The sequence below is a fragment of the Benincasa hispida genome, chromosome 3 (genome assembly GCF_009727055.1).
Source record: "Benincasa hispida cultivar B227 chromosome 3, ASM972705v1, whole genome shotgun sequence".
NCBI lineage: Eukaryota > Viridiplantae > Streptophyta > Magnoliopsida > Cucurbitales > Cucurbitaceae > Benincasa > Benincasa hispida.
This window is the reverse complement of record NC_052351.1, coordinates 17,108,859-17,172,256: the sequence shown is the minus strand read 5'-3', so window position 1 is coordinate 17,172,256 and position 63,398 is coordinate 17,108,859. Positions and strand designations below refer to the sequence as shown.

The following is a 63,398-nucleotide window of genomic DNA, read 5'->3' as shown; positions in this document are numbered from 1 at the left end:
GAATTTAGTTTCCTTGGGCTACTGTAATCTGAAGCCTCGATATTCCTGACGCAACCGCCTCCTTGACATAAGGGATGTCACGGGGATAGCATGCACTGGACAGGACTTTTGGCACGGGATTCCATCGGCAAGTACTTCGGAGGTACCAACGCCTTCAACGGCTAAGTCAACGGCAAAAGGGCCCACCAAAGATTCTTCGCTTTGTGAGGCTTCAAATCCTTGAAGAGAGAGGTTCAGGGGTGACTGCAGAAGTGGAGACTAAATGTAAACCATGCAATTTTTAAATAAAAAAAAAAAAAAAAGAGACGAGCAGACTTTATATATAGGGACAACATACCAGTAGATTGTCAGAAGCCACTAGATATTTTGAACCTCTCAAAAAAATCAGCATCTGAGGCCCTGTGTTTTTTAGAGGGTCGCTTCCAACAACGATCACCGGTACTACTATGACTGTCCTCCTCAACCGGTTTGGAAGCATCTTTTGTACGATCGCCGCACACCTCCTCAAATCAGGCAAAGTTGCTTCCCCCCATGGTTGATCCCTCTACTTTGGGTAAATCTCGGGGGTGCTGGGGGAGGAATAGCACTAGTCACTAACAAATGAGTTTACCTTCGAAGTAGTTCACGTGCTTTGCTAACCACAAATCCTTGAACCGTGGGGTAACATGAGTGTGTGGATCCATGTACGGGCCAGCAAGAATACCTGAGACGAGGTCTTGCGTCTCATGCATAATCTCCAGTAATGTAAACGTTCTTCGGCATAGGAGCTGGAGGTATTCCCCCTAATTCATTCGGAATGTCCTAATGGAAGCCGAACTGTCGGCCAGAATGAAAGGGACTATACGACTCTATAGTTCAGTTCCCACACTGGAGGATTTAGTGAGCGCTGATGCGGATCTGGAAAATAACTGGACTTCAGAAAAGACAGTCTCTATCATCAGTTAGGCGTTTATGCCTGCTCCTGTTCAGAATGCTTGCGTGCCACTGAATACTGGCGCCCTATGGATCAATTCCCGTGCCTCGTACTCGTCGAAGTAAATTCGAGCCACCTTCGCCAAAAAAGTAAGAACCTCTTTGGGACCTCGAACAGCAACAGGAACGGGGTAATCCATGTTGAAGTAATGGGCCAGCCAACCATGGATATAATACATGGAAATGTGAAAGTCCCTGCGCCGATCGGGTTCGAAGCCTCTGCTATCAGCCCTAGGCCATGATAGATGGTTGCCAAGATCGGAAAGACAAAACTATAAATAGTCCTGTGAGCCATCAAACTAGCTATTCTGAAGACCCCGGAGCGAAGGTAAACCGCCTTTTCTGGGGAAATAAAAAAGGCATAAACCAGCAGGACTAGAAAAGGCGGACCGATTAATTTTGTCTGATGCAACTCAGTCTTCAACCTCTAACTCTGCAAAATAGCATGTTCTCCCTGCTGACCACAAAATCTCGAATGGCAATCTGTTGAACCATCAGGATTTGCCATCGGACCGAGACCGAGAGGCTTTCTTTTGCTTCCGTGTAAACAGGCCTTGTTCAATATTTGTGAGCCCTAGGAACCAAAAAGAGATCCAGGAGCTGATAGACACTAAGGAGTCATGTTTCGAGGAGTCGTGCGATTTTCTTTCTGCGAGCACACTATCGAAAAATACGCCTGAAAAGGTGTTCACACGTTTCAGCAAGTACCCTTCTTTGTCACGATGATCGGTTAGCTTTTTGAGGGAAGGAACCACCTTCTTATAAAAGCTTCCTCTGACTGGAAGGCCCCGACAACCAGAGGTCCATAAGAAATCGATGTTCGGCGCGCCGCGGTAATGGAGAGTGTTGGTTGAAGGGCACCAGGCTTCACAGAAAGCTTGAACTATGTCACTATTGCGATCATACATACAAGAGCATCAACTAGGAATGGTGCTACGAGGCAAACCTTTCGAGGATCCTCCCTAGGGTGATCGAATGGGAGAGTTGTAAGCCTTTGCAGGGCCCCTCCCATGACGACTAGGATACAGGAATGGTGCTACGAGGCAAACCTTTTGAGGATCCTCCCTAGGGTGATCGAATGGGAGAGTTGTAAGCCTTTGCGGGGCCTCTCTCATGACGATCAGGATGTATGAATATGAGGAAGAACATGTACACCAAGAAGTCGATCACATGGACGTGAGAGAAAAAAAAACCCACCCTGATTACTAACGATCGGCGAGATTAAAAAAAAATGGTTGTGCTCTCTTAAGTTATGCTTCAATTCCTACAAAGAGCAAGAAGGGGCAAGTTAGTAAAAAAAAAAGAGCATATTAAAGAAAATGCACAGAAAAGAAAAGAAATTCGTGATAAAAAAATAAATTAAAAAAACAAAAAAAAAAAAAGAGAAGGAAAAACAAAAGAAAAAAAATTAAGAAAAAAAAAGAGAAATATATATATATATATATATGAAAACAAAAAAAGGGGGAAGCCCTAATTTCCCATCTTTTTTTTCTTCTCTTTTCTTCTCCTCACTTACAGCCTCCTACCGCAATCCAAGTCTGATTTGCAAAGGACATAAGAACGAAAGAAAATCAAAATTCAAACTGCAAAGGATGTAAGAACAAAAGAAATCACACTTCAAGATGAAGAAAATCATGTGTCCTGCCAGTATATATATAGTTAAGTTCGAACGAGATCTTCTACTAATCAGTTGAAATCTGATAAAATCACGGGTTATTTGAACTGAATACTGTTTGTTTGGTTGTGGAATCCCGATTTTTGCCGAAATTGGTTAAGATTAAAAAAAATCACACTCGATTCGATGCTGCTTGAATTGGGGGCAACGATGGAGTTTTGAATCTCCATATTAAACGGCGAGGAATTTTGAGCTTAAGTTTTGAGAGAATCTGTGCATGAGCAAATGACTGCTTGAAAAAAAAAAAACAAGCAAACAGTATGGAGAAGGAAATCTCGCTAGAAATTGAGCTGGTATCGCTGGTGGATAAGTATCGCTGGTATCGCTGATATCACTGGTATCTCTGGTGGATGAGTATCGCTGGTATCGTTGGTATCGCTGGCATCGTTAGTAAGTTGGTATCGCTGGTATCACTAGTAAGGTGGTATCGCTGGCATCGCTAGTGAGTCGCTGGTATCGCTAGCATCGCTAGTAGGGCTGTCTTACGATGCTTTGGCTCTCCAAAATTTCTTCCATTTAAGTTCAAATTTATATTCCACTCAAATTGGAATTAAATTCAAATGTTATCCCAAATTTCAGTCTAAAGTTGGAGGAGATTCCAATCCAAATTTTATTCTAAGTTCAAGTTAGCCAAATCAGGTGGTGAAATAGATGTCAAACTCATCCCAAATTAAAATTTGGCCATATCCTAAATTTTATCAAAATCCAAATGTTTAACTTTGATATTGAATTATGAATAAAATGTCAAGTTAAAATTTGGCTATATTCCAAAGTTTATCCCAAATTCGAGTTAAACTTATGTACTGAATTCATAGTTTGACTAACACATCAGTTGAGGTCGAATTCAAGAACAAATATATTTGAATTTTGATCACAATTTCACATTTTTTTTCGAGATTCACCCACCCGTAAGTGTGCATAAATCTCAAAAGGGGGCATTTGTTGAAGGATAAAATTTTGAACCAATCACAAGTCACCACGTTGTTTGCTAAATTAATGACGAATTTCTAAATCATTAACTTTGTGTCCAACTAGAAGTTGACACATGTTCCAAATTGAATTGAACACCAGTTTCGATGACGTCACGCAGTTGAATTAAGATTAAATTGGCCAAATTTGATATTATTATTTGGGTTCAAAGTCCAAAAAAAAAAAAGTTGAATTGGACCCAAATCTCAGATCAGACCCAAAACTAGGGTCTAAGGGCCAGGTCCATGGACCAACCAAAACCACGAAGCCTTCTACTTCAAGCTTCCAAGACTTCTGCTTCAAGCTTCCAAGACCTCTACTTCAAGAATGTTTGGTGTTTTTCTTCTCCAAGTCAAGCACATTCACCCAACTGAGAGAGAATCAGAGGATCAAATATTAGAGATCGAATCACATCGCATCAAATCAACTTCAACATCAACACGGACTCGAGTTCAACTCTACGAAATACGTTTCTCCGAAAATCTCGTGTGAACAATCTCTATCTCACATACCATAAAAATAAATAAATAAAAGAAAAAAAACTACTTTGTTACTTTGTTAGTAAGATAAATATGACAAAATTTTAATTTTATAATTATTGTCAAGTTCGGGACCATGTAGACACATACTAAAAACTATTGTATTACTTTGTTTAAGTTTCACATTCCCTTTAAATGATTCACGTTATTTATATTATAAAGCCACATGTTCGCATTCTATCGATCACATACTTTGGCTCATATTTTTATTAGTTATTTTAAAAGAATTATAATTATTAAGGTACCATTTAGTAACCATTTGACTTTTAGTTTTAAATTTTTAAAAATTAAGTTTATAAATACTTATTCCACCTCTAAATTTCTTTCTTGTTTATTAACTTTATACTATTTTTTATTTAAAAAACAAGCAAAAGTTTGAAAACTAAAAAGTCGTTTTTAAAAACTTGTTTTTGTTTTTTGAATTTGGCTAATAATTCAATTATTGAACTTAAAAAGAGATGTAAATCATGATAAGAAACAGTGAAAGAATAGGTTTAACATTTTTTTTTTAAAAAAAAAAAATACATGAAATGGTTACTAAATGAATCCTACGTTTTCCTATTTTTCATTAATGTTAAATTTATTTTTTTTTTATAATTATTTTCAAATTAATAAGTAGACATAAATATTAAGATTGGAAGTGAGTATTTAGTAAAAAATAGAGATTAAATGTGTAAATATTAAAACTTTAGGGATCAAAATGAAACAAAACTCAAATCTCAATGGTGAAATTATAGCCTTTTAAAATCTCCCGATTAAATGGAAATCAAATTCTTAAAAACTAAGGCTTCGTTTGGTAATTATTTGATTTTTTGTTTTAATTTTTTTTAAAAAAAATAAGCCTATTTCATTCACATTTCTTACAATAATTTGTATCTAACTTAAGTACAATGGTTGAATTCCAAGCCAAATTAAAAAAATAATAACAACTTTTTGAAAGTTACTTTTTTTAGTTCTCAAAATTTGACTTGATTTTTTAAACTATTGGTAAAATGTAGATAACAAAGAAGAAATTTGGAGGTAGAAGAAGTATCTATATGCTTAATTTTTTTAAAAAAAAAAACAAAAAATAAAACCGTTATCAAAAGAGACCTAAAAATGTAATATTTTCAAATTTAGGAATAAAATAGAAAGTAGATTTAAACGTAGGACCAAAATGTATTTTTCCTCGAAAAGAAATCTAATTTACTTTTGCGAAATAAGATGGACCGTTCCTTCCAATATCTATGGACCTTGATTTTGAAGCCCAACTAAAAAGCCCCCTGAGAATTTCACTCTGAACGGTAGGGTTTATGCCTCTTCCCGGAATCTGAACGACGGCTAAACTCCTCAACCATGAACGCACACAGCTCTCATTCTCTTAATCTACTTGCTGACTGAACGTTCACCGTTTTCCATACATTTCAAAGATGAGATATCTGCGAACTTTTTCCACTCATTTCTCCAGGATTCGCAGAACTTTCGCTCAAAACCCTTGCTCCGATTCTCCGTCCACTCTTAACTTCGATCTTCTTGGATTGGAGAGTTATGCGTCGTCATCATCGCTGAACCATCGGAATTTCACCACTGCTTCACCCGAATCAAGACCAGCTCCTTCTGAGAAAGTTTCGGCCATTGTGGATGAGATCTCTGGTCTCACGCTACTCGAGGTTGCGGACCTCACGGAGGTTCTACGGCAAAAATTGGATGTGAAGGAGATGCCGGTAATGGCAGTGATGATGCCTGGGATGGGGTTCGGCGGCTTGCAAGGTGCCGGTAAGGGTGGTCCTGGAGCGAAAGGCGGTGAAGAGAAAAAGGCGGAGAAGACGGCGTTCGATGTGAAGCTTGAAGCTTTTGATGCTGCCTCCAAGATCAAGATCATTAAGGAAGTGCGAACGTTTACGAATTTGGGGTTGAAGGAGGCTAAGGATTTGGTGGAGAAAGCACCTACGCTTCTGAAGAAGGGAGTGACTAAGGAGGAAGCTGATACCATTATTGCCAAGATGAAGGAGGTTGGCGCCAAAGTTTCAATGGAGTGAGGTACTATAATACTACTCTTTTTAGTGTATTTTAGAATGAGTTACATGTTTCTATGTCATATATATAGACTATCTTAGTTCTTGCGCATTCTCCTAGCAATTGAGTATGTTTTGGGGTTATAGTTAGCATATGGACTCGTGGATACAAATCTCGATGATCTTTAATCTAAGTTGATTCCTATCTGTGTCGCTTAGCAGAAGAGTTTAATCCCTACTCCTGAGAATCTAAACTCTTGAGTGTTTCAAGGATAATGAGTTCTATAGAATGTAATATCCTATGCCTCTGGCTCTTCTAACTCGAGGGAGGGGTCCTTGATTGAATTGGATTTTGAGACGCAGAAGTGTGTAGCTGAGGCCTGTTTTTCTCTCTGGAAAAGAACGGAAGCATGCAGATTCGCCTAAATTTTAGGTAGGAAATGACAAGTATGATATAATTTGGAAAAATGGTTTTATAGTTTTACCGACGTAGCTGATGTACTTGTAAGTCTCCCTATGTTGGAGAAATTCTAGGTCTTTGAGGTTAGAAAGTGTGTGCAGTTTGGAAGGGAGATAAGATTTATCCAGTTATGCAAGTGTAACATAGACTTGAGCTAGACAATGACTTGATATTGCGCACTTTTAGAAGCAAAATGAAACATAAACTTAGAGTTGATAATAAATAGCAGATGACAGACCTTAAAATGCTATTCTTTGTTGAAATCTTGATTTGCTGTTGGTTTGGTTGTCAATTTCATCTTCTTATGAAGCTTTATGACTCAAGCATATATGTTGCAATAGGTTTTTCAAATTTTCTGAAACAGAACAAATGGCAATTGGAATAATTAAGATCATACAAATTATCATGTATCCATCTTCTAGTTACCTCATATTTGGACTATCATAATTGACTGGGAGATCATAGAGTTATTCTTATTCCCTTTTTTTAAAAAAAAAAAAATTTAAGAAAGTGTTATTTTTATTCCTATAACGTATTTTCCAAATTGGTAGTAAAGTTAATAAAAACGGTATTTAACATCGTTGCAACATGACACAATGTTTTCCCTTCATAGTTTCATAAATGTCACGAGGGATTCTAGGCCAGGAAAGTGTGTTGGCGGAAAGTTGACTTATAAATAGGACTTCGAGACCACAGAGTACTTATTAGTCATATTAATCAATAGCACTGAAGCATGTGGCATAACACACTTTTAAGCTGCAGTGATCTATTCTGTCTGTTATTCTGCATGCTTTGTATCTACTATAACGTGTGCAAGTCAGTTGATTTTAAAGAAGTGACATTAGCTAGAGACCATTTTTATAGTTATCAATACCACTGCAAACATGCACAATACAATTATATGAGATTGTGTAAAATCATTATATTAGTACCCGTCATTACTTTTTGTAATTCCGTATGTTTCTTCTACCAACAGGATGCTGCAGAAAATACCAAGCTTTTTATGGCCATTTTCAAGTCAGAGCAGCAGTTGAAGATATATTGTTGTGTCTTGAAATTCATTTGGGATGGATGAGGGCATGGAATTGTTTGGTTTCCTTCAAAATTTATGGAGCATTCTTTATCAGAACTTTCCATATTTTTGCCTCGACCTGGAATTGTATTGGTGGATAGATATTTCTTGGTACTTGCCTTTTTGTATTCATAGGTTAAATAACTTAAAACACCACCCATTGAAGAAGAGAGTTCTCGACAATGAGTCTTTTGTATTAAAAAACAGCGGAAGAACAAATCACCAGCTTCATTTTCCCCTATTACTGCAAACTTTGTAAACTCAAACAGTGGTGATTGAATCCCATGTACCATCATGGCTAAAATTCTAGTTCGATCGACCATTTGAAAAGTTGAGGAGATTCATTTTAACTTATTTTAGATCCAAGCATGGCCCTTCTAAATGGTAATATGTAGCTATTCTTTTATCCAGCTACGGACTGACAATTAAATAGTAACTGAAATGGTTGTGAAATAGAATGTGAATAGTAATATGGTTGGAGAAATTTTCTCATGTGAGCCTTTTCCCTTTTTTTAAAAAAAAAATATAAAACCTTTAGTACTATAATTATGAAACCAGCAAATTATTATTGTTGTTTTTTTTTAATGCAAACCGGGTGTGTTTGTTAAAAAATAAATCATTTGGAAAGAAATTGGAGTGTTTGGTAGTCACTCAAAATAGAATTTCAAGTGTATTTTAATAAGTTCTTATTAAAAGTGTTTAAATAAACATGATTTTTTTTTTGAAAAAATACTTTTTTCCCAAGTTAATTTAATCTTGAGAATTTTTACAGAATAAATAAAGTATTAAAGAACTGGAAATTTTTTGATTTAAGAATTAATTACTAATTAAGAATAAGACATGGAGAACCATTTGGGAAAATTAAAAGGATATTGCCCTTTTAGAAACTATTTAGGAAAATATTGTTGTTTTCAAACTATTTGTAAAAATATTGTTTTTTTTTTTAAATAAGTCAAGGGTTGAAAATTCGACCTACATAGGTCGAATTTTGAACCATCGACCTTCCTTTCACTTGTATGTCGAACTTTGAACCCTCGACCTATTATCATTCCGGAGACCTTCCTTTCACTTGTACGTCGAACTTTGAACCCTCGACCTATTATCATTCCGGAGACCTTGCTCTATCAAAAGATCGTATTTCTAAATTTTCATAAGGTCCCCTGGAATTCCTTTCAAAACTTGTTAAATAATTTTTACGGATTCTGTCATCTCAAGTTTGACTAAATAACGAGCTAATGAACCTCCTTCTTTTTGCCACTGAACTTCCCAATCAAATTAGAGAGCGAGATTATGAGAGAGAGCGAGAGAGCGAGAGTTTGAGAGAGCGAGAGCAAGAACAAGAGCGAGATAGCGAGATTTTGATAGAAAGCGAGAATACCGTACAAATTTTCCTCTTTTTTTTTTCCTTTTTAATTATTACACATTCCACTTCTTCTTTCTAATCCTTTTTTTTTTTTAATTTTCCATTTTATAAAAATAATTTCTAAATTTTTTTTATTTAAACTCTAAAAAGAATAAATTAAAAATAATAATAACTCATAAAAATAAAAATAAAAAATGTAAATTAAATATCTCATTTATATAAAAATAAATACAAAAATCAATGTGTCCCACAAGGCGGACGTCGTCGATTTCGAGCTGGTTGTCGTCGTCGACTTTAAACTTGAGGTTGCTCGAGTTCTTCTTGATGTTGCTCTAGTACCTCTGCAGGCGCTTCATAATATAAATATTCATTATGCTCTCCACGACCCCAACCATGTCTATGCACGTATGAAGACGAATGACCAGCCTCTGAGTCATAATGTCCTGAACCAAATGTTGGCATCGTCATCATCAGACTAACATAATTAGTTCGACTCTGCGTCTGCGTCATAGGGGGAAACTCTTCCATATTATGTGCAACCTCATCAAACTCATGCTCTTCTCTAACAGGTCCTCTACGTAAATGAGCTGGTGGAGGAACAATAGGTATATCGTACATATAATGAATTTCCTCCATATAGCTTTGTTTGTCACTACATATAGCAAGAACCTAGTGCGGATCATTTGCAACCTCACGGAATCTACTGTTGTTCGATCTTTGTGAATTATAAAATAATTAGACAATATTTAAAATAAATTTAAATTAAAAAAATAGATAATATTCATTCATTTACCAGATGATCCACAGCTGCTCCCGAACGAGTGACGTAGCGCCTTGTGATATTATTATACCAATGAATATATTATGGAGTGACATCTGTGTCAAACTGTTCAAGAGAAACCCCCACTGCAATAAACCTTGCACGATAGTGCCATCGCACTACCAAATGTGCAACTTTTTCGGACCAATCTCCAGTCCTTAGGTCAATATCATGCAGTACGGGTTCAGTATTACAAGGCGATGGGACATCCTGTTGAAAACCGAATTGGTCTCATACACCTGTCAGGAAGATGCCACTCACCAATGTGAAAACATATGAGAGGACTCATGTGTCGTCATATGTTTGACCATTATCGTACAAAAATTAGCAAAGTGTACACAATAATTTTGTACGGCTTCAAATGACCTGAAACACAAAATATTATATTAGAGAATATATAGAACAAATACAATAAAAATGTGAATAAAATAATCAATTAGGTTTTGTGTAATGTAACTGTTCAGGTTGAAGCAGATCAAACATGTATTCAATATACTGGTTGACTACATGTGTGGTTGTCCTAGTCACACAAAATTTGTCTCTCCACCTAAATTTTTAAATTGATAATTTAGAATTTAAATTAACTAGATCAGTGATATAAAAATTAAATTGAATTAAAACAACATACCGAGAACCATAGGCTCGTCCAACTAACTGAGTATCATTAACATGATAAGCTGTGGAGCCATTGTTGGAAATCGCTCCCAAGCCCATAATTGCAAAAGTATGAGAGGCCCAACTATCTCTCGAACCTCAGGTCTTGTTGCTTTACATAGTTGTCTATACAACCATGCCAAGCATACTCCACCCCACGAATACCGCCCTGCATCATGGAGGTTAACTAACAGTGGCAAGAACATCAAGTGAACAAAATGACTTGATTTATCTGAAAACAGATTTCCACCCATCATTTGTAGTATATATGCTCACGCATATCTTATGACGGTTTCCTTGTCTGCATCATCTGTGAGCTCACGAAATTGTGTTCCTAACCATATTAAACTTAACCTCGAGCCTTTAATCTTGTCGGCAGGTGGGGTCGTACTGAGGTACAGTTGATAAACTTCTAACCAGTCATCGTACATCACTTCGGTGCCCGGCTCACCGTCAACAGGTAACGCCAACAACACTTCTATGTCTTATAGAGTGAGCAAGAGCAATGTTGTCAGAAAAATTTATAGGCAACATTCGAGCTTCTTTGAGGACTCCATTTATGCACTCTGATAGATTTGTCGTCATCCACCCATATCTGAATCCTCCATCATGTGCTTGAGTCCATTGCTCTAAACTAATGTTGTCAAAAAAACTTAGACAACTCCGATTTATTCCTTTGATATCTTCAATTGCTTTGTTGAACTTTTGAATTTGAAACTGACACCCGGCACGATAAACATAATTTTTCAATAAATTAAATTTATACTTTTTATGAAGTTGCTGACGATATGTCGTAAGCAGAAATGATGGTGACATTTCGGTCTTGTCTAACCATTTGCTGGGTTGTTCACTGCTGCAATTATACCAGCATGTCGATTTGAAATTAAACACACCTCTTCGTGTGTTACAATTTCTCTCAGGTGTTTCATACTTAGTGATCTCGAACAAGCCATCATACCGAGCGGTACTGTTCATGTAACAAGTAGCAAGCATTCGGCATTCCATGCTCGCATTTATGGCCGTTTGCTCACATTTTAACATGAAGACTACTACAAATTGTCAACGTATGAATGTTACTCTCTTCAATTTCAACCTGCACCGCATGAAGATTACTGGATCACGCACCCTAATATGCTCGTCTTACATCCTGATCCATTGTTGTTGAGAAGACCTGGTAGACCGAAAAGTTCACGTTATCACAACGAGATGGATTGGACAGAACCAGCCACTCGACAACGATGTGGATTTTGTAACCAGTTAGGACATAATCGAAGGAAGTGTCATCGTTCTAAGACGGGCTCCGGATAGTTAGGGATTGAATAATAAATATATATAATATATATTTATTATATATTCATTTTATTGTAATATTCATTTTTTATAATAATTTATTGTATATTCAATTTTTTTATAAAATAATCTACTGTATATTCAATTTTTTTTTTTTTTTTTTTTGTAATCAATAAAGTTTTACATTATAATAATATAATATATTCAATTTATAGTATAATATCTAATATATTTAATTTATTGTCTAATGATTATTCAATTAAGTATAATAATCTAATATAATTCAATTTGTTGTCTAATGATTATTCAATTATAGTATAACAATCTAATACATTCAATTTGTTGTCTAATGATTATTCAATTATAGTATATATAATCTAATATATTCAATTATTGTACATGATTATTTTTATTATTTTATTATAGTATAATAATCTAATATATTCAATGATTATTCAATTATAATATGATTATTATTATTATTATTTTTTTCGAAAGTTCAAATAAAGTGAAGACTCTCGTTCTCTCCTAAGATCTCGCTCTCTTAGTCTCGCTATCTCCTAAGATCTTGCTCTCTCACTCGCGCTCTCTCGCTCTCTCTCAATATCTTGCTCTCTCTGTTATTGTTGTTGTTTTTGCATTAGTGATTACTAGCTTTCATTTCTTCTGGAGCAATCACAAACACTTTTTTGATTATGGATCTACTACCAGAAACTCAATGCGTAATCTTAGCATTCAATGTATTCCTGAATAATCTTATTTTTCAATTATTTAACCATTTCATTTTACCAAGTTCAATGTTAGTCAGATCAGTCAATATAAACTAAATCTCGCTCTCTCCAACATTCTCACTTTGAATCTCGCTTTCTCCTAAAATCTCGCTTTGAATCTCGCTCTCTTAAAATCTCGTTCAACATCTCGCTTTAAGTCTCGCTCTCTCCTTAATCTACTTCAGCCCACTTATCTCCTTAATCGCTTTGAAGTTTCGACATGTGTGTAACCTTCGACAACCTAATATACAAAATTTTGTTCGTAGACAAAGCTAATTCAGAATTGTCTTTCATTCCAAGGCATAACTTGTATCCATGCGCTTCATATTCGCCCGGAGTTCGCTCCAAAAAATATAGCCATCCCTACCCCCTCACGTCAATCCCACAAGCCTCCGTCTAATTCGAAATGATAACAAAATGTATAGGTTGTTAGAAGCAGCTCGAGTACACAGATACATGTAGTATACCATCTCATTACTTTATTTCCTCTATGAGGGAAAAAGAAAAGTAATAAACCTGCAATCTCGAGGGTGGATGTGTGTCGAAACTTCAACCTTCGACAACTTAAGCGAGATTCGCGAGATTTCTTCAGTCGAGGGTTGAAGTTTCGACCTATGTATTGTTTCCAAGTTTTTCTTTGTTCGTCGAGTTCTCAACGTTCGAACTCTAGTCTCGAACTCCCAAAACAACAATATTTCTCTAATAAGTTCCAAAACAACAATATTTCTCTAATAGGTTTTGAAAACAACACTATTAATATTAAAGGTACGAATCATTTCATCTTTAATTTTTCGATCCACATTTTCCTCGACTTTTTTTCGTTTTCCAAATTTTCATTTTTAATATTTTAGGTAAGGTCTCTGAAGGGAACTATCGGGTATCGGCAAGCGCCGAGTAAACTTTCCCGCCGAGACACCGCCGAAATTTTATGCTTCAACTCATCTACGTCAGGCTAAAAAGAAACGAAGACAGAGTGTTGAGTCAATAATCGAAGTCGCAGCCGGATATGTGGCAGTGGGAGAATGCCACCGCCGGTGCCCTCGCCGGGTTTGCCACCGTCGCCGCCATGCATCCTCTAGATGTCGTCCGAACCCGGTTTCAAGGTAGCTTACTAATGTGGCCGCTCAAAGTTAGTTTGCGTGTGTCAACGAACAATCTGGCGTTGCAAGTTTTATTTCCTTTAGCGTTCATTTTTGCTCCAATTGTCTTCAAAATGGCAGTTTATGATGGTAGAGGATCGAATCTCCCGACTTACAAGAACACGGTTAATGCAATCTTCACTATTACTCGGATGGAGGTTTGTAGATTCTATGTTTGCAACTCTTAATTCCGATAATTTCCTGGCTTTTAATTCCATTTTCCCTCCAACTTTTGATCTGGGGTATATTAATTTTGGGTTTTCAGTTAAATAAATGGTAAGGTTAGTGCAAGAGCCATGAAATTTGTTTGCTTTATCTTTTAGACGAAAATTTGTTATAATGATGCTCGCCGTTGGCCACTTACTCTTTCTGGTCAAAATCTTCCTCGCGTAGACCCGATTATTCTGCCACAAGTCTTAGTCTTACAACCTAAATTCAAATCCTAAACTGCAGATCGATTTCCATGCATTACTTTGGAAATGTATAAATGACAATTGCATTCACCTGCCTCTTTTTAAGTTTCTAGGATGTGCTTTTAAGAATGCGAAGATTTATTTATTCATTTATTTTTTGGTGGGCGGGGTATGATGCATTATCATTGACGGGCCAAAGAACGTGAAGATTACAAATCAATGCTATAGAGGGTTGGAGATGCATTTTTCTTTTGTTGGTCTGAATTACTGCGTTAAAATGGAGTAGTATTTTCTCTTTTCAAAGAAATAAGAAATTTTACTTCCTGCAATCATACATCTGATAACAGAAAATTTTTGCATCTAATTTTATAATTACTATAATTATCTCCCCCTTTACGAGAAATCACATGTATCTTGTTCTAATGACTTTGCTAACGGGTGAAACTAACTGCTCGTCATAAAGTAATTTACTATCATAAGTTGATTTCTTTAGCTCCTTTGCATAATATTCTTATGATGTGTTGCTTGCCACTGGAAAATTGAGCAGTGCTTAACATCAGTTTCTGGTCCTGTGCGTTTTTGTATGATTCTCAACACTTATTACATTCGACCTTCCAAACTTTCTTGTTACTTATAATGCTTGTTAAGGACTTGTTTTGCCCGAAATTTCTATATCACATTACACTTGGTTGTTTGACCTTTGTTCCCATATAGATTGTGATGCTTCCTTTATTTCAGGGCTTGAGAGGGCTATATGCAGGCTTCTATCCTGCAGTTCTCGGGTCAACTGTTTCTTGGGGTTTATATTTCTTTTTGTAAGTAAATGGGTAATGATTGCACAACTTTTTTCCTTTTCGGTATGAGGCATAAAGACATATATATACTCAGATGACACATATTGAACGCCCTGACACTAATCACTTGAATACTGACTCAGCCTTATATGATATGAGTTCTTTTGTTATTCTCTTTTATGTGTCACCACTAAAGTGTTTGGTCATGTAAGGGCCACAAAAAAATTAGGGAAAATTATTGAAATTTGTAAGGGAGGCATTGTGCTTATTATACACAATTTTTTAACTTTTTTGATTAATTTTCACTTTGAATTCTCTTTTCTAAAACAAGATCAATGCCAAAATTTGAGAACTAAAAGAAATAAAAAAGTAGTTCGTAAATCTTGTTTCTTGAATTCTCTTTTCAAAACAAGATCTATCCTTAAACTTGTTCATTCATAAATAATAAGAAAGAAAAGGGTCAAGGATACAAAATAGAATGGGAGCGAAGAAAACAAGCTACCAAACCAAAAGATACGATAGCTAGAATAAAACATTAAGGAGCAAAGTGCTCAAGGGAGCAACTAGCAAAACTAAATTATTGCAGAAGCAAGATAGGTAGACCAAAGCCACTGAAACTAAAGCCGTATACAATGAAATACAAAACCAGCTCCTAAACCACTATCCAAAGTATGGGCAGAAACCCATGAAAACTCTAGAAAGAGAGGCTACCTGCTCCAACTCCCATCATTGCCACAAGGAACCTTTTTTTTTTTTTTTTTTTATTGATATCTTGGAGAGTCTGCGCCAGCTTACGCACACCTCAACTGATCTCACGGGACAACCCATCTGACCCTACAACATTTGGGTGGTAAGGAAACTCGTAGGAAATTAATTCTTAGGTAGGTGGCCACCATGGATTGAACATTTGACCTCTTAGCCATTTATTGAGACTATGTCTCCTTTTTACCACTAGACCAACTCATGATGGTTCATAGCCACGAGGAACTTTGAAAAAAACTCCTAGTCATACAAGGTACACAGTGCAAACTTGAAAAATTGAGAAAGACCCTCAATAAGATTTTTAAAAAATCCTCTAGAGTTTCCACTGTGTGAGCTCAGCATTAATGATAGAAAAATATTCCCTTGAAGAAGGATGAAAAAACCTATAGTGCTTGAAATGTAGCCATTTGGATTCCTTTCGAAATTTGACTCGAGAATCAGATAATCACATAGGGGCGTTTGGGGCAAGGAGTTGGTTATTATAGTCGCAGGTTATTATATCTAGGTTATAATAGTTTGTGTTTGGGGTGTAGATTATTTTAGTTTGAGTTATAATAGTATGTGTTTGAGGTGTAAACTATTTTAGTTTGAGAAAGAAATAGTAAACTATGTAGCAAAGAATAAAAAAATGATGAATATAAAATAGTAAAAACTGTAGCAAATAGGGGTTTTGAAATAGTTTTGACTGTAGCTAATTGTGAAATATAAAATAGTATTTACTGTAGCAAGAGGTGGTTATTATAGTCTTAGGATAGTTCTCGCCTCAAAATCTACTACTCTAAAGCACCTTTAATGGCATCTCCATTAGTTGAGATCCATGAGAATAGGGATGGTTTGTCTTTGAAACTTATTCAATAACCCAACAGATGAAGTCTGTCCAAGTGATTGGCTGATCTAATAATTTTTGTTCTGTTGGCTGAACATTTCATTTTCTTTGGAACTCTACTAAATGTTTTCCCTCATTGCATTGTAGCTATGGAAGAGCCAAACAAAGATATTCTGACAATGGAAAGAAGGACTTGAGTCCTAGTCTTCATCTCGCTTCTGCAGCGGAAGCAGGAGCTTTGGTGAGTTTAGGAGTCTTTTTTTCCTCTTTTATTGGTTGGCTCATTTGCATTTTTTATCAATCCTATGAAGTCCTGCAGCACGTCCTTGGATTTTTTATTTTTGTGAATATCAAACAAATTTTGACTAACTAGAATTATATTTCTATGTGCTCATTATTTTAAATTTTCTATTTTTATTATTCACAACTGTGGTTTTACTGCTTCGTCAGGTTTGTTTTTGCACAAATCCAGTATGGCTTGTGAAAACAAGAATGCAGCTTCAGAGTCCTCTTCATCAAGCTCAACCTTATTCTGGGCTATATGGTCTGCCTTCTATCTTGCATTCAATTTATCATAATGTGCTCTCTTTGGGAAATACCTTATCCTAGTAAGTTATAAGATCTTATGATTGGTAATTAAGTTAAATCTAATTATTTCATATTTCTCTCTCTCGTTTACCTTGATTTTTAGACTTGTCAAGGAATAAAATATTTAAATATGAAAAGGAAAATCGTCAAAAAGAGAAAAGAATATGTAAAAAAAAAAAAAAAAAAAAAGTATCTCTGATACTACTGGTGAAAAATCAAAGTAGCTCAGATACTACTGTTGAGAAAATGGAATTGATGGAAAAAATAAATGTTGCGGAAGCAAATCAATATCTCAATGTTTGTTAAACAAAAAGAAGAAAAAATGAAAATGAGAGTGAAATTCATTTTTTTTTATTGAAGTAGGAAAAATTGGTGATACACAAAATGTTGTATACGAAATATGATACAATGAATATGATACTACAATTGTGATACACAAAATGTGATACTCAAAATGTGGTACACAAAATTGTGATACATATTTTACATGAGACATCACCCTTTGTAAACTTAATAACTTACCAATTAAAGGCATATTAAAAACATAACTTAATAACTTAAAATTAAAAACTTAAAAACCAAAAACTGAAATATAAATTAAACAATAAAGTAAATAACTTCAAATATTAAATTTTGAAACTAAAGGTAAAAAAGAAAAAAACTCATAATTCAACAAAAAAAAAAAAAAAAAGGAGAAACAACAAGAAGTCCGAACCCACTCATTGACTGGATTTTACTACAAAATTCTCTAATTGGTTTTGATCAGAAAGGAAGAAACGTCACAAAAATCCTGAAGTAGCTCCATCTAGGGACCTTGAAGAATACATTTGTTTATTTCTATGTCTTTCAAACATCTATGAAAATCCTATCCTTTTTTCAACAGCAAATTTTCCTGATTCTGGTAACGGACAAGTAAGATTCAAAATTCTAGCCTTTTCTCTTGTAGCTTTATTCAAGGTCCATTGATTCTTGAAGAAGCATAACATTGGAAAGTTAAACGTAATATAGATAAGCCTTTCTAATAGTTGCAAAAAAAGTAACCTGATTGAAATGATCTGATCCTTCAGCACTATGATTTCGGAGAATGCACTAAGACAAAGGTTGTAGATTGCGGGTAGGTATCTTTTTTCAGGGGTTGCACTGTTGGTTCATTTTTAATCGAGAATAGTCTAGGCTTGAAACCTAACGCTAGTTCACTCCTGTTCTTGGAATAACATTAAAATAAATATTAGGAAGGTGATATTTATATTACCTCTCTTCGTTCTTGCATCAGCAACAACAGTAGATTCCACGCTCCTTTAGATGTTTCGTTGCTTTGTTCTATTATTTCGTATTCATGTGATTCTATGCACATCTATCATGTTTAATTGCAGATGCCTTCAGAACCATTTTGAGGGAGGAAGGTTTTGCTGCCCTTTATAAAGGGATTGTTCCTGGTCTTATGCTTGTAAGCTGTTAGATTTTAGCTTAATTTTCTTTTAACAGTTTGATTTTTTTACTTCTGCACAGTATGAATCTTATTGCATTAATTGGGTTTTGTAACCCATTGGTCTTGTGGGATGTCTCATCTCCCCCCTTTTCGTAATTTGGCTCAGTGATAGGATCGCGTATTAGGGGGTTATTAGGGGATTAGAGGAGTAAGGGTATATTAGTAACTAGATAAGTAGTTTGTTAGGGAAGTTTGGTTATAAATACAGTGGATAGGGAAGGGGAAAAGTAAGCAATATTTTGGTGAATGGTTAGGGGCTTGAGAGTATCTCAAGATTGGGAGGGTCCAAGTTCCTCAAATTACTCGGTTTATCTTGTATTTTGGTTATCAATTATATCTTAATATATTTGGGTTCTATCAATTGGTATTAGAGCCATTCGATTCTGGACATGGATTCACACAAGAGCTTTTGTGAAGAAATAATGAAGAGCATCCGTGAAGGGTTTGATGAGCTGAGGAATCGATGGAAGGAGGAAAGGAAGAAGGAGATGAAGACGATATTCCAGTCTTTTCAGAATAAAACTCCCCATGAAGTTGCTGAGATTAAAGAAGAAAATGTAGATGTTGTGCACAATGTTGAGGCAGAAGCCAACGCTGGAAAAGGAGAAACAATGAAGAATAAGGCTGGAAAACAAATAAAGAAATCAAGGATGCTGAGAAGGTTGAAGATCAAGAGAGTGAGGCAACCACGTAAAAGGAAGAATCATCAAAATCTTCCACAGAGGAATGCAAATGGAGAGAACAAGAAATCGTTGAAGAAAAATATTAGGAAAAAGAGAAAGAAGGAGGTCATACGGAAGCAAAGAGATGTACGGCAAACAAGAAAACATGCTTCTGGAAAAGTAATGGAAAAAAGAAGAAAAGGTTGGGAAAGCGGTCGAAGAACACGAAGACAAAGGGTTGGAAGAGCCATTCGAAAACTCACCAAGGGGCACGAAATGCCATCAAGTTGGAGGAGGAGAAGCGTTTGAAGATGATCCGTGAGCAAGGAGAGATCATTGACAAAAGAAATTCAAAGGGTGATCGTTGGTGATGATGTTTCAAAGGTTGAAGATGAAAACTTGGAAGAAATGTCAACAGGTCGTGAAAAGGCCGTGGAGAGATCGGTGTGGAATCAAAGAGGTCCGAAGAGAGGTCGTTGTCGATTCCTGAAGGCAAAAATCAAGGGGAGGCACCAATGGAAGTATCATAAAGAAATCATCGATGGAGGTTGCCGGTCTGACGTGTGTATAGTATGGCCGGGGAATGTTGGGAAAAAACCTCCCACTTCTACTGTAGGAAATACGCAGAAAATAGCAAGTTAAAAGAAAGCATTAAATCTAAGAACATCAGAATTTACATAGAAAACTCCTCAATTGGAGAAAAACCACGGACCAGAAAAATTTACTATGTGACAAATTGCTACAATCACACATAAATCTCTCCCCGATCCCATTTACAAAAATGACTCTCCTCAAAGCTATTGTCTACTCACACCCTTTTTCTTTTTCCCACTCTTGAAGTAGAAAATGCAAAAGAGAGAATTTAATTAGCATACAAAAGCTTAAAGTATTTTTGCTAATTGAGATGGATTAAAACAAAGGAGCCTTTCTCCTTTTATAACCAAGAAGCCCACCCCCTTTTTTTTTTCAATTTCAACGATGTGGGATTCCCACATCTTGCCAATCCCAACAAATTCCACCTTGGCAAGATATTTGAAGAATCCACATCTTCTGAAATGTCCATTATCTTCACTGACAATCATAATTCCCAATTCTCCATTATAAATCACTCCACCATAATGAGTAGACCACTTAAAATACCATCTTCCAAGAATTTCCTTTTTTCATCACATGCCGACAAAATGTTGCGAATATTTATGGTGCAACTTCCACCCACTTGGCTCACTTTGAAGTCTTTCAGTCATCGACATAACTTCCACCACACACCTTGCATAGCCACCAAGTCAATGCCTCGTGTGCAAATTTGTGGAGCCGCTAACATCACAATCACATCTTCTATCATGGTAAAGCAGACATACCACGAGGATGAATTTTCGTCTTCTTTAGAGGGGGTCAAGGGGGTCAGTATCTTCCCTAACAAGAAAGGCAATATTAGCATTTGACTCAGAGCCTTTTGACAAACTTGTTCTATTAGGACAATCTTTTTTCATGTGCCCAGATTGTCCACGTTGCCAACAAACCCTTTTCAGCACGAACTCTTTGCTTTTACATTTGCTAGCTACCATTGTTAAATTCTCTTGTGAAGTATGTCCTTCACTCTTCAGTCTTTTTGCCTCTAACAAAAGTTTACTAATAACCTCAACAAAATCTAAAGTTTCTTTTCCGTACATCAAAATTGGTTTCATGTGTCCATAAGGAGGAAGTGACCATCTGAGTTGGAGTGCCTTATCTTCGTCTTCTATCTTCACTCCTATCACCTCCAGCTCAGAAATGATGCCATTGAGAATACTTAGATGATCTAAGATTTTTGTACCTTCCACCAAGTATCTCAATGTATTTGGGTTCTATCACTTTCCTATCAAAAATTTATCTGTGCCAGTTTGACACACGCATATTAGTTAGTTTTAAACTTTCATGCCTTCCAATCATTATACTGCAATTTTCCGTTAATCAAACATGGGCCTTAGTCTAAAGTTTAAACGAGAAATTCACATTATAACAAACTAAACTACTGTTCATTTGTCCTTTTCTTTCTTTGTTGCTTTTCTTCTTCCTCCTATTTCCAATAGGGATGTAAAATGTTGTTGAGGATTCATTATGGAGTGGAAAAGAGCTTGTACGTTTGTCATAAAAAGACATTCTGTTTACACTATTTCATGGGATGAATTCATAGATGTGTTTTGTTGCTACAGCAGGTTTCTCATGGTGCCATTCAATTTACAGTTTATGAAGAACTCCGTAAAGTTATTGCCAACTCAAGGTCTAAAGGGACCAGAATGGATGCTCAAAGTTCTGGGGAATTACTGGTACAAGTTTTTGGTTTGAGTTTGCTTAACATGAGTATACTGTGAGAAGTAGAAATATTTATTTGATCTTGCATATAGTTGATATCCTTTTCCGATGCCTTTCCTCCATATAAGCTAATCATGTTTTCTCCACCCCTTGCAGTAGGCATATTTCATGCAATGACTATAAATTATGAGCAACATTCTATGACATTAGAGAAAACCCTTGCCTTTTTCTTTTCTCTGGCTTAAAACCTGGATTTAAGATCTTACTCCATTAGGTCCTCACCACGTGAAATGGAAACTCTTGGCCTCTTACTGTGAATTGTCTCCCTCTCACAGAATTCGGGTGATTATGCTGTTCTTGGAGGATGTTCTAAAATTGCTGCCATGCTTCTGACATACCCATTTCAAGTAAATTGAGATTTTTCTTGATGGTGTGAACTGTGTTGTGGTTTTTATGGTAATGTATCTTGGCTGATTCTTGAGTGACTTGGTTTTCAGGTTATTCGAGCTCGGTTGCAGGTATGCCTATATTCTCTCTCTCTCTCTCTCTCTCTCTCTCTCTTAAATTCTTGGAATTAAATGATTGTTCTGTCTGCTTGCAGCAAAGACCAGGCAATGATGGGATCCCAAGATACATGGATAGCTTCCACGTTCTTAAGGAAACTGCACGGTAAGAACTAACCTGTCCAATAACGTTACACTACCAGGAGAACAAATGTGCTTCTACTCTTTGAATTTTGCTATCGCTCAATGCCTTGAGAATTAACCAAGGGGACCCTGCGAAGTGAAGTTGGAGCTTTTGTCAGCTCTCATTCCATAACCTACAGCATAGTAATAAATTCTCTGCCGTTTGTTTACAAAACCCTGCAGGTTTGAGGGCATTCGTGGGTTTTACAGGGGTATTACACCAAACCTTCTAAAGAATGTCCCAGCTGCTTCAATCACATTTATTGTGTATGAAAACATCTTAAACTTGCTCAAACTAACAAGACAAAAGGAATAAAACTCGTGGACGGAACTACATTGCTATTTCTTCATTGCTGAAGCTGGTATTCGTTTTCCAAAAATCTCTCCTTTCTGTTGGAATTTTTTATATTCTTACCATTCATAATTCAATCAATCACTTTCCCCTTTGTTCATGGTAATGAAAATCTCTCTGCTTTGAACTTGTAGGAGGTAAGACACAGCATTTGTTAACTAAATCATTTATTGTCGATTAGACCCCAAAAAAGTAATTTATTGTGGAGAAAGTTCACGTGTGAAAGATAGAGACCTTCAAGGCTTGCTGCGTTCTCTCCTGTTGGATGAAATGGTCGCCTTCCAGTATAGCAAGGAACTTGAGGGTCGGATACAAAGCTCTTGAATACAACTCCTTGCACATATTTTTTGGTTCCTGCTGATTTGAATCCAATATTTTTATTACCGACTAAATTTTTTGTTGGGAACTCTTAATTTTGTTATCCCTGCCCTGTTGCCGACAGATCCCACATCCCAGTTACTGTTACCATAATATAATGAGCAAGCTTCATTTTCAAAGCAATTTTAAACAAATACTGTTGTTATCCCCTTTGTACTCTTAGAAAAATGACCAAAAAAAGAAAAAAAAGAAAAGGAAATGTGAATACATTTTCGTTATTGTTTACATGTCCATAGTATGATAGTTAAATGAAATGGACCCATGAAGCTAAATTTCTCAGAGTTATCAGCGTTCACTTGGAGCTCCTCGTCAATTATTCATGGTGGCAGCAGGAGCTGAGATGGATTCTTTATTTGTTATTAGCAGTCATTTGTTCAATGCCATTATGTGATTATACTTTCAAATCCTCTCTGCTAACCCTGGTTCCTTCACAAATAAGTCCAGAGGAGTAGTGCTATGTCCTGTAGAAAAGGAATGTAGAAAACAATATGTTTGTGCGGAACTGAAGCTGAACCACATGAGAACCATCTCCAGTTAATTGTCTGATAAATGTTAAACTGTTTTAGTTTGTGGATATCTTGGAAAGTAAGAAACAGGTAATGCCATAAGGTCCTTACCTTATCAAGTTTGAAAAAGCTCATATTCCATCCGGCAACTGCTTCCCGATATATTCCCATCATGAATGCCTAATTTCAGAACTCTTCAGAATTAGCTGTTCCTTACTTCCCAAGATCTCCAACTATGAGAAAATGGTGTAGGAATTGAGGCTTGGTGGAGATTCGAAATCATCCTAGCCTCTCAAATCATGGGCAATGACGTGATACCAATGATTTGCCGGAGAGGGTATCTTGACAGCCAACAATATTGAATCTTAGGGAAGCCATGAATCAACAGAACAGAGGTCTAGTTTCTTGCTCCGCTACTTGCGATTATATTCTATTGATTTGGAGTCTCTAGTGTATAAATTTGTTGCTATAATTCCGAAAGTTTCCCTTAATTGTCCACTAAACTAGCTATGTACTTATGACCTCATTTGTTGACTTTGATCGTGTATGTATATATATGGGAAACATTGTCAAAGATTACAACCTTCGGCAATTGTTGAATATAATAACTTATCTCTCTCAGATGACTAGGGAAATTCAAATCTCTACCCAAGTAGAAGTTTCAAACTGTTCATCATTTGTTCCACAATGCCAATCCAAGTTGAGAAAAAAGAATATTATTGGAATTAGATTAAACCTTTTCCCATCTCCACTTTCATTATGTTGGTCCCTGCTCTCAATCACTTGATCAAAAGATTAGAGAGAAATTCTTTCCATAAAAAGGAATCCAATGAAATGTCCATTCCACACAAAAAATAAAAATAAAAAATGGGTCCTTTGAGTTTCAAATGCATGTGAACATTGGATTCTACGTTGATATGTTTATGATAATGTGATTTTGCTAATTAAAAAGTGAGTCGAAAAAGAGGGGGTGGTCCAATATCTTTTTTGAGTGACATTTAGAATTTCTTACAGCTGCAGTTGTCCATGTTAGTACTATAATTATGTTGACTTTTTCATATTATATATTCCATTCCAAATCGTTTACCCTTTCTCTTTTTAAAGGTAAACAGAAGTCTGTGTGACAGAGAGAGAAAGGAAGAAAAGAAAAAACTGTGGAAGGGAGCATTCTTGTAGAAGGTTCCTTTGGTTAGGTTTCATGATTATGGCTTCTATTCTATGCTTAAACTTATATCTAAATATCATATTGCAATCAATCTCATCCACCAATTAGCATATTATTTTGTGACTGCAACATCATACGTGAAAATTTACAGCTATTTCCTAACAATTAACAATGAATGTAACACTTTAGGCCAACGTCATCTTTCCTTCCCATAAACATGTTTTCTAAAAAAAATTCCTATGAGATCACCCAATATAGAATTATAAGGATTAAAATATCGATATCCATATTGATATCGAAATCTGAATTTTATGGATATATCGATATCGACAGATATTTCTATAAATCACGAAATTAGATTAATAATTAATTTGTTTTAACTCCCAAACTAAATTATAAATATTGGTGTTAATATTTCTATTCATATTGGACTAAATAAATAACATTTTTATGTTTTCTCAGCATTAATTAAAGATGTTGAGATATCTATTGATACTTTCAATATCGAATTCTTTGATTTACGGATATTTGCATTATTTCAATTACTCCAAAGTTAAGGACGCCTAACTTTAAAGTTTTTATGCAGCCACTGAAAAAAAAGACGTACTTTATTGGTAATTTTCAATTCTTTTAAACTTTTCTTAATTACATTTTTATATGCTAGAATTTTTTTTGTTCGGATGTGATCTCGAATAATTTATGTAACTTTTCTAAACTTGGAGGTTACAATGAAGATAGTATCACATCCTTAGGTTGGCGATGTGGAAAAATTTATAGTAATACATTAGTATTGAAAAAATTGTATACTGCTTACATTCATAGTATATCACAATACAAGTATTCAAGTACAAGATGAATATGTTACTTTAAAAAACTTATGTACTGCTCTGGAATTAGAAATTTTTAGATGAATTAACAATGCAGCAAACACAAAGATGAAGGATGTGAGAAGGAAAGTGAGAAAAGGAGAGTTTAGAGAAATGGCTGGATGCATGGAGAGGAGATGGGTCCACAATGTTAGTAGATCCATCACTCACTTCGAGTTGCAGAGAGAGATATTGAAGACTGTGAAACAGTTGTTTAAAGTACTGAAGCATGATTAGGACAAGACGAATGAATGAATGAATTATGGGAAGTGGTGAAAAAGAAAAAAGGAAAAAAAGAAAAAAAAGGATGGAATAGGGTTTAGATTAGATTAGGCGAGGGCGTTTGGACTTTTCCGGCGCCACCCAAACGGCCCAGTGGGCTTTCTTCACGTGCCCTGCCATTTCTAAGGTGGGCCATCCCCTTCATTCTACAAATACACTCTCTTTCTCGCTGCTGCTTCTTCTTCTTCTTCTTCCTCGTCTTCTTCCTCTTCTTACATTTACTTCCTTTTTCTCTTCTCAATCAAAATTTAGGAGTCGGCTGCGATGAAGAGTTTCCAAGAAACCCCACTTCCATTTTCTTCGAAAGTTGGGGTTTTTATATTCTGATATGATTTTATACCAAATCACATTTCTTCTTGCTAACTCACCCACGTTTTTCTTTCACTTCTACATCTTTCCAGACCCGGATCCCTCGGAACCCATTTGCTTTTCTTTTCTTTTTATATCTCTCGGTTTTACATAAACAAATGAGAAAGCTACGTTAGTTACAACCATTTAAGTCAAAATCCTAACTTTTCATACAATAATCGTGTGATAATCTTCTTTCGAAGTTGACTTTTTTTTTCCCCCCTTTTTTCAAGGATGTGTTTTAAGATGGTGACAACCCATAAATTTAAGCACAAATTAAATGTTGGTTATAGAATAAGAATAAGGTACTAAGAGGGGATTGATCCTGATCATAAGTTAAAAGATTATAGGATCGAATGTCGACGGTGAATTTTTACAAAAGAAGTTAGGAATTGATATTTGTAGGACAAAAATATCAAAGTTTTTATGAAGGGTTGGTGAGGGAGAGTAGTGAGAAAAGGGCATTAATGGGTGGAAATGGGAAAGGTACAATTTTAGAACATTTTTGGAGGAACAAGTTTGGTGGGGTAAAATGGATTAGAATAGAGAAATCCAAGTAACAATATAACATCTACATAATGGAATGAAGACAAAAAAGAAAAAAGAAAAATATGGAGAAGCGTGTCAATATTAGGCCATCCAATATGGTCACACCTCATTCATTTTTATTGTTATAAGGCATAGTCTAGATCTTCCAAATCTCAACACCCCAAAAAGATTTTCATTCCACTTCTCTCCTTCACTTCCCAAATCCTTTCCTCTTCCTAAATTCCTACAAAGGACAAAGCTATATAGCTATTAGCCCATTCCTACTCCTACTCCTCTTTCCCTTCCTCTATTTCTCTCTCTTTTTCTCTTTAAGAGAGACATAAAACTGAGTCTTTGTTTGCATGAAGTGATTGATAGCCAAGTAAAAAAGTCTTGCCTTGGTTGACTCAAAAGAAAAGAAAAAAAAAAAAGGGAAAAAGAAAAAAAGTTGCAGCCTTTTTTGTTTATAGGGTTTTGGGGGTTAATCAAAGAGGGTATAGCTAGGTAGAAAAGGAATTGAAGGGTGTAAAAGAAATGGAATGGGTCTTGGGATTTTGGGTTTGGTTTGTGAGTGTTGTTATTTTAGGTTGGTTTTGGTTGAAGAGGAAGAAGAAGAATCATATTGGAAACAACGATGGGATTCCTAGAGGGAATTTGGGTTGGCCTTTCTTTGGTGAAACTCTTCAATTCATTTCTTCTGGCTATTCTTCTCGTCCTGTCACCTTCATGGACAAACGCAAATCTCTGTAAGTCAATTTCCCTTTTTTCTTGTTCTGTCTTCTTAAAAAAAAAAAAAAAAGAAGCTTTTCTTTTTAACTTATTTTTTTATCTTCTTCCTTCGATAGGAAACACCCAGTTGCCTATCAAACATTCATAACATAAACCAAGCATGTCCAGCTTTTTTTGACTCAGTTCTCTAAGAAAATGTTCTCCCTTTTTTTTTACCATAAATAGTGGATCATATGTATATATTTTTTTTCTTTCTATATTGCTGCATTACAAGATAGTACACAAAACCCAGCATAAAAATGATGAGTACCACCATGATTCATTAGCTGGACGTGTTTACTAAATTATTGATATATACTTTTACCTAACAAATTTCACCATTATTAAAGTTGTGATGGTAATTATGTTTTTTCAAAAAAAAAAAAAGAAAATGAAAATTTTAATTTTTTAATGGATGTTGTTATGATTAAGCCGAGCTAGCAATTAGTTGGATTGATTTTCTTTTTAATTATTTTACAAAGGGTAGGAGAATAAGGATGATGACGAGGATTAATAATTAAGGAGTTTATAAAAAGGAAAAAAAAATAATATCACACATGCAAGAGAAATAATAATTTTAATTTTAACAAAAAGGCAATATTTGCTTGTTCTTATTTTCTCCTGTTTGATGTAATGAGATGAGGCAATTCTCAAAAGGGTCAGAATTGAAAGCCTAAAAACCACCATGTACTTTTGAAGAAATTTCCATGTGGGTAAATCTTTGGTTGCAATTTTGATCCAAAAAAGTACTAAAAACAACAGTCTTTTCTTTGCTCTTTTGTTAAAGTGCAGACTTCTGACTTGGCTGCAGTAAACTACACCTTACACACTGTGAATTGGGTTCCATTTCTTGTAAAGATAGTGTAACCAAAATAGTCTGATGAAATCATCCCAACTTATATAGATTATTAAAAAATTCAAAAGTAAAAAGACAATAATGTATACATGGTTTGATTTGTGGTTGCAGGTATGGGAATGTGTTTAAAACCAACATTTTGGGGACACCCATTATAGTATCAACTGATTCAGAGGTGAACAAGGTTGTCTTACAAAACCATGGCAACATATTTATCCCAGCTTACCCAAAATCAATAACAGAATTACTTGGTACATTTTCAATTCTAAGAATGAATGGAAATGTTCAAAAAAGAGTTCATACATTGATAGGAGCCTTCCTAAGGTCCCCTCAACTCAAAGCCCAGATTACACAAGATATTCAAAACACTGTTCAACTTAGACTTTCCAATTGGAATTCCTCTCAATTGGTTTATCTCCAAACTGAAACCAAACAGGTCTCAATTCTTTTTCTCTTTTAATATATAATATTCCTTTTACTTATATTTTATTTTATATATGGGTCATACTTAATCTTTTTTTTTTTTTTTTTTTCCTTTTTTCAATTACTATTCTTCAGATCACATTTGAGGTATTGGTGAAGGTGTTGATGAGTGTGGGACCTGGTGAAGAGTTGAAGATTTTGAAAAGGGAGTTTGAAGAGTTTATCAAAGCCTTGATCTGTATACCCATCAAATTACCTGGAACTAGGCTATATAAATCTTTGAAGGTTTATTTTCTTTAATTAAATAAGTTCATAATTTCAATTCAAACCCATTTAATTAATTAACTTGATTTTGTGGTTGCGTTGAATGGGCTGGGCTATACAGGCCAGAAAGAAGCTGTTGAAAATTGTGAGTAAGATTGTGGAAGACAGAAAATCGAGGGTGGAGGAGAAGGTTGCACCGAGGGATGCGGTGGACGTGCTCTTACAGGATCACGATGAGATTCAAGGGCTACCATTGGATTTCATCAGCAGTCACATCATAGAGCTGATGATTCCCGGCGAGGAGACGGTGCCGATGGCCATGACACTCGCCGTTAAATTTCTCAGCGATTGCCCCCGCGCTCTTGCCCAATTAATGGTACGTTTCTTTTTCCCGTTTGCGATCCAACGGCTAGGATTGAATCATGAGTTGGAAGGGTGGGTGGGGTCTGGGGGCAAAAACCGTCGGTTTCAAGAGTGTGCGTTCTAATAACCACCATGTTCCCAAAAAATAAATAAAAGAAAAATCAAATCAAATCATGTTAGTCACATAATGGTTTTATTTATTTATTTTTAAAATCATTTTAGTACGTTAGTCACATAATCATTAGATGACCAACATGAGCATATATAATCAATGGGCTGTATAATATATTCTCGGTCAAAAAAATTAGATATTCAAAATATACGTATGCTCACATGTTGAATGGAAATAATAATAATGGGTAAATCTAGCATTTATTGTTGGAATTGTCACGACTAAAAGTTTAGGAAATTGTTATGGTATAGTATTCACAGTGAAAGGAGTTAATAAATCATTGAATTAATATCCTTTGATCATGATTCACGAATTCTTTGGGCCAAACATGTCCTAATGGTTTTATTAGCTTACTTGACATGTTTTTGAAAAACTAGTCTCATTGGTCAATGTTGTGTTTACTAGAACCTAAGAATAGATCTACAAATTTGAAAAGGTATCTAATAAGTATATGACTATATGATATACAATTATTAAAGTTATAGATAGGGTTGAAATTATAAATTCAGAAATCAATTTAGCTATTATTTTATAAGGTAAAAGATTTATTAAAGTCAATCATAAAAATTGATGACACAAACTTGTGATTTAATTTTAAGAATAATAATAATAATAAAAGGATAGAAGGGGGTGTGGGGTTAGAATTAGAAGTAGAATTGACTTTTGTAAAAAGTCGTTATCAGAGTATAGGAGGATATATTAATATCAGTAGGAAGAAAGATATATATATATATAAGTGGAGGGAGACGCACGAGCGGGGAGCGCACGTGTGAGTGAGAGAGACAGAGAAAATGAGGTGAGGATGTGGAGCTTTCGTGGCCGTACGATATTGAGATTGAGATTTTGATGCGTGTTTGTCAGATAAAAGGACCACCAATTAACTCCTTGGCTGCGCGTGTAGAGACCATTACCTGTCTCATTGTCGCCATTTCCCCCTTTTTCATTTCTTAAATTAAAATCTCTTTTTTCACTCTCACTTTTCTTTTTTCCTTCTAATTTCCCTTTTTTTTTCACCCCTTTTCTTCCATTATTATTATTCCATATTCCTCTCTTTTCCCTTTTCCTCTTATTTAAATTTAATTCACAACTAACATCATCATTTATCAATTTAAATTCCCAGCTTCTTGTTATTAATTCGGGGAGGTTACTATAGTGTGACTGAGAGTCTTACGTCGTCAGTTGTATGTGAAAAAAACTACAAAAGTATCGGGAATTTATATCTAGTGATTATTGGAGCATGTAGATTTTCAAATCTACATCCGATGGCGTATAATTATCAACTACAATTGTGGCAGCCATGTGTTTATTTCTGGATTCTAATTATTTAAGATTGGTGGGAATTACTCAAGTTCTCTTTTTGTTTTTGTTAATTAAATTAGGAAGAGAATATGAAACTGAAGAAGCAAAAGAATGGTTCTGGGGAGGAGTATAGGTGGACGGATTACATGTCTCTGCTATTCACTCAAAATGTAAGCTTAATAACACTTCAATTTTGACACCAAAACTACTGAAAAGCTCTTCTTCTTTTATGCTGATTGATTTTGTCTGCTTCCATTTTGAATTAGGTGATTAGTGAAACATTAAGAATGGCTAATATCATCAATGGGGTTTGGAGAAAAGCTCAAAAAGATGTGCGAATCAAAGGTTTGTAAGGGGAAATTATTGCTTTTTTTTTTTTTTTTATAACAACAATTATGAGGGTTGGGTCGAATCGTTGACTTTTGAGGTGCTATTAGTGTCTTATCCACCGAGTTATGCTTGGATAGGTGATTTTCTAGTTTGTTTTACTTATGTGCTGATTTAATTGGGGTTTTATCTTATATTTGATTGCAGACTATTTAATACCACAAGGATGGTGCGTCTTGGCATCTTTTATCTCAGTTCATATGGATGAAAAGAACTATGCAAACCCACATCAGTTTGATCCATGGAGATGGGAGGTACGATAATAGAGAGGAAAATGTAATATATCTACTTTCATTTTAATCTTTATGATTGATCGAAATATGGCTACAATTGTAAAAAAAATCAACAGGAAAATTTGTCTGCAACAAACAACCATAACTTTACACCTTTTGGAGGGGGACAGAGGCTATGTCCTGGCATCGAACTCGCCAGGCTCGAAATCTCAATTTTCCTTCATCATCTCGTCACTACCTACAAGTACTCTCTTTCTCTCTTTGTGTGTGTCTTCATTTAAGAAAAAAATCTATCAAGAGAATCTTCTTGTAATTGAAACTAATCAGAAGTGGGGGAATAAAGCCATTATGGGATAATAGTAACATTACATAACTGCAAATGAAGCAGATGGGGAGCTGAAAAGGATGAAATCATCCATTTTCCGACAGTGAAGATGAGAAGGAAGCTGCCAATCACAATCACAAACTTAAGCTCTTGATTGGATTCAATCGTTTCAACAACTTCAATACCAAGCTGTCGAGGAAATAAGGCAAAAAAGATCTTCATACAGATGTAAATATATTCAATGACCCAAGTTTTTTTTTCTTTTTTGTGAGATAGATATAGCTAGACAGACCCACGAGGGGTCCTCTTTTTTAAGCCATAACTGTACTGATACAGGAATTCTAGTTTTACTTTACATGGAGCTCCTCTACCATTCTGAATTATGATTCTTGTTCGTGCGTCGCCATCTTTTTGACAGTTCAAAAGGGTCCTTCCTTTGTCCATTTCCTCCATTGAATAGCATTCATTGTACCCAACTCCATGTATAAAGTTTTTTTGCCTTGAATTCCCCCCCTCAACATTTTGTGGTGAGGAGCTTGCGGGAGACTCAAATTGCTAGTTTGGAATATTGCTCAGAGAACAAGAAGTTCATCTTTTGACAACCATTTTTCTCCTAATACCAAGCATGCGTGTTTGAATTTGCCTTCAATTTCTATCACATCAACTTACGATAGAGCACATCCAACGTTCAACATCAAATGCTGTGAAGTAATCAAAAGAAGATAATAGTAGTGGATAGAGATTCTTACATCATTTCAATTTCAATTCTGTCAATCAAATTAGTACAAAATAAACGTAACGAGAGAGAGAGAGAGAGAGAGAGAGAGAGAGAGAGAGAGAGAGAGAGAGAGTTGTGGATGGTGCGTTTATTTGGCCATGCCAATCACAATTCTAAGTGGGTCAATGATATGAAGTTTGGTAGAGCCCACTAGTGGGCGTCCTCCTCCCATGACAATCACAGTTCACATGATTCAAACCATCCACCATATTACTGTCTCCCCATTTTTGGGCGTTGGGAAATACCCAAAAATTCAGTTCCTCTGTCGGTGCAGATTAATTTATACATCTTAATCTGATCATCCTTCCGCTTCAAGTACCGTTTGCTGAACAGGCGAATCAGAGATGGCATTAGGAATCCAGATCCTGTGCCATTTGATGAATGATGGCTTTCCTTAAATGCTGAAGCCCATTTCTATTGCACTTGCAAATTGGCTCAACGCTTCAAAGCTTTCCATTCCATTCCTGCAATCTTGATTTGTTTTTACACTAGCAAAAGAAGCTAATTACAAAAATCTTGCGAGTATGTAATTGAGAAATAACCAAGCTATAGGTCATAGGATTAACAAACTCAGCAATCAAATCAAAATACGCTCCATTTTGTAACTTAAGTTATACAAACCACCAATCTTTGAGGCAGATGCCTCGAGTTAACTATAAAAAGTGATCTTCCAATTTCTTTCCTAAGAAGACTGCAAATTATAACTCAAGTAATAAAATAAGAAACTACAGTGAAACTCCAAATGGAAGACTAATGTTTCTTCCCAAATGGGTTGTTGAGCTACTGCCCTGACCATTGAGAAGGAAGCAGGAAAATTACTCTTCTAGTTCTGAACTGTAGGCATGAGCTAAGACTCCTCTTTCTGCATCTTGAAGCTTTGATCCATCGTGAAAATATACTCCAGCCTGATTAAACAACGCTAGCAAATGTAGCAACTCGTCATTACACAACTTCACAGGCCTCTTATCTTCGAAGTCCCCAGATTTTAGAACCTGTATGACCATCTCTTTGAAGGAATTATACCCATTCTCTGAATTTGAGTGCATAAGGTCCATCAGCTTCTTCTTTTGCTTGAATGTTGCACCAAGTGTCTTATTCTTCTTGCCAAAGCAAGTTCTAGTGAACGCCCGCCACTCTTCCAGGTTCACATCTGGAACTTCCTTTTTGGGACGGATAATCACAACGGATGAGTCGACTTTAGGACAAGGAACAAAGTCCCTCTTGCTTACATCCATGACATGCTCCACATCAGCCACCAGTTTCACATTTACAGCCAAACGATTGTACTCAGAATCACCAGGATCCGCCAACAATCGCCGTGCAAACTCTTTCTGAAGTAGAAGCGTGGCACTCCGAAATGGAATTGTCCCGTATACCAACTTGGCCACAAGCGGCGAAGATATCCCATAAGGGATGTTGGCCACAACGAGGTCGAAACGAGGGAACTCACATTTCAAAGCATCTTGGCATATGACCTACAAAACCCCACTGCCAGCAGTTTATCCTCTGTCAGACATTTCATCGAACACGTTGATAGCAATTTTAACTTACACAAATACGGTCTTCATATTGGTGCTCCGCCACGCGTCTGTGAAGAACCTCGACCATTCTTTTATCAATTTCAACGGCTATGACCTTTTGAGAAGCTTCCAGAAGCTTCAATGTCAGATTTCCGGTGCCGGGTCCGATCTCCAAGACCGTATCGGTCCGAAGTATGGCAGATTTTCGAACAATGGAGTCCAGAATTCGTTGGTTCATAAGAATGTGTTGGCCTCTACTCTTGTAGAAATACAAATGGGCTTCTTCGTTCTCATCTTTCTTTCGAACATTTCCCTTTGCGCCATGGTTTCTCTGGTTGTGTTGATAAGTGGATGCTGAACGTATACAGTGAAGGGATTGATGGTGGCTCAGGCCATAGATGAACCTGCATAGATTTTTGTGGGGACGAAGCATTTGGGTCTCTTCACAAACCGAAGCAGAAGCAAAAGAACATGAAGATTTGCATAAAGTTTCGAAGCTTCGTTGATTGCGAAGAAGGGAGAGAGAGTCCTCGAATCAATCGGCAAATTGCAATCCAGTCGGCGCTTTGTAATTGTAGGCCCGAATTGACGAATCTTCACCGAAATCTTTTTCCTTTTTTCCTTTTTCATTTTCAGATTTTTTCCACCCAATTCGAACAATGGCTTTGTACAATATCCAACCTCTAGATAAGAGATAATCTGTGTTTATTGATTTTTTGTTTATAGTTACGTTAGAGCATATCTTGCTAACAAAAATTACATCGACGTGTTTAAAATGTAAACATTGGTTAAAATCATGTTTATAATTACATCAAAATATACTCAAAGTCAATTTAATGTCTAATTTAACATTTTAAAACACAATTTTGTAGCATTAAAATTGTTTTTAATTATTAAAAATATCTTTTGAGTAATTTAAAATGATAAAGAGTGATTTTAACCATTTAATAATCATATTCAATTAATATGTGCCTGATACTATCCGTTTTGATGATAAATGGGAGATTGTAAGAGATTTTCTTACAAAACCCTCAATGTAACAACTTTAAAAATATATACTTTTCCATAATTAAATTGAGTTAATAAAAAATAGTGTTTGCTCACTATGAATATATTTACTTCTCTTCAAATTAGAAATGAGTAATATCTTCATTATATATTCAAATTCCACCACAAAATGTAATATATTCTATTAAAATAAATTTTTTTAAACAGAATAAAGAAAAAGGAAGAAGATTATCCATGTACTCAATGACTCGTCAACTGATATTTTGAAAACAAAAAACGTTGTTGAAGCTACGTTTGAGATTGTTTTGCTGGCGGGTGTTGTTTTTTATGTTAATTATTGTCGTTCTTGTAATGTCGTGGTTCATTCGCTTGCTCGTGCAGTTGTTTATTCTTTTGGTACCCTACCTTCTTCGGTTGAAGAAGTGTATGAGGCCTATGGGGAGTCTTATTTTCCATATTAGTTATCTTCTATTCTTCGTGGGGATTGTGTTGGTGATTAGTTGTTTTTAATGAAGTTTGCTTTTATTTATTATTTATTTTTTTTTAACATATATCTCAAAATAACAAAGTCCACGTCCTTGAGGGGGGCCCCTAAATTCGTGGGCCGATATTGAGTGCAAAATTCCTAAATAGACCCAATTCCAGGCAATAATTTATGGGCTCTCAGTTCTCACATAGTAAATGGCCTCAAAGCAGAAGCCATTTCTAACCCCTGGTTGCATCTTTTGCTTGTGCAGCTATATTTATTTAATGTCTTTTTAGTACACAACTATATATATATATTGGAGTACACATCTATATTTAATATTATTATAAATATTATAGAAGATAGATGTCCATCCCAAAAAAGACTATGTTTCCTTAAACATGTTACCCCATTTGTCACAAATTTATACATGGTTAGTGTTCTAATAACCACATCCTACTTGACAATTCTCCTATAAATAGTGGTAATTTATGCATCTTGTAGAATGATGAAGATTGGTGAGAAATCCACTATGGGAGAAAAATTTAGAGAAAATTCCATCATTTCATGATTTTCTTGTTTTCTTTATTTCTTTATTTTATTTAAGTTATTTATTTTATATATATATATATATATATATATATATATTGTTTTATATTCTTTTGTTATTTTAGGTATATTATATTTTCTCCATATATGTGTTCCGTTATGCTCCCAAATTTTATAACACGTTATCAACACAAGTTCTTATTGTTTTCCCCGCTAAAAATAGGTCCTAAGGTATGCCAATTTTTCTTTCTTTGTTATAATCAATAAATTAAATGTTGTTTTACATATTTGATATAGTTAGGTTTTATGCCTTAAAACTCGTAGATAATAAATGTTATCAATTGACTGTCATCAATAAAGAGTTATAAATGTTAATTCAATAAATGTTATTGTTTGTGTTGTTTGTCTATTTTTGTCTTAATAACCTAAATCTAATAAATTAACATCTAAGGTTGCCTTATGAGTCTTGAACTGTATGTGGAGACATATAGAGATCAATGTTCAAGATACAGTCTGAAGGGTTTATAATATAGGGATAAAGCTGGATACTTTATCCTGGTAATACTATAGATACGACCTACTTTATATTTGATAAAAACGCAATGATCCAACGCGTTCGTGTAGTTGACATGCGAGTGAAGGTATCCTATGAAATGAATTTGCATAAGACTGGACTGCGAAATAGTAACCACTAAATGTAACACCGTTAACTAGTTAGGTTCCTATTTCAATAGGATGACCTAGGCAACTTAGTTTTAATCTTGAGTATATTATGAACTTTTGTTCACGAGGGATTATCCTTTGATTTATATGGGTGAGGGTGGCCAATTCACCGATCCAATATGCCTACTATTTTGGGGCAAGACCGAGTTGGGAACTAGGAACATAATAATAGAAGATGAAATTCACTCCTTCTCGTCTTAAGAGTAAGTAGATGAGTGTTCTCTTAAGTGGTGTCTCTAGGACTTGAACAAAGGGCTTTATTCTCTCATTGGCCCAAGAGGGGTTGCTGTTTATTGATTAGACCATTAACAGGTTGTTCATTAAAGGAGCACTGGTACTTAAGGAGTCAGGGGTAACCCAAGGGTAAAACAGTAATTTAACCCAGTTGGAGCTACAAATACTCGTGGAGGACTAACTTACGGTTATTGGTCTATATCTATGGATACAAAAATATATTTGTAGTGAGAAGAGTGCAACTATGGGCCTTTAGTGGGGTATACCCACAGTTAAGAATATTAATTAACTTGGTTAATGAGTTTAGCCAACTAATCTTATATCGTTGGAGCTTCTGATCTACAGGTCCAACTCACTAAATGATATTTAAGAGAGATGATTTGAATTGTTCAAATTAATTTGAGAAAACCATATATTAATGTGATTAATTTATAATTGATTATGAATATGATCTATAATTCAAATTAAATTGGAAAGTAATATTTGAATAAGATTCAATTAATTCAAGAGAATTAGATTCACAAAGAATTAATTAATAGAGAGGTATTGCACATATACATATGATGTTTATGATGATTATATATATATATATATACACATACATTAAATTAGATTGAATGTATAAATAATTATTTAATTAATGTGAAAATTAAATTTAATAAGTGTTATTTAGTTGTGATAATTAATTAAATAAGTGATAGTTACTTAATTGGACTAATTAATTTAATTAATTAAATAAGTGTTAATTAATTACTTAATTATGGAAAAGGGAAATAGGAAAAAGGTTAGGAAAAATGTTTGACCATTCTCTATATAAAGACCTCCCTATGTCCCTTTTGGGACACACTGACAATACACAACACACAAGTGTTATTGTGCAAAATTTTCCCTAAGCCACAAAGAGAATCCACCTTTTTCTCTTCTTCCTCTCCCAATAGTTGGATACCACCTATCCCTTTATTAGAATCCTCGATAATAACGAGGTTACTCTCGTGGTAATGTTCGAGATTGTTCAAGAAATCGTTCATAATCAAGATCGTTGGAGGAGCCGTTCGTTGGAACTTAAAGAGGATTGTTCGTGAAGTTTGAGAATCTACAAAGGTAAGAATCGTTCTAATCTTTTTTCTAAAGCATGCTATATTACATGTTTATATTCTGTTTTAGTATATTGAATTTGTTTATGTAAAAATTGAATTGCGGGATACAAGGCATTCACAATGCTTCCGTTGCGGGATTCGATCCATTCAATTGGTATCGGAGACAATTTCTTGCATCCACGTTCTTTATATTTTTCAAAACAAAATCAGTTTAAAGGTGAGTTTAATATTCTGCATTTGGAATATTTGAATGTCAGTTTGCAAGATTGAATGTTTTCAATTTTGGCACTGGATTACTTTTAACTGATTAAATTATAAGGGCCCCTTGCATTTTTTGGAAATTTAATTTTTGCTTTGAGTCTGTAAGTCCGTATTGATTGAAAGAGCAACGGTTGCTGAAGAGATATGGAAGAAACAAAAATGTTCTAAATAAGTTCAGAGTCGAAAATGATGTGAACAACAACATTTTGCTGCTCAGCGTCACGACGCTGCTATCGCAGCATTGCAACATTGAAAGGCAGATGCAACGCAAAGCAGTCGTAGTGTTGTAATGTTGCCCTCAGTGTTGCAACACTCTGAATTTTGACAGAGTGCTGGTGGGGTGCACGAGGACGATTCAACTGTAATTGTTTTGACCTAATTTCCTTTGTATTATTTAATTAATATTAATTACTTAAATTAATATTCAATTAATATAATAGTTATATTAATTTAATAAATTAATTTTACATTAGGGTGCCAAAATCTGTCCAATATTTGTTGTTTAAATTAATTTAATTATGCAATGGATGGATGTTTAAATTAATCTTTGAATTCATATTACATATTGTATGTCATATAGATTCAAAAATACCCACTTTAGGATAAACATGTACATGCATCATAAATAAATATAAATGGTTATATTTTATAGATGCATGATTAAATTAGCATGCTCATGCATCATGATATAAATGTTATGTTAGTGATGTATGATTAACTTAAGCATGTCCATGCATCATACTATATATTAAAATTGTTATAATAAATAGTGGAATGATGTATGTGAATGCTTGTTTTTATTGTATGATTTATATAAGTGTTATATTTATCAAATGGAAATGAAATTTGCATTAAGCATGACATTACTTAGATAAATATAATTGTTGTATTTAATCGATGTCTTTAGATGCAAATTTATAGGTTTTAATAAAGCATTAAAATATAAGTGTTACAGTTTTAATGAGAAAGTTTAAAATCTATAATCAAGAGTTGTATGCAAACATAGGTCCAAATTAATTTTAAATAGTTTAAAATTAATCAAGCTAGATTTATGTTTTTCTAATGGGATTAGGAATAGGTTAATCTTTTTAATTTGTTTTAATAGGATTAAAATGAATTTAATTAAAAGATCAAATTTATAAAATAATTGCCCATAAGGGACCTTTGTTTAAGGAATATTCTGTTTAAAATCAAATTTAAGGAATGTTCTGAATAGGGAAAGTGTTCATAGTAAGTGGGAGAGAGATGCATGTCAAGGTATCCTATGCTCTCCTCCATTAGGTTGCACTGTGAGGTTTCTATGGTCTACCTACATGTCGTCCTGAAGCGACCATCCCTTTGGAGAGCCTGATCATAGGGGTCGAAATAACTCAAACTCCAACAATGGATAAGGTTTCTTAGGTTAATCTTCAATAGTTGTCTTTTCCTTCGATAGCCTGTTGAAGCATACCTTTGAGATCCAAAAATGGGAGATCACACTTACGGGATGAATTAAGTTAGTTAATGAATCCTTAATCGAAACAAAGGTAACTAAAAACTATAGGAATAAGAGTTATTTTAGTGTTAGTAATTAGCTGAGATTGTCTCAATTTAGGGGAGGAGTAGCTGATCATCCTTTGGTGGCGTTGCTCTAAACCTCTAGAGTATTGTTGCAAAAACAAAAATCAATGGTTTAATTAGGGTTTTACGAATGGTTTTGCTAAATTGATTGGATTATTAAGTAATGGGTTATGAAAAATATAACTAATATAGTCAATTGATTGTTGTATATTTCAGCATGTATTTCACAATCATGTCTTTGCTTAAAAATGAGAAATTAACCGGTGAAAACTATGCGATGTAAAAATCTAACCTGAATACGATTCTGGTATTGATGATTTGCAGGGTGTCTTGATGGAGGAATGTCTTCCAGTCCCCACTCGAAATACATCCCAAGTGTTGAAGGATGCTTATGACCATTGGATGAAGGCCAATGATAAGGCCAAGTCTATATCTTGGCAAGTCTGTCTGACGTTCTTACCAAGAAGTATGAGGCCATGATGTCTGAATGTCAGATTATGGAGTCCCTTCAAAAGATATTTGGACAAACATCCATTCAGATCCAACACGAGGCCTTCAAATACATTTACAATGTGCCATGAAAGAAGCCAATCAGTGAGAGAACATGTTCTCATCTGATGGTCCAGTTCAAATTCACTGAAATGAATGGTACGGTCATCGACGAGCAAAGTCAAGTGTCTTTTATTTTAGAATCTCTTAAGAAAAGTTTTCTTCAATTTCGCAGCAATGCGGTTATGGACAAAATACAATACAATCTGACTACCCTTCTAAACAAGTTACAGATTTTTGAGTCCTTTATTAAAAGAAAGGGACCAATAGAAGGAGAGACAAATGTTGCTTGTTCCAAAAAGTTCCATAAAGGTTCATCATTCGACCTCTGGTTCTAAAAAGATCCAAAAAAAGAAAGAAGGGAAGGGGATGACTCCCTTTGTTGGAAAAGGCAAGGGCAAAACTAAGGCTGACAAAGGAAAATGCTTCCACTGTAATGTGAATGGTCACTGGAAAGAAAGGAAGGGCAAGGCTCCCATTCTATGATGAGCTATGCTCAATTACCTAACTCGTTTTGGGGGGTATGCAATAGAGACGGTAGTTCACATATTGAATAATGCTCCCTCGAAGAATTTTCTGAAACACCTTTTCGAGTTATGGAAGGGACATAAACCAAGTTTATGTTCAGAATCTGGGTTGTTCTGTGCATGTGTTAGTGAAAAATTCTAAGAAGTTGGAACCTTGTTCAAGATTATGCCAATTTGTCAATTACCCTAAAGAAACAAGAGGTGGTTTGTTCTATGACCTCAAGAAAATAAGGTGTTTGTATCGATAAACGCTACATTTTAGAGGAAGACCACATGAGATATCATAAACCACAAAACAAAATAGTATTAAGTGAAGTTATTAAAGAATCAACAAAGATTGTTGATGCAACTGGTCCTTCATCAAGAATTAATGAAGAAGCCAACATTTCAGGTCGGTCTCATCCTTCTCAATTGTTGAGAGTGCCTCAATGCAGTGAGAGAATAATGACACAACCTAACTGTTACTTGGGTTTAACTGAAACTTATGTTGTCATACCAGATGATGGTGTTGAGGATCCATTGTCTTATAAACGAGTGATGAATGATGTAGACAATGAACAATGAATCAAAGCCATGGACCTTGAAATGGAGTCCATGTACTCCAATTCAATATGGGAGTTTGTAGATTTACCTGAAGGGGTCAAACCCATAGGATGTAAATGGATCTACAAAAGAAAGACTGATGTGACTGGAAAGGTACAGACCTTCAAAGCTAGACTTGTAGTAAAGGGTTATACCCAAAGTGTAGAGTGTGTACTTGGAATTCAAATCATCAGGGATCGCAAGAATAAAACACTAGCTTCGTCTCAAGCAACTTACATCGACAAAATGTTGACCCAATATATGATGCAGAACTCTAAGAAATGTTTGTTACCTTTCAGGTATGATGTTCACTTGTCTAAGGAACAATATTCTGAGACACCTCAAGAAGTTGAGGATATGAGACGTATTCCCTATGCCTCAACTATGGGTAGCTTAATGTATGTTATGCACTACACTAGGCCAGACATTTGTTATGCAGTGGGAACTCTCAGTAGGTACCAGTCCAATCTAGGGTTAGACCACTGGACAACGGTTAAGAACAACCTCAAGTATCATAAGAGAACAAAAGACTACAAGCTAGTGTATGGAGCTAAGGATTTGATCATTACAGGATACACCGACTCTGATTTCCAAATTGACAAGGATTCTAGGAAATCCACGTCAGGATCAGTGTTTACCCTGAATGGAGGAGTTGTATTATGGCGTAGTATCAAGCAAGGAAGCATTTCAGATTCCACTATGGAAGTTGAGTATATAGCTGCTTATGAAGCAGCAAAAAAAGAAATTTGGCTAAGGAAGTTCCTAAATGATTTGAAAGTAGTTCCAAATATGGACTTACCCATCACCTTATACTGTGACGACAGTGTGATAGTAGCCAACTCTAAAGAACCTTGCAGTCACAAACGAGGAGAGGAAGTATTACCTGATATGGGAGATTATGCAAAGGGGAGATGTGATCATCACAAAGATTGCCTCAGAGCAAAACATTGCTGATCTATTTATGAAAGCTCTCTCGACTAAAGTGTTCGACCATCATCTAGAGAATCTAAATCTATGAGATATGTATATTGTATAATCTAGGGCAAGCGGGAGATGTGTAATGGGTATACAGATGCCCTAGTTTATTGTATTTAACATTATCCCACCTTTTGGATTGTGTACAACCCACTGACTAGAGTTTTAGTTCAAGTGGGAGTCTTTTTGGATTTTATGCCATAAAACTCGTAGATAGTAAATGTTATTAATTGATCGTCATCAATAAAGAGTTATGGATGTTAATTCAATAAATGTTATTGCTTGTATTATTATCTATTTTGTCTTAATAACTCTAAATCCAATAAACTAACATCCAAGGCTATCTTATGAGTCATGAACTATATGTGGAGACATACAGGGATCAATGTTCAAGATACAACCTAAAAGGTCAATAGTATAGGGATAAGGTTGGGTACCTTATCCTGGTAACACTATGGATACAACCCACTTTATATTTAATACAAACATAATGATCTAATGCGTTCGTGTAGGGGACATGTGAGTGGGGTATCCTATGCAATGAGTATGAATAAGATTAGACCGAAAAATAGTAACCACTAGATGTAACATCATTGATTAGTCAGATTTCTATTTCAATAGGATGATCTAGGCGACTTAGTCTTAATCCTGAGTATATTATGGACTTCTGTTCATGAGGGATTGTCCTTTGATTTGTATAGGTGAGGATGACCAGTTCGTTGACTCAATAAGCCTACCATTTTAGGGACAAGATCGAGTAGGGAGCTGGGAACATAACAATACAATATGGAATTTACTTCTTCCTGCCTTGAGGGTAAGTAGATAAGTGTTCCCTTAAGTGGTGTCTCTAGGACTTAAACAATAGGCTCTACCCTCTCGTTGGCCAGAGAGGGTTTCTATTTATTCGTTGGACCATAAAAAGCACTTGTAGTTAAGGAGTCAGAGGTAACCCAAGGGTAAAATAGTAATTTGACCCAATTGAAGTTACGAACATTCGTGAAGGACTAAATTGCTGGTATTGGTCTATATCCGTGGACATAGAAATATATCTGTAGTAAGAAGAATGCAACTGTGGGACTTTAGTGTAGTGTTTCATAGTTAACGAATATTGATTAATTTGATTAATAAGTTAGCCAATTAATCTCATATCGTTGGAGCTTCTGATCTACAGGTTCACCAGGTCCCCTTGTTAGCTCACTAGAGGATACTTAAGAGGGATAATTTGAATTTTTCAAATTAATTTGAGGAAACTATATATTAATGTGATTAATATATAATTGATTGTGGATATGATCTGTAATTAAATTGGAAAGTAATATTTGAATAAGATTCAAATTAATTAATTCAAGTAAATTAGATTCACAAAGAATTAATTAATAGAGACATATACATGAGATGTATATGATAATTAAATATATACATTAAATTGGGTTTAATGTATAAATAGTTATTTAATTATTGTGCAAATTAAAATCAAATAAGCGTTACTTAATTAGGCTAATTAATTAAATAAGTATTATTTAATACTAACACTTATTTAATTAATTAGCCCAATTAAATAAAGAGCCAATTAAAACAATTACAATATTAAGACCCATAAACAAAGAGCCAATTACAACAATTACAACATAATTGAAGAGAAATCTAATGCCAAAATTGAAAAACATCTATATTAGCACCCATTTCATACAACTTATAAAAATCACTTACTAAGTTACGTAAATTGGGTGTTTAAAATATGCTATGATACCAATTGTTAGAGTTGACATTCAACATGCGGAAGTAATTTAGATCCTAAGCACTCTAACTATATTAAGTTTAGAGAATTAGCATGCATGTTCATTTTTCAGAATTTAGGGTTCAATCCTAAATTGCTTCACTCCTCTGCAAATTTCTTCAAGTATGCTTGATGTAGACCATCATAAGGGCTTCCCTACTATTTTCTTGGCCTTAGATTGGGTGATGGAACCCAAATTGAGAAGAATTTGGAGGAGGTTTTGAGTTTGGAGAGAAAATGTAAGTGTTTGCACGAGATTTCAAAAGAAATTTATTTCGTGGAACTTGAATTTTGTATTTGCATTAATCTTGTGGAAAGTGAGTACAATCTCTAATAAATAGTATTTTGATGCTTTCAAAATAAATTATAATCTTTCAACCACTGTTGATCTTCTTGGACGATCGGCCTTTGGGTTTGTTGATCTTCTTGGACGATCGGCCTTTGGGCTTGTTGATCTTCTTGGACGATCGACCTTTAGGCTTGTTGATCTTCTTGGAGGATTAGTGTTCACACGAGGCTTNCTTGTTGATCTTCTTGGACGATCGACCTTTAGGCTTGTTGATCTTCTTGGAGGATTAGTGTTCACACGAGGCTTCCGAAGAAACTTGTTTCGTGGAGTTGAACTTAAGTTGGTGTTGATGTTGATGTTATTTGATACAATGTGGTTTGATCTCTAGTGCTTGATCCTCTGATTCTCTCTCGGTTAATGCGTACGTTTGATGTATAGGAGCGGGGTGTGTGAGCGTTCTTGAGCTCGAGTCTTGGAAGAATGCTTGTATCTTTAAGGACTTCATTCTTCAAGCGTGTTTAAAATGCTTGTGTCTTTTTAGCCTTCAGAATGCTTGTGTCTTCAAAGGACTTAAATCATGGAGAATTCTCTACAAGGTCTTTAGAGTGTAGAATTACTGACCTCTCCAAATGAGGAGAACTTCTCTATTTATAGAGTTCATAGATGGGCTTTGTGGGCTTGGGCTTGGTTGGTCCATCTACCTAACCTTTTGGCTCAATTAGTTGGATTTGGGCCTGATTTGATATTTTGGTCAAATTCAGCCCTTTTTTAGCTACTTTAACCATGCAATAATATCAAATTGGGTCAAATTAATCTTATATGATTCAACGGTCATAATGAAACCACGTTGCATCATTGGAATTTGTTTTCGTCTCCAATTTGGGACACATAGAGACTTCTAATTAGTCCAAAATTTAATTATTTGGAATATTGTCATTAATTTAGTAAATGACGTGACAATTTGTGATTGGTCCAAAATTTTTCGTTCAACAAATGCCCCTTTTGAGATTTATGCACATATATGGGCGGATGAATCTCGAAAAATGTGAAGTTGGAATCAAAATCCAAATATATCTGTTCTTGAATTTGACCTCAATTGATGTGTCAGTCAAACTATGAACTTAGTACATAGGTTTAACTTGAATATGACATAAAATTTGGGATATGACCAAATTTACAAAAAATTTTGAGCTTTATCCCAATTTAATTTGATTTGGATTTAAGATAGAATTTGGGATATGCCTAAATTTTAATAAAAGATCCATTGAGATTTTTTTCTTATCCACAATTTATTTTGATGGAAGATAAAAACAAGTTTGAACAACTTGAATTTGGAATAAAATTTGGAATAGGGCCAAATTTTAATTTGGAGGAACTTTTTATCTTTCCCACAACTTGATTTAGAAATAGGGATAAGAACCTAAATTTGGATGAGTTTGATATAAAATTTGGAAGATGCTCAAATTTGAATTTTACATCAATTTGAGACTTTATATTTAGATTTGGGATAAATTTGGAACATGCCCCAAATTTTATTTGAGGCATTATCCACTATTGATTAAATAAGTCTGAACTTGGATAATTTGAATTGGATATAAAGTTTGGAATATGGTCAAATTTTGATTGAAATAAATTTTAGATACTTATCCATAATTTGATTTGACCCGAGATAAAGGGATTTGAATTTGAGATAGAATGTGGAATATGACCAAATTTTAATTTTAAGATGGATTTGTGACCCATCAAAATTCGTGCGAGAAAGTTTAAATATTTTTCAAACTTTTTTTTTTTGGCTTGAAGATAAATTTTAGAATTCCTTAATTTCGCATAACAATTGGGTTATCCTGAAATTTGGGTTTAGAGATTGAATCTCTCTAGGAGACTCGTAGCTACCAATTCTGGTGGGATACTATGGGTTTATTTTAGAAATTTATAAGATCAGAATCATAATTGAAATATTTGGCTAAATTTGAGACCAGAATATTTTCTTTTTCATTTTTCTTTTAAATCTTGGTTTGAAACCTCCACTTTCACCGCATAAGATCAGAGATTAAAACTGAATGTTGATGGGTTTTTTTTTCTTTTTTGCCAAATTGTTATCCTCTCGACTTGATCAATAAGAAACTTTTACCTATAAATTAAGAGAAGGCCATCAAATGGAATTCACCACTTCTGAGAATTCAGATAGATACAATTTTTTTAGGGTTTTTGTTTTGCCCTTTTTCAAGCAATTTAGAAATGGAGAACTCAAAAATCCATCAATGGTTGGTCTGAAGGCATGACTGATGGGTTCGGTGATTGTAAGGTTTGGCGCAAAGTGTCGGACGAGGGATAATCCGCGACAGGGAATAGTTGGTCGGAGGCACGAATTGACGGTAGATGGCTCTTCCATCTGCTGCTGCGATCTGTGGGAGAGAAGAAAGAAGATTTGGGTTAAAAATATATATATATATATATTAATATATATATATTATATATAATATATATATATATATATATATATATATATTTCTCTTTTTTTTTTAGTTTCTTTTATTTATTTAATATTTTTTTGGTTTATTCTTTTCTTCTCCGTTTTTTTCTTTTCTTCCCCTTTTTTCTTCTTTTCTTTTTAATTTTTTCTTTTGTTTTTCCGATTTTTTCCTTTTTTCATTCGTTTTTGTTTTATTTTTTTTCTTTTTTCTCTCTTTTTTCTTTTTTTATTTTCTTTTTTCTTTTTTAATGTTTTATTTCTACTTCTTGTTTCTTCTCTTTTTAGAAACAAGTCAAAATATAGTTAAATTTAGACAATGAATTGAATCTAACATATTTTTTTTGCAATTCTGCCCTCTATTTTTTATGCTTAATTTTTTTAATTCACCATTTTTTTAACAACTTACCCCCACTTATTTATTTATTTATTTATTTTTTTTACAGGAGTTAAGCTATTAGGATGGTGAAGTAAATGAGGTGGCAACTTCGAAGCCGCACTTAAATTTTGGAGATGAAGCGAAGTCGCACTTGAATTTTGGTGATGGAGCGAAGCCACGCTGTGAAGATGAAGCGAAGCCATGCCAGAATTGTGGAGATGAAACGAGCCACGCCAGAATTGTGAAGATGAAGCGAGCCACGCCAGACTTGTGAAGATGAAGCGAACCATGCCAGACTTGTGAAGATGAAGCAAACCACACTAGAATTAATGAAAATGAAGCACGGAGCCATGCACACCCATCTTGAACTTAAAGATGGAAATGGGCCTTCGTGACGTCGATATTGAACTTGAAGATGGAGAAGCATCGACAGAGCCTCTGAAGTTGAAGATGGAGGAGTATCAAAGGAGCCTTTAAACTTGAAGATGGAGAAGCATCGATGAGACCTTCGCGCTTGATTTCGACAAAGCATCGAAAAATTCTCCGCATTTGAGTTTGATGAAGCATCGATGAATCATCAGCATCTGAGCTTGACAAAACATCGGCCAATCCTCTACACTTGAGCTTGACAAAGCATCAGCCAATTCTTCGCATTCAAGTTTGAAATATCGGCGAATCCTCTGCACTTGAGCTTGAAGTATTGATGAATCTTTCGCAATTAAGTTTTACAAAGCACCAATGAATCTTTGGCAATAGGCTTAACCTTGTGACTTTGAGCATGAAGATGACATTGCAAAGGATTTAAACTTGAGCATGAAGATGGAGCATCGATGAAACCTCTGAACTTGAAGATGGAGAAGCATCGATGAAACCTCTGAACTTGAAGATGGAGAAGCATCAATGGAGCCTCTAAACTTGAAGATGGAGGAGCATCAACGAATCCTTCGAATTTATAGATGGGCATCGAAGAATCCTCTAAACTTGAAGATGGAGGGAAATCAATGAAACTTCTAAACTTGAAGATGGAGGAATATCGATGAAGCCTCTGAACTTGAAGATGGAGGGGCATGCAATCCAACCATTGAACTTGGAGACGGAGAAGCAACGGTGCAAACATCGAATTTGGAGATGGAGAGGCATCAATTCAACCATCGAATTTAGAGTTGTAGAAGCAATAGTGCAACCATCAAACTTGGAGACGGGGAAGCAGCAGTGCGACCATCAATTTGGAGGATGGAGAAATAGCGGTGCAACCATCAAAGCAACAATCTGATCCTTGAACATGAAGATGAAGAAACAACAGCGCCAACATCTTTGTAGAGTAGGTAGAACTGCAATATCTTTTAGAGAAGGAGCAAAGCTACAGGGAATAATATTTTATTAGGGGAAGTAGGGAAGTCGCACCAAACTTGAACTTCAAAGAGGGAGAAATGAAACATCCAAATTTGACTTCAAAGAGGAAGCGATGAAGCCTCCGAAGTTGACTTCGAAGAGGAAGCGAAACGCCATTCCAAGTGTGTGCTTTTAATTTATTGTGTTAGCTCTATAAAGGGATGGACATCTTCAATTTGTTGTGTTGCCCCCAACAGGGATGAACAACTTCAATCTGTTATGTACCGCCATACATTGGCTGATTATGGTACTCTTTTTTTATGAAGTAAACTTAAATTTCTTTAAGTTGCCTACGTACCCTTGAAGAAAGGGTGAGTCATGACGTAGTTCAAATGCTTTTTGTTTGTTGGATTGAACTTGAAGTTTCTTTCAAGCTTCCTACGTATCTTTTACAATGACATGGATCAAGTCATAACATAATTCAATTATTTTTTGTTTGCTGGACTGAACTTAAAGTTTCTTTCAAGCTGCCATGTACCCTTTACAATGACAGGGATCAAGTCATAATGTAGTTCAATTGTTTTTTGTTTGCTGGACTGAACTTAAATTTTCTTTCAAACTGCCTACATACCCTTTACAATGACATGGATCAAGCATAACGTAGTTCAATGAAGAGATTTTTTTTTGGGCCATTCACCTTTTAAGCTCATGCGGGCCAGGAGCATCATGCAATTTAGGCTCTTGCGATGAGGAGCTTCTTCATTTAAACTTCAAAAGCTCTTATTTCATCATAGTTTTGATCATCCTCTTCATTTGTAGGATTCGTCAATATGATGAGTTTTGGCTTCACTATCAAGGAACCTTCTATACTTATGTCAACAGAAAATTTCCTTTTCATGCGTGAAGGAATACGACTGTGAATCTTTTCGTCGTTGTTTTCTTCATGGAATGACGTCGCCTTCAAGATTTTCATCCTTAATTTATGTTGATCGCTTGTTGCCTTGAGATGATCAAAAGCAGATGCTGAAGGTCGATCTTTCTTTGATGTGGATATACTTAGCCTTTTAAAGGCTGAAGTTTGAGCAGAAGTAGTCGTTGGACATTGGTCTTCTTCTTCTACCGTGGCCATACTCAATCTTTGAAAGATTGAAGATCGAGCACTTGAAGGCTTAATATGATCGAAGACAGAATTTCTTTGCTTCATTTTTTCTGAGTCGTTGACTTCTTCGACAGTTATATGATTGTTGTCGACCTCCACTATACCGACAGTATGACATGCAATAACTTCTGATACTTTCTCTGGATGATTATTGAGAAAGCTTCTTGGGAGAAATTCTGCCAAAGTTGCCGGCCGTTGGAATTGAAGGAAGTCCTTGTCTTCTTTCTTAGCAGGCTTAGGCTTCCATGTCATATTTTTTCCTTTCTTTTTATGAGTCTTGTTCCTTCTTCTATAGCTTCGATAGGAAAGCTGGAGTTTGGCTGTCTTCTTTTTCTACGAGTCACAACTATCCACCCTTCGTTGTCATCTTCAACGAGCTCATCTTTCTTTTTGGAATTTGTTGTTTGAATCTCTTGCTGGAACTGAACAACTATAGGCTCGAAGGCTCCAAACTGGATCAGACTTTGTCTTTGAGCATGGGACACAAATAGTGTTGGAACACTTGAAGTCACCATTACTGTAGCATGATTTGTCTGAACTACTTCATCTAAATCTAGCTCAATCTTCTTTTCACGAGCCAACTTTCAAATTCGTTCCTTCAGCATGAAGCACCTTTCAACTGGGTGATTAATGAGCCGATGATACTTGCAGTAGTTAGGATCATCTACTTTTCCTGTTTGTTCTGGCCGCTTGCATTCCAGCAACTGAATAAGTTGCTTCTCTAGCAGTTGCTCCAACATATTTGCCACATCAGAGTCAGGGAATGGATAAACCTTCTTCTGTCTTTCTTTAAGAGTTGGATGACGCTTTTCGCCCTTATCGTACATTCTTTCAAATTTTGTTTGTTTTCCTTCGGAGAAAAATTTCAGCAGGGTCATATGAACGACCATAGATTCTTTGGTGGCACTATCCACAATCTTTTCAGTACCCTTGGCTTCATTATTGTATTTTATCCTTTAGGGACTAGGAAATCTTTAGTTCCCTTGTTGGCGTTGCTCAGCTCCATATCATGAGTGCGTGTTGCCAACTCCTCAAATGTACGAGGCTTTATCCCTTGCAGAATGTAGAAAAGTTCCTAGTGCATGCCTTGGGTGCACATCTCCACTGTAGATAATTCAGTGAGTCTATCTTTGCAATCCAGACTCAATGCTCTCCATCGGTTGATATAATCGATGACTGTCTCTCCCTTCCACTGTTTGGTGTTTGTCAGCTTCATCATGCTAACAGTGCGCCTTGTACTGTAGAAGTGGTTTAGGAACTCCCTTTCTAGTTGTTTCCCAACTGTCAATAACTTCTGGCTCTAAATCAATATACGAATCGAAAGCATTTCCTTTCAAGGTACGGACGAATTGCTTGACTAGTTGGTCTCCTCTGGTTCCTGGATTTTCTCAGGTTTCAATGAAGTATGCAACATGTTGTTTTGGATGGCCCTTTCCATCGAACTGCTAGAACTTTAAAGGTTGATACCCAGATAGCATTCTCAGGTTGTCGATTCTCTTGGTGTATGGCTTAGAGTACATAAAGGAGGATTGTGATGGTCCTCCGTACTTAGTCCTTATGGAGTTTGGAATCATATTCTGTAACTGTTGAACTGATAATAGATGTAGATTATTGCGGCTGGTCTTCCTACAAGATAGTCTTTCCTTTGTCATTGGCTTTTGTAGTTGGAGATTGACTCGACTCAGTAGTTTCTCAAGCTTGTATTTAACCTCTTAAAGTAGAGATTTCATGATCTTTCTCCTCTACAACCTTCATTAGGGGATTTATCTTCCTTTCCATCTCTGTCATGGCTGACTTAGTCGTTACATCAACCATTATGACAGACACTATGTCAAGGTATGATTCTTCCTTTGATTGGTCAGAAGCAGAGGTAGAATTAACAAACAAGGGATTTTCTCTTATTATGATCTCGCCTTTAGAAGATTCCACAATTTGCTCCCAAATTTTCTCTATGAAGACAAAACCTTGTTCTTGCTCCTGCATGCTCTTTTTTGAATGGTTATAGGTAACAAGTCCTGTGTAGGCGTTGCTTGCAACAATTGCTTTGGATATAACTTTCTTTTGTGCCATTAGTTTACTTGAATGTTGAGAGAGAAATAAGAGGTAGAGAAGTCCTACTGAGCGTGCCAAATTTCAAGAGAAATTTATTTCGTGGAACTTGAATTTTGTATTTGCATTAATCTTGTGGAAAGTGAGTACAATCTATGTATTTTGATGCTTTCAAAATAAATTATAATCTTTAAGTAGTTGATCTTCTTGAACGATCGGCCTTTGGGCTTATTGATCTCCTTGGATGATTAGTCTTTGGGCTTAATGATCTCCTTGGACGATCGACCTTTGGGATTGTTGATCTTCTTGGACGATCGACCTTTGGGCTTGTTGATCTTCTTGGATGATCGACCTTTGGACTTGTTGATCTTCTTGGACGATCAGCCTTTGGGTTTGTTGATCTTCTTGGACGATCGGCCTTTGGGCTTGTTGATCTTCTTGGAGGATTAGTGTTCACACGAGACTTCCGGAGAAACTTGTTTCNGGGTTTGTTGATCTTCTTGGACGATCGGCCTTTGGGCTTGTTGATCTTCTTGGAGGATTAGTGTTCACACGAGACTTCCGGAGAAACTTGTTTCGTGGAGTTGAACTTAAGTTGGTGTTGATGTTGATGTTGATGTTAATTTGATGCGATGTGGTTTGATCTCTAGTGCTTGATCCTTTGATTCTCTCTCAGTTGAATGCATACGCTTGATGTATAGAAGCGGGGCGTGTGAGTGTTCTTGAGCTTTGAGTCTTGGAAGAATGCTTGTATCTTCAATGGACTTCAATCTTCAAGCATGTTCAAAATGCTTGTATCTTTTTCAGCCTTTAGAATGCTTGTGTCTTCAAATGACTTCAGTCTTCAAGCGTGGTCAGCTTCAGGAGTCAAAGAGTCTTCTGATTATGGAGAATTCTCTCTAAGCTCTTTGGAGTGTAGAATTGCTGACCTCTCTAAATAAGAAGAGCTTCTTTATTTATAGAGTTCATAGGTGGGCTTCATGGGCTTGGGCTTGGTTGGTCCATCTACCTGGCCTTTTGGCCCAATTAGTTGGATTTGGGCTTGATTTGACATTTCGGGCAAATTCAACCCATTTTTTTGGTACTTTAATCCATACAATAATATCAAATTGGGTCAAATTAATCTTATATGATTCAACGGTCATGATGAAACCACATTGCATCATCGGAATTTGTCTTCGACTCCAATTTGGGACACATGGCGACTTCTAATTAGTCCAAAATTCAATTATTTGGAATTTTGTCATTAATTTAGTAAATGACGTGACAATTTGTGATTGGTCCAAAATTTCTCGTTCAACAGTAAGAAAAACTATTTTTCTTCAAGTTGTTTTAATTTGCATGAACTTTTTAATTAATTAAAAACTTCCTTTTGTAGAATCTAAACATGCAATTTAAATTAACAAAAAATTGACACTATAACAAGTCAATTTGAGTGGGATTTAAGGTGTACTAATTAGTGGAAAAATCCAACTTCCCCCACTAATTTCATTTAAATTATAAAATTGAAATTTCATAAATTTCAAAATTTAAAATATTTAAATGAAATTTGATTTTTGAATTTCATAAATTCAAAATTTTAGTTTATTATAATTTATTCATTAAAACCAAATTAATTTAATCAATATTAAATAAACTTTAATAAAATTAATTCTATATTTGAATTTCACAAATTCAAGATGTCATAAAATTAATTTTAAATAAATAAATAAACAAATAATTAATTAAAAATTTTAATTAATTAATTTAATATAAAATATTAAATTGATAAATCACCTAATCCAAATATGAATCCATATTAATATATTTAATATTTAAATCAAATTTAAATATTCTTAACTCTCCAACTTTGTTTAATTCGATAATGAAACATTAATTATATCAAATATAATAATCCAAACCCTAATTCGAACCTGAACGTTTCAAATTCTCTCAACACACTTTTATGAGCTAGTAGAGGGACCTAATGGAGTTACATATTATGAGCTCCAACGATCTGAGATCAATTAGCTAAACTCTTTTAACCAAATAAATCAATTTTCGTCAACTACCGGAACACTCCACTAACTCCCAACAATTGCACTTTCATCATTGTAGATATATTTATGTCCACTTGATTTAAGCATAATCAGTAAGTCGATCTTTCACAGGTTGTTTGTATTTACAGTCAAGTCAAAATTATTGTTTTACCCTTGTAATACATCTTGCTCCTTAAGTCTCCACTGATCCACTAAAGAATAATTAGTTTATGGTCCTACCAATAAACCGAGTTCCTCCTAGACATAGAGAGGGCGGGGCCCCTTGTTCAAGACTAGGAGGCAGTACTTAAGGAAACGACCTCTCTACTATCCCTAAAATCGGGTAAGAGTGAATTCCATCTTGCAAGACTATGTCCCTAGCTATCTATCCGATCTTACCCTTAAAATAGGAGGCTTATCGAGCAGCGATGATGAGTTACTTTCACTTATGCAAATTAAAGGATAATCCCGAATAAACAGGAGTTCATAGTTAGCTCAAGATTGAGATTGAGTTACCTCAGGTCATCAAATTGAAATAGTCAGTTTTAACAGTAAATTGTGTTATTAAGAAAAGTGACTATTTTGTGGTCCAGTCTTATGCAAACATCTTTTGCATAGGATGTCCCCACTCGCATGTCTCCACATAAATGATTTTAGGATCACATCGTTTGTATCATATACAAGGTGGGCCACATCCATAGTGCTTCCAAGATAAGGTACCCAACCCTATATTTATACTTATAGACTGTTTTGGCTATATAGTTAAACTTGATCCACTTTTATCTCTCTACATAAAGTTCAAGCATTCATGCTATAGCCAGGGGTACATTAATTTATTAGATTTAGGCTATTACAAGTGCAATTTACATGTAAAATAACAACTTTATTTGAATAAACCTCAATAACAACTTTATTACAAATAAAATATGTTAAAAGATTACATATTGTGAGTTTTAGGACATACAACCCAACAACACGACATACTTATATGGATTTCTTGATAATGATATTTATATGAGAATCCGAGAAGGATTTAAGGTACCTGAAATATATAAATCAAATTCTTGAAAAATTGTATTCAATAAAGTTTTAGAGATCATTATATAGATTGAAACAATTAGGATGAATGTGATACAATTGCCTGAGTGGATATTTGTTGAAAGAAAGATATCAAAATAATTCGATATGCCAGTGTATTTTTATAAAGAAATCACAATAAGGATTTGTTATTATAACTATATATGTTGATGTTTTAAATATAATTGGAACTCCTGAAGAGCTTTTAAAAGCAATAGAATATCTTAATAAAGAATTTGAGAAGAAAGATCTCGAAAAAAATAAAATTTTGCCTTGATTTGCAAATTGAGAATTTAGCAGATGAGATATTGATTCATCAGTTGACTTATACAGGAAAAATTTTGAAAAGATTTTATATGGAGTATCTCAATTTCAATTCAAATATGGGTTTGATTCACACTCCATATTCTGTCAATGGAAATTCATCCATTAGATGTGAGGAAAGATATATTTCGACCTTGAGACGATAATGAAGAACTACTTGGTCCTGTAGTACCATATCTTAGTGCAATCGATGCACTTATGTATCTTGTTAATAATACAAGATTAAAAATTGCATTGTCAATAAATTTATTAGCTAAATATAGTTCTTCTCCAACAAAATGACATCGGAACGGAATTAAACATATACTCCATGATCTCTGAGGAACAATCGACATGAGTTTGTTTTATTCAAATAAATTAAACTTTGATCTAGTTGGTTATACAGATTCTGGATATTTATTCGATCCACACAAAGCTAGATCACAAAAAGGTTATATGTTCACGTGTGGAGGAACTACTATATCATGTCGATGGGTGAAACAAACCATAATAGTCACTTCCTCAAATCATGCTAAAATTCTTGTAATTCAAGAGGCTAGTTGAGAATGTGTATGGCTAAAAACAATGACTCAGCACATTCGTGAAACATATGATTTGTCTTCTAGTAAACATATCTCAAATCATGCATATCCCAAATCAAATGAGAATATATTAAAGGAGATAGAACAAAACATATTTCACCAAAGATTTTCTACAATCATGATCTTGAAGAAAATGATGACATCACTGCACAACAAATTTGTTTGAAGGATAATCTGGCAGACTTATTTACAAAGTCAATACCTACAACAACCTTTGAAAAATTGGTGCACAATATTGGAATGCGGCGATTCGGAGATCTCAAGTGATGTTTCCATGAGGGGGAGTGAATATATTATATTCTTTTAGAATTATTAGATTATATGAAATATGTACTCTTTTTCCTTGAATAGAATTTTTTCCCATTAGGTTTTTCCCTAGTATGGTTTTAACGAGACATATTTCATATATATATATATATATATATAATGAGCATCTAAGGGGGAGTATTATAAATAATATAGAATATAGATGCCCATCCCAAAAAGGAACATGTGTCACAAATTTATACATGGTTAGTGTCCTAACAGCCACATCCTACCTACCAATTCTCCTATAAATAGTGGTCATTTATGCATTTTGTAATATGGTTAAGATTGGTGAGAAATCCAAACTTTTGGAGAAAAATTTAGAGAAAATTTCATGATTTTCTTATTTTCTTTATTTCTTTATTTTATTTAAATTAGTTATTTTATATCTATATATTTTTATATTATTTTATATCTTTTGTTATGTATTTATATTATATATTATTATTACATTTATTTATTATTATATTATATTTTCTCTATTATATATATTCGGTTATGTTCCCCAATTTTACACCAAATATGGTTTTTTTTTTTTAGTACACATCTATATTTAATATAGACATGATCGCAAATGACCTTAAGTTATGTTTCTCATTTCAGTTTATCATTATTATCACTCTTTCAGTTTTAATTCTTACTTGAGCATATATATATTTATTATAACAAAAAAAAAAAAAAAAACTATTTTGAAGACCGCAATCCAGCAAACTTGAGGGTTAAGACAATTTCTATGAAGGAATGTGAAAAAAGAATGATAAACAGTGGCATGAGTAATGATTGGTTGTATACTATTTTTTGTGTAAGCAAATGTTGTACATTCACATGGAGATGCTAACATTATGGTGTCTGTGGTCCAAACTACATTGTTATATCTTTTGTTCTTTCAAACATTAAGTACTTACTATTTAAAATATTGAATTATTGAGAATCATTATTTACCTTTTTATCCTTTATATCAATCTAAAACTTTAAATTTATTCCTAACTATGATTAAATTTTTGACCGCTCTCACGAGCTTATAAGCTAGTGGCATAGAGTCGTCTCACAAGAAATCTATGACCTATTAGCATAATTATCGAATTCAACAATTACAAGTGAGGTTTTATAGGTGATTATGCAAGAAAATTAAAACCAAACACTAGGTAAGTTGTAAGGAAATAAAGTGAGCACTGAAAAGTTTCTTAAGAAATTCAATCAAGAAAATTACTTGGGGATAGGAACAAACTCGACTTGTTTTTCTATCATTAAACACTAAAAATCATGGTAATCACAAATAAACGCACAATCATTCAATGAAACTATCACTAAACGTCCCTAATTATCAAACTAGATTGGATCCAATTTGAACTAAATTCTTCAACATCATTTTGAACCAAAGCAGCCTAGATAACAATCCAGATTCGCTTTAAGTGTGTTGGGATGATTGATGTGACGAATGGTAGACTAGAAAGCCTAAATCTAACATGCAATTTATCTCTTGAGTTACTTAGCTCATGAATATCAAAATTCAAGGATTAGCCTAGATAATAATCCGGATTCGCTTTAAGTGTGTTGGGATGATTGTTGTGACGAATGATAGACTAGAAAGCCTAAATCTAACATGTAATTTATCTCTTGAGTTAATTAGCTCATGAATATCAAAATTCAAGTATTAGCCTCTAATTAAACACTCACTCTCTAATCATGCTACTAAGTTCATTGTTTATACAAAGTGCTAAATGAACATTGCAAATAAGGAATCATTTATCAAGAATTGTAAAATCTATCTAAATGCTTCAATGTGAAATATAATCGAAACTCAAGAGACTTTACAACAATCCCATTAAATAAAATTCAAGTTTTCAAGAAAAACTAAGTCTAAAAATCCTATCCCCAGTTACAAATTACTTTAGCCCCTCATTATCATCAATAATATTTAATGAAAAATAGAGAAATTATGAGAATGATTGAGAGAGGGAAGATGGAGATTGGGGGCAGCAGATGAACAGTAATGGGGGCTGAAAATCGTGATGATCATTGACCTAAAATTTGTGAGGTATTTAAAAACATCAACAAAGCATCACAACACTGAAAAGAGCATAGCTACGCTCTTGCCGTAGCGTAAGCCTTCAGCGTTCCGATGTTAATCGTTGAGCTCTTCAAATGATCAGGCATGCATGCAAAGTGGAAGTTTTGTCAACATTCGGAGTGTTACAACGCTCCCCTATGGCTCCACGACGCTCCAAGAAATAGGTGCTTTTGCTTAGCGTAAAGGAACAACGCAAAGTGAGGGTTGCTACGCTCGAGCAATGTGATGCTACTATCTTCCAGCATAACTCTATGCTTGGTGAGAGGCTAGCTACACTCGATATGGTTTTGTAATTTTTACTTCTTCAATTGATTAATACATCCAGAGCCCCATTTGAACACTTTTCAACCCCGATTTTTCTCCATTGTCAGCTTCGTCTCCTAAATTCTCAAACCTACAAAAATCATATAATAACCCAATAAACCAAAGAACGAACATGAATTAAGCTAGAAAAGATAACTCTTTTTAAGAGCTATTAAATCACCCTTAACTTAATCCTTGTTCTTCCCTGAGCAAGGCAGAAAACACAAACAATCATACAATAAATATTCTTTTAGTTGCATGGCTCATAACTTAGGTTTTAACAGTTCTAAAAAACATGCTTGCAATCAGTTAGGCAATCCAAAGACAATCAATCGATTATGGTACATTTAAAATACCCTTCAAGTTGGCTCATGCATGAGTTAATGAAAAGCTTAATTACTTTTGTTCAAAGCATACACCAAAAAGTCTTATAAAGCTCTCAATTTATTTACCCCCTACTCTGATTCAAAGGATCAGGAATCAAACTCACAAGTCTCCAAAGTGGTAATAGTATACAAAACAGGAAAACCAAACTCATTTCTTGTATCTTCTTCTTCTTCTTATTATTATTTCCTTATCTAATGGAGAGGAAACCTCATTAAAAAAAATTACATTTGTTTTGGCTTGTCCACATGGGTTACGTGAAAGACATCTAACTATGGGTCGAGTTCCTTTTAAGGTGTCTAAGCCACTCATTTCTTGGGAACACTTTAGCTTAGAGGGAAACTATGAGTGTTATAGCCACCTCAAGTTAATCATGTTCCTACAAAAACGGAGTATATCCCTCATAATCTTTATTATTATTATTATTATTTTCTTCTTTATCTTCTTTTTTTTCTTCTTCTTTAAAAAAAAATGTAGAAAAGTTGGTTGGTTAGCTCCTTATGCAAGTACTACTAAATTGATCTAGTGGGGTCTAATACTATTACCTAGGCTTTTCGAGGTGACAACAAAAATTGAGCAAGATAATTCAATTCTAAGCGTCAAAGAACTAAAGTGATTCGAAAAAGCACTAAAATATGCATGGTGGACAAGAAAAAGCTTTTAAATGGACTAAAAAAATCACGAATGTTTCCTTCTATCCTAAAATCACACAGAAAAAGTCAAGAAAGATACATCATAAACTTTCATAGAAATGAGCCTAAGCAACAGAGCGAATCAATTAATTCCATACAAAACTCGAGCTCAAATGCTCAAGGGTTCTCCAGACCAAATCACGAATTAAGTAAATCATTAACCAAACTAGAATATATAACGTGTAGGCATACTAAACCAAACCACCCCCAACTTTTGAATTATGCCTTGTCCACAATGTACAAAGCAAAGACAAAGCACATGGACAAAGAAAAATGGAGGGGAATAGAGAACTTCCCTAAATTTAGGCATGTGCGGAGGTTAAGCATGCTAAAAGATTTGCAATGCATGTGATCTTCAACTTACAATGCACGTGATCATTTGCCAAGAAAAATAAAATACCTCGATCAATCCAAAAACCAAAAAAGAAAACAAAGATATCATAAAGCAATATAGATGTCTCCAGGAAGTACAAATTTTTAATATCGATTGCTCGACGGTATGTGGAAGTGGGCTCAAGTGTATAAGGGAAGCGTCAGACCCATTTCAAAACAAGATGGGTCGATCCCCCCTTCATTGTAGATCCTAAGGCTGTGTCCGTTCACTTTGAATTCTTTCCTGGAGTCAAGATCTAAACCTCAAGTGTACCATAAGGATGTACATTAGTGATTTCAAAAGAACCAAGCCACTTTTACTTCAACTTACAAGATATGAGCTTGATGCTAGAGTTGTAAAGGAGGACTTTTTTCCCAATCTTAAATTCCTTGGTGACAAGTTTCCTATCATGAAAGAGTTTTTTCTTCTCTTTGTAAATTCTCAAACTCTTGTAAGCCTTAATCCTCAACTCTTTAAGCTCTTAGAACTCCAAAATCACTCCTCCCCAGCTTGGACTGAATTTATGTGACATTGCTTGACTGCCCAATAGGTCTTATGTTTAATTTCAATTGGAAGATGGCACACCTTGTCATAGACAAGTCTATAGGAAGTGGTCCCAATAGGTGTCTCAAAGGCTGTCTGGTATGCCCAAAGAGCATCGTCCAGGTGCAAGCTCCAATCCTTTCTCTTGGGGTTCACAGTTTTTTCCACTATACTCTTCACCTCTTTGTTGGATATTGTTTGCATTAATATTTTTTGTATGCATTAAATATGGCCATGCGCTAATCTGAATGTGCTTTAATTGATCATGCGCTTCTGTCACAAGTTTTCTTATTCTCTTGTCAAGTATAACAAGATCACAAGTTTCTCGAGATGATCCGAGGTCGAACATAGGGACTTGCAACTAAAGATGGTTGTAAAGTAATATGTTTGAGGCAGAATTTAAGTGACTAAAATAAAGAAAGTAAGAAGCATGTGACTAACTACTATGCGATTAACTAATGCGACTAGACTAACTAAACAGACAGCGAGCATTGAGAAAATAATTCTGAGAGTCTTTAGGAAAACGATAGCTTTAATGTGTAATAGAAATGCATGGGCAAATCAAGGTTTAGGGAAATTCGATGTCACATCTCTAAGTTTAGCTTTAAGCAGAATCCTAGCTCGCATCATCAGTTTGTCGCATGCCTCTCGGTGGCTAGCCATATTTTTCACATCTCTATGACACATGAACGATGATGTGTTAAACATAGGGTTATTTTTATATCTAGAAACATTTCTTATGTTGCTTAGTGAGTTCCACAACTACTTACCCTCTCGAGTAGTTGGTCATAAATTTTTGACTTAATGAGTGATCAAAGGTAAGCATTCAAGTAATTATACACCAAGCAAACAGGATTGACCTCTAAAGGTTCAACTTAGTTCAAAGCATTAACCTTCCCCTAACTCCGAGAAGATTAGCAATGCATGGTAAATGAGAAAGTAATGGTCAAAATAAGGAAGATAATGAAGGTAGACATGATGATATATAGATGTGTTGATTACAAGATGTATTAATGTTTTAAGCTAAAATATAATATAACAACAGAAATATGATAGAAAGATGGACAACTAGTTTTCAGCAATCTCTTGCATCCAACATATGTGTGTCAAGACTGCTAGTGATGGAATGTAGTGTGAAGTGGAAAAGGCCTTCTCATACTCGTGCTCCGACGTAGTTTTGGTCGTCAATCAGAGGTGATCTATGGAAGTGAAGAACTCTTAGAGAAACTCTTAAATGTGCTCTCGCCTGTGATCACAGGTTTCTGCCTAAGGCAAAATTCCCAGATACTTTACCATTGATGTTAAGACTCTATTTATAGCACCACCCTTTGATGACCTCGGGGATCCCACAATGGATAGTCACCATCCCTGACACGGTAGGTGAAGATGTCAGCGCTACTATCATGGTCATTGATGCGTTATTTTATACGGTGAATTAATGAAAGGAATTGCGGTAATGAAAAAATGCATTGTGCAACAAGTTTTCTCAACAGAACCTAAGTATAAATCCTACTGAGTTTCCTGATAAGCCCAGGGTCGAACTTAGAGACTAAGGAAAATAATATGTGGCAATAATTTTTAGATTACTTTGCGGTAACAAATAAATTAATGATTTGGTTGGTTTGTTGTTTGAAGTATAAAAAGTATGCGTCGGATTTGAGATAAGAATGATTATGCGACAAATACACTGAGTATGCAGTGGAACGGGTTGAGAGGGTCTTTAGCTAGCATTTTCAGAGAATGCGTCAAACTATGCGATCATGCTACACTCATGCGATAACAAACCATTTTCCAATGTAGATGCGGTAGCTCCTAATTTTAGGACACATACGATGAATGCGATAATGTCTATAGAGCTTATTCCTAAGTCTCTACTTCTTGCCTATGCGATGATGCAAGATGCACACAAGGACAAGGTGACCACATACAATCATAACTTATCTCTAGGATGCATGCGATGCGTTAATAGCAAACAACACTTATTCCTAAACTTATATCTCTTGATTATGCATTTTTAGTCTGACTCTCCCGAGCCTAGATTGTAACCTTACTTTTTCAAGCCTAGATTCTATCCTTAGACTACCCTCTCAAGTATCTCTATGGATGAATGATGCATACATAATACAAGATAATCGCATAGAATGAAGATCCCCAGTTATGCTAGCTAAGTGCTTCTTAACCCATTCAACAGATTTAGCTACTCATGCGTATTGTACAGAGAGTGAACAGATATAAAGATGCAGTTTCCATTTATATACATAAGTTCAGAGTACAAAATGACAATGGAAGTAAGGGTAGAGAGCCCGGTAGCAATTCTTTGCTTCCCAAGGCTTTTTACACTGTTATATCTATTCTGCTCAAAAGATGTTCTTGCTTCAACAAGAATTGGCCCTCTCACTGATCTCGACGCTTCCAACACTCTTCCAAGTTCACCGGAACGATCTCTCGGAATCTCCCTTTACTTTCTTCCACCTTCTAAGTAAAAGAAAACTAAGAACAAGGCTACTTCTATCTAAAGGGAAAATTCTCTAACTGAACGAACTCTAAAAACTGCCCCCACTTCTTAGCTAAAGGTGGCCTTCAGTATTTATAGAGCTTCGGGGTGAAAGGCTTCTTCTCTCTTATGATTGCAATGATGGGATGACATTAATTCTCTGTCTGATGCGCCAAATATTTGTCACCGAAAAGTTGAGTGTAC

The 63,398-nt window shown here is 35.1% G+C and overlaps 4 protein-coding genes across 6 annotated transcripts; 3 read left to right on the top strand and 1 right to left on the bottom strand.

The window, feature by feature from the left end:
- The first annotated feature begins 5,390 nt into the window (after window positions 1-5,390).
- LOC120072669 (50S ribosomal protein L7/L12) lies at window positions 5,391-8,047 on the top strand. Its single transcript, XM_039025105.1, has 2 exons — window positions 5,391-6,174; window positions 7,586-8,047. The coding sequence occupies exon 1, from the start codon at window positions 5,565-5,567 to the stop codon at window positions 6,171-6,173; it is 609 nt and encodes a 202-aa protein (XP_038881033.1). The 5' UTR covers window positions 5,391-5,564; the 3' UTR covers window position 6,174; window positions 7,586-8,047.
- Window positions 8,048-13,383: 5,336 nt separating this feature from the next.
- Window positions 13,384-24,065, top strand: LOC120073292 (folate transporter 1, chloroplastic). Of its 3 annotated transcripts, none has more exons than XM_039026040.1 (12): window positions 13,385-13,681; window positions 13,799-13,875; window positions 14,869-14,945; window positions 16,660-16,753; window positions 16,963-17,056; window positions 18,474-18,547; window positions 21,444-21,557; window positions 21,879-21,950; window positions 22,041-22,061; window positions 22,145-22,212; window positions 22,413-22,591; window positions 22,716-24,065. In XM_039026040.1, the coding sequence occupies exons 1-11, from the start codon at window positions 13,585-13,587 to the stop codon at window positions 22,543-22,545; spliced, it is 921 nt and encodes a 306-aa protein (XP_038881968.1). In that variant the 5' UTR covers window positions 13,385-13,584; the 3' UTR covers window positions 22,546-22,591; window positions 22,716-24,065. The 3 variants fall into 3 exon arrangements, with proteins under 3 accessions (XP_038881970.1, XP_038881968.1, XP_038881969.1); XM_039026041.1 differs by having other exon boundaries at window positions 13,386-13,681; window positions 21,447-21,557; XM_039026042.1 differs by lacking the exon at window positions 22,716-24,065 and having other exon boundaries at window positions 13,384-13,681; window positions 22,145-22,553.
- Window positions 24,066-26,582: 2,517 nt separating this feature from the next.
- Window positions 26,583-32,346, top strand: LOC120073232 (3-epi-6-deoxocathasterone 23-monooxygenase CYP90C1). The gene is made up of 9 exons (XM_039025951.1): window positions 26,583-27,400; window positions 28,390-28,714; window positions 28,837-28,986; window positions 29,087-29,341; window positions 30,880-30,969; window positions 31,066-31,144; window positions 31,334-31,440; window positions 31,536-31,663; window positions 31,808-32,346. Exons 1-9 carry the CDS (start codon window positions 27,189-27,191, stop codon window positions 31,896-31,898), a joined length of 1,437 nt encoding a protein of 478 aa, XP_038881879.1. The 5' UTR covers window positions 26,583-27,188; the 3' UTR covers window positions 31,899-32,346.
- A 737-nt stretch (window positions 32,347-33,083) lies between these two features.
- LOC120073233 (ribosomal RNA small subunit methyltransferase, mitochondrial) lies at window positions 33,084-34,765 on the bottom strand. Its single transcript, XM_039025952.1, has 2 exons — window positions 34,074-34,765; window positions 33,084-33,997 (listed from the first exon to the last, which is right to left on the bottom strand). Exons 1-2 carry the CDS (start codon window positions 34,473-34,475, stop codon window positions 33,338-33,340), a joined length of 1,062 nt encoding a protein of 353 aa, XP_038881880.1. The 5' UTR covers window positions 34,476-34,765; the 3' UTR covers window positions 33,084-33,337.
- Between the last annotated feature and the right edge of the window lie 28,633 nt (window positions 34,766-63,398).

Coding starts and splice junctions, on each gene's coding strand:
- LOC120072669 (XM_039025105.1), top strand. CDS start 5,565: ATGAGATATCTGCGAACTTTTTCCACTCATTTCTCCAGGATTCGCAGA.
- LOC120073233 (XM_039025952.1), bottom strand. CDS start 34,475: ATGCTTCGTCCCCACAAAAATCTATGCAGGTTCATCTATGGCCTGAGC. Junction 33,998..34,073: donor AATATGAAGACCGTATTTGT/GTAAGTTAAAAT, acceptor GGGGTTTTGTAG/GTCATATGCCAAGATGCTTT.
- LOC120073232 (XM_039025951.1), top strand. CDS start 27,189: ATGGAATGGGTCTTGGGATTTTGGGTTTGGTTTGTGAGTGTTGTTATT. Junction 28,987..29,086: donor GGCTATATAAATCTTTGAAG/GTTTATTTTCTT, acceptor TGGGCTATACAG/GCCAGAAAGAAGCTGTTGAA. Junction 29,342..30,879: donor GCGCTCTTGCCCAATTAATG/GTACGTTTCTTT, acceptor TAATTAAATTAG/GAAGAGAATATGAAACTGAA.
- LOC120073292 (XM_039026040.1), top strand. CDS start 13,585: ATGTGGCAGTGGGAGAATGCCACCGCCGGTGCCCTCGCCGGGTTTGCC. Junction 16,754..16,962: donor CAGCGGAAGCAGGAGCTTTG/GTGAGTTTAGGA, acceptor CTGCTTCGTCAG/GTTTGTTTTTGCACAAATCC. Junction 22,213..22,412: donor GTTCTTAAGGAAACTGCACG/GTAAGAACTAAC, acceptor AAAACCCTGCAG/GTTTGAGGGCATTCGTGGGT.